Raw genomic sequence first — 72089 nt, 5'->3', positions numbered from 1 at the left:
TAATCTTCAACTTTCAAACATTAGTGTTAAAAATGGTATGTTGCAGATAAAAATATCTAGTTTCCATCATTTGTTATTTTGTTGTTAATTTACAATTCTGAACTTTTGATCTTTCTACTCTCAAGTAGGTATATTCTATAAATTAATATAAATGTTAATTACTTAAATTAGAAAATAATTTTTGTAAGGACAACAGTAGAGAAAATATGTAATAGTTTTGATTCTTAAATTTCATATCCACGGATCACTGAGCAGACTAAATCTATGAGCAAAAGGAAAAGTACATTAAATTTAAGTGAGAAAATAGAAAAAGAAAATTAATAGGTTGCCTAATAACTATGTAACATAATGCCTTGCCTAAAATATATTTGAAATGTTTCTAAAGGGTATTTATTCCTCATTCTATTCCCTAGCCCAGTAAATGACATAATTATTCACTTGGATAGCTGTACTTTATTCTTGGTTATTTTTCTACCTCCTTGGCATTTTACAAAAACTCTACCCCCAACAATCCAATTGTTTTCGGCCTTTTTCTCATATTTTCCCCATTCTGTTGTGACTACCTTCATACAGTTTTCTACTATTTAAAACTTGCATTAATGACAAGGCTAAAATTATTTTTCTGATCACCAGTTTCCTTTAATCTTTTTGTTTCATCTCCCAGAAAAATTCCAGAGATATTTTCTATCTTGAAAAATGTTAAGCATTTTTCACAGATTAATTAGTTGTACTTACAAGAAATCTTAAGCCATTCTAGTTGGCCCCCAGTTCTCTTGAGTTCCTCGTCTCTCTATGGATAACACTTCACCTTTGCTGAGACCATTCTTTATAGAGGACCTTAGAGTTTTATTTATAATGAGGATATTCCCTTCATTTTCCAGAGCCCTGTGGTGTAATGATAACCTTCAAAAACCAACCTTCAAAAATCTCTATTCCCTACCTACCATGCATAAGATATTGAATGAAAAAATATAGAATGTAGAAATACTTCTACTATCACCATCTGCAAAGCCCTTAAACACTGATGGATCTGTTTACAGCATTATATATTCAGTGTTGTATTACATACTAACAATTTTTTTCCACATCTCACTGTAGCATTGTAGTTGTACATGATGGAAGGATTTTTTGTCACATATTTGCACATACACACATGCACAGGCACACACACACACACACAATACAACAATATAATTTGGCAATTTTCTTCTCCCATATATCTTAACAATTTTATAAACAATTGTTCCTTTTACAAATGAAAACAAATTGAGTATTAGAGATGTCAGAAAATTTTGTTTATTAACTAAGAAAGGGAAAGGTCTTTTGAAAGCCCAATTTCTGAACCACTGCAAATGTGTGAATGCTAAGACTCTATATACCTTTAAGTTTGTTGTCTGATTCATGGTTGATGATCAACAAAGACTTCTCAAATAAATGTCTGAGAGAATACAAATCACTACGCTGCCTCCCTAGAACTCCAGCCTTCCAAGTATTTACAATCCGTCTAATAAGGTAGGACCAAAATGGAAAAGTTTAATAAGTATTTAATTCAAAAATATTTATTGACTGTCTATTATATTGTAGACACTACTTGTAGTATCATGGAGCAGTAAAGAGAGATTAGATATAAATAAGATAGATGACAGACGGATGAACAGATAGATGGAGAGATAGATAGGTAGAAAAACCTTGTCTTCATGGAACTTAGAATCTACTGAAACTAAAATAAGTATATCATATCAAATGTTAGAAAGTGATATTTCTAATATGAAATTTTAAAAAGAGTAAATATAACAAATGCTGTAAACACAAACACTACAGTGATCCAAACTGCATCATTTAAATGTTTTAAATGAAACAAATTAAAAACCAAACAAACCTTAAAATTGGGGGGGGGGTGTTAAATTTTTTAGGAACATAAATATATGTTCCAAATATATCAGGTAAAACATACTATATAGCTGGAAGATAGAAAGATTGTCTATGTATATTCACTGGATCTTTGTTTATTATTTCATTTTTGACTTAAGTATGTGCTATCAATTTCATGGGCAATTGACATTTGATATTGGGTATACATTCAGTTTTGATTCAGTGTGATTTTACATGTGATTTAGATTTAGCTTAGAAATCCTTCCAGATAATCAGCATGCATACAGGAAGTGTTTAGAATTTGGATTTCCACAAATTTTCAGGGTAATGAAAAAGAAACAAGAATAAACAAATCCAGTTCCATATATTTACTCTCTCTTACACAGTTTGGTGTCTCATTTGTTTAGAGGCTAGAAGGGGGAAAAATGTGACCTTAAAGTATACAGAACATTTGAAACTTTTGATTTCAGGGAATGAGTAAGTCCAAAATTCTATCTCCTTGAAATTTGTTTCCAGAATGTTAACTGCAAAGCAAGTTATATATAGCAGTAAATGCATGCTTAATTTGTGCAGAAATCATGGTGTGATGAATACAATTAAGAGCCTCGGAGGGAATAATTATATTACTGCATAAAGCTGGTGGTTCTCAAATTGCTTGGTGCCTGGACTTTAAATTGGCCTGATTTCCTGTTGTGAAAGTCATCCATTGCAGCAACACAACTGCAGTAAGAATAGTGTAGTTTCAAAGTCACACAGAAAGCGTAGTCTTTCTGATCAATTGCCATATATTCTTGTTTAAAGGCAAAAGAATTGGCAACATGAACACCAAAGTTGATTAAACTAATAAATTAAAATGCATTAGATTAAGCATATTGTTATGACTATTATCTAGAAGGTTTTTTCAATAAGATTGACAAAGCTGCTTACAATAGTAGCTTTTTAAAACCTTATGCAAACTAGCATATAAAAATTTTAGCTTAATTACATAAAATTAATAATACATTTTTCATTCCATGATACCTGGATTACTAGCAACAGGATATAAATAGATGGAAGTTTAGGGTATTCTTTCCTGGAACATAATAATTTATAATATAATCTGAAAGTAGCTATTTAACCCAATTAGAAAACTTCACATTATATTTGAATTTCTAATTGCTAATGTTATCAAATAGCTGCTTAGCTTTGTCTGTTTGAGGAAGTATTCATTGTAAGGTCTTAAATAGTTTTGTTATTTCTTAAACAGTAGTTAGAAAATAAATTATTTTATTGCACTAAAAATTTACAATTGGTTTACATGATATTGTTTATATCTAGAACTTAAAATAGTAATTTCTCATCTAGGAATCATAAACAATAAGCAGAACATAATGTTATGAAACAGTCATTTAATTAATTATGAGTTAAGAGCTATTGTTTTGAAATGAAAGTAGTAAACAGTAGATGTTGACAAATAGATAAAGAGATAATGGAAGAAAACTTAGAAAATGTCTGGATCTAGGGTGCTATCACTCTAACAGGCTTATGACAGCCATTACTAACTATCTACAGTACTCTTGATTGCTCATTACATGCAGAGGTGAACTTAGAATCCCATATGATTTCAGAAAACAATTACTAATCTTTCGGATTTTGCAGCCATTATGCTCCTATTTGCAGTTCATGACCAACCAGAACTGATGAGGAGACTGAAGAATGCAGAAGCTGTATAGTTTGCCAAGCATTCAACTGCTCAAAAATAGCATAGATGCAGCTAGAAACCCATCTCTCAGTGGTCGCGCAATGCTAGTCTTCTTGCCAGTGGTATGATACCCATGTCAATAAGTTAGGTTGCTCCTCCTCTATATATTGTCGGCCATTTTCTCATTGGCCTCTATGGATTATTCAATATAACATAAATTCCCCCATGTCCTATTTCTTTGTTTTTATTCATCCCTTTGTTTCTGTAATCAGTAAAAATTATTTGTGAATGCCAACATACACAGCGCTAGTTGTTTGGGGAATTTCATGAGGAATCTGTGGGCACTGTTTTGAACACAACTAAGAAAAAACATGGCTGGAGGCCCTATCTTTATTATGCATAGATTTGGTTCATATGCAAAGTGAGGAGATTATGCATCTGGAAAATGTGGACCAATTCCTGTCCAGTAAAAAGCAGAAAACTGAATATATAGGTAGCCGCAAGACTGTTATTTCAAGTAATATGATTTGGGCTCTCTACAGCAACTTTGAAAACCCTAGAGAGTTTGCTAGTAGAACTGTTGATTTAACAGAAAACAAACTACTCAGTGAATGTTCCACATGTAAAATAATGTTTTCATTCTTCTTTTTCAAGTGTGTCGCAATTCTTCTTCATTTCCATTTCCTATAGAAGCACACACACAAATGCACACAAACAATCTATACCCCTGAGGTAAAGACACTACTGACCATTTTGGGGACAAGGAATTGTGTAATATATCTTATCTCCAAGTATGTCTTATCACCAATGTAACATATTTCTGAAAATTCATTCTAAATTTAGTAGTCATCTTTTGGTAAGAAATAATTTAAGTGAGGATTTAGAGCTTGCACCTGACCTCATGAGTACTATTTCTGTAACCAGAGGAGCACATTTGTTTAACATCTCAGAGACAATATCAGGTATATTTACTCTTATTTCTTTCAGATAAAAACACATATTTAAAGAGGAGAACAATTAATGCCCAGCATATATTAGGTTTCTCATTAGAATAACATGATATTCAGCATAAAAAATTTGCTTTATCTCTGAAATTATTTTGATCATTATAAAGTGACATTATTATTATGCTTTTTCTTCTCTGGACCCTGAACATTTTTTAAAAAAAAAAAGAAAAGAAAATTAACCTGGCAGACATAAATAAAGGAACAAATAAATCAATATTTTACACTCAGCAGAGAACCTAAAAGTAATAAGAATTTGGCTGACTTCTAAAATACAATGAAGAAGACCTACATTTGTCGTGTAAAGCATCATTTTATTTTATCTGTTAGCACCTGCTTGGGCCCTAAATGAAGCAGAAAGAAATACATAAATGGCATATATTTGTAATTATTTCAAAAATAGTAAACTTTTGGAAAGAAAAAAGCTCATAATCTTTGAATCAATTCAACAATTTCTTCATGTTTTGAACATAATAGACCATTACCAAGCATCTATTGGATTATATTACTTAATATACAACCTCCCAACCTTTAAATTATTCAACATCAGGAATGAGTTATTAGGAAATAAAATCTTATGCTTTCAATACCAAAAATGGAATTGCTGTAAAAATAAGTTGAAGATTATTCATAAAAGGACATACTATTATAACCAATCTCAGACTCCAAAATAATAAAGATAAATATTCTTTTAAAATTTTATGACTTAAATTCTGCAAAATACAATCATTTGATACACATAAATATGTTTTGCAAATACTTACATAGTTTCATGTGTATTTTATTCTTTTTCAAACAGACTTTCCTAAAATGTAGAACATAAAATAATTTCAACTAAACAAGTATATTATTTTGTCTAAAGTGAATATTAACTTGTGATTCCTCCATTTAATCTCTGATATATTGCTGTTTTCCAGTGAGGTCAGTGTTCATCTTTGTGTGTGGACTATTTGCATTAGAAGCAAACACTAAAATCCTGAAGCCTGCAAGATTTACATCTTTCTTTGAATACTGGAGTACAAAAAAGCAAAAAGTTTCCTCTTAAGATCTTTTTTAATCCATGAGAAGTTACACTAAACACATGATCTCATAGACCTCTGGCTTTCCCTCAAGACACAAGTACAAAATGTGCCATCCCAACCCATGCAATAAGTATGACTTCCTGGGTTGACCTTGACAAAGAGGAATACTGAGTTCAAGGTCATCTGCTTTTGAGTATTTAAATTGATAATTTTTATCACAAAAATTATGTAGTATACACAATGTTTCAGTAAGGATACTGTGCCCCCACCTCAAAAAAAAAAAAAAAACAACAACAACAACAAAAAAAAAACTCTGCTTGTCCTTGTTCTTTGTCAATTGCATTTACAACACCCAGATGCTGAGCTGAGAAAATTTTCTTTCCAGCAATAGCATCTGGCTCCTTGGCAGCCAGCCTCTGCTTGCCCTTGTGTTGGCTCCATCACAGTTGTCTTCAGGCTGTGAAATGGTTAGGATGCTGATGTGATATCTTATTCACTTGGATGCTATTTCTTTTAGCTTTCTTATGTCCCGTGTGAAACATTGTTCACACTTATAATTTATGAAAAGAATATTGGCAAAACAATTTATATATGATTTAACATTCAATATAAATGTATTGAAGTTATATTTGTCACATATAGTGTGCCAACCAGATGATGAAACATATCTAATTAATATTTTTCCTATTGCAGTTAAAAGAAATCTTATTATCATATTCCTTATCCTCTTCTCTATGAAAATATGAAATTTGACCATTTATAGTTTTCCTTGCTATAACAAAAATTACAATTATAATGGTTTCAATAAGAAAAATAATTGAACATAACATTAATAATATCTATCATTTATAGAATATTTCTATATGCCAGGGACAATATGAAATTATCTCATTAAATTTCATTCAATCCTCTCAAACTTCTAACGTGTCTATCACATTCTACACTTAAAGATTGGAAATAAATTGAGAAAATTTGTAACATTAAAGGAAATTTTCAGGAATAGAGATAGTCATTTTCAAAGGGACAACTTTAGAAATTGTCCCTAGAGCCAGGATGTTTATTTTATTTTTTTCTGATATGCAGTTACATTGCTAGCAGTTGGATACCAACCCGTCTACCTTCCTCATCTTATTATCTGTCTTCCCATGTGACCCCAGGTGGCTTCAGTCTCAAGGGAACAATCAAACTCAGGCTTTTCCACTGACATTCCACTAATTAGTGTTCTCCTCCTTGCTCTCTCTTAGTGTCTGCAGTTCTCTAAAAGCTCGGGTACTCCAAGCTCCTTCCTTGGAAGTTTAACAAAATACTAGCTGTAGTAATACAACCAGATGTTCACTGAGCATTTACTGCATGCCAAGTATTCTTCTGAAAACATTATATATGTTAATTCACTTAATCCACACATCATGATTTGAAGATCACTATTATTCCTGTTTCCTAAATGAGTGAACTGATATGGTTTGAATGTTCTCACAAAAATCTATGCTGAAAATTACTCACCATTGTGAGGTATTAATAAACGAGACAAGAAGGGACCCTTCATTGGTGATTAGGTCCTGAGTCCACTGCCCTCATGAATGGATTAGTCAATTCATGGATTAAGGGATAAATAGGTTATCTCAAGAGTGGTTCTGTTATAAAACTGAATGAGCTCTGTCTTTTTTATATACCCTTCTGTCTATGTGATCCCCTGTGACACCTCAGGACCTTCAGAGTCCTCAGCAGCGAGCAGGCCTTCTCTAAATCTTGGTTGTCCCCAGCCTCTGGAATTAACCACTAAATAAGTCTTTATTCTTTATAAATTATGAAGCCTAAGTTGTGGGAAGCCACCCTTGAATTACTTCAGTGTCTTCACTCAGTATCAAGCCAGAGAGATGTAGGTTGGACATTGGGAACTATTTTGTGGCTCCTCCCACTCAATGGATTGTCCAAGGCACATGACCTCTCTCTCCACTCTACTAGGAAGACAGCTCTCATAGCTCTGGAGTTGGGTGTAACCCATTGGGAACTGTACATCCCACCTCCTACCTTATTTGACAAAGAACATTACATGGAAAACCTTTGATGTTCACCAATATAAATAAAGCAAACGCCAGCTCCATCTAGCTTTGGCTTTTTCTCCTTTTAGTGTGGAACCTTGATCCCTAAGATCAGCAAGCCTGTCCGGCCCCTACTTTTTAAAATTACTTTCTGTGTCCTGTGTTTTTTTCACTGTTTTCTCTTACTGAGCTTTTATTCTGCAGCCTGCCCATTCCACCAAGAGGAACTCACTTCCGCGGGCCACAGGGCCACATTTGTATTGTCTATAACAATACAAATGCACATTTTAAGATATAAGACACAGAGATTTTTATGGTCACTGTAAATGAGACATAGCTAGTTGACAGTGGAGACAAATATAAGCCAAAGACCAGACATTGAGTCCAGGCTCTTTGCATTAGTACCATGTGACTTCTCACTCATTCCCTAGTTCTCTAGGAGAAGTATTTAAAACCTTAGCTATATTAGTGAAAAGATTTTTTAATCTTTTCTGATTCTCCATAATTCAGAGGAATTTGTGAGTTTCATTTTAACACTCTATATTTTTATGTAACAGTTTCTTAATAATATCATTTGAAGACTTCCAGATGGTAGAAAATGTGCCATATAATAGAACTACTTTTCCTTTCAAAAATCTCTCTCTCTCTCTCTCTCTCTCTCTCTCTCTATTTATCTATACACATATAATCAAACATGCTTATAGAGACACATAGATATGTCAAAATACACAGATATGTGCAGGTAAGAGGAGAAATCTACTTCTCTTTGGTACATATTTACATGTTCTAAGTGAGTTTTTGCACATTATTAAACATTATTTATTTATTGCATTCCAGATAAAGATTTCATATGTGTACAACAGCATTTTTTTAATAAATAATGTTTCCATAAAACATTCTAAATGGTATCTTCGTATATAACAAATAAATGGGAAAATCATGTTAAACTGAGAAAAGAGAAATTGTGCTAATATTAAAAGAAAAAAATGTGTTAGGTGAATCTCACGAAAACTGGGTTGTAACTGAAAAAAAAGGCGGAAAGGGTAAAGGGGAAATAGTGTGTTATAAACATTTGTAATAATAAAAGTTGTATTTGAAAAGGGTGATTCAAAAGGTCTATATAATAAGAAAAAAAGGACCATACAATTGAATTGTTCTAACAACTAAAAATTATGAATTATGTGGTAGAAATGCAGTGGCAGAGATGGGAGATTGAGCAAGTCAGACTTCTTGATGTTGATGCAGGTAGGAACAAAAGGAGGAGAGGATTCCACTTCTATTTGGTACACTTTTTAAAAGGTTTTGGATTGTCAACAAAATTATTGCTTTTATTCTTTCCTCAATATTTAGTTCTCATGTTACAATTTTCTTGCATTTTAAATTAGGTTAATTTTTTATGACCATGTGGAATAGGAGAGACACACATCTATATTACCAGAAAACACTATTTCCATAAAGTGACCAAAAAATGAATAATTTTCCTGCAACACATCAAAATATTTTGAACTGTGCTGGTGAAGCTACTGAATATTATTTATACCATTGCACTCATGGTAAAAGATTATTTTTATGCAGTTATTTTATTTTATAAAAATAAGCTAAAGTAGCACTTCCTTTTAAAATATTATATTAATTATTGGATGGGCTTGCTGAATAATTGCCTCAGATATCCCCTTAATTTATACATATATAATGTACTATAACATATGTGTTATATATTATACACACACACACATACACATGCACACTAGAAATTAAATCCAGGGGCACCCTATCACTGGGCCACATCCCCAGGCTTTTTTATTTTTTATATTTTTTGAGACAGGATCTCACTAAGCTGCTGAGTCTGGTCTCTACTTGCAATCCTCCCACCTTGGCCTCCTGAGTTACTGGGATTATATCTGTGCCCTATGGCACCTATCTACACTTTATTTTGAATAGTTCTCATAGCCTTACTTTCACGAGTCTTAGATCTCAAAGAATTGAATACCAATGACAATGGGCAAAGCATATTTATGACAATTGACACTAATATTTTTGATTTACAAATATCTTTGATTTACAAATACTCCTTATGAAGTTTAAAATTAAAATGACTAAAAAAAAGTCTCCCAAGGATAAGAACATGCAGTTCATAAAAAAAGGGGAAAATAGCCTATAAATTTATGAGAAACTACTTATAAATGTGTGATATGTGTGTAATTTGTAAATCTATCTATTCTATGCATTACACTGTTATTTTAATAGCAAAATAATATAATAGAAATACCTAAAGAATCTATGTACAGACACATGCTCAAAAAGTGTTGAATTAAAAATAAAAGGAGTGTGAAGGAATAAGTGGTGTCTCACTTTTGTTCACTATTTTTTTTGAAAGACTAGAGAAGAAAATATACTGAACCATTTATGCAAAATGTTTATTGGTGCATATACTATACAAAATAGTAGGATTCCTTATTTATACATACACATAACATAATTTGCTCAAATTTCTTTCCCAATACTTTCCATTTCCCTCCTGCCTTTCTTTCCCCTTATCCACTTGCTCTACTGTACAGATCTCCTATCTCCACTCCATTATTATTGATGTTATTATTATAATCAATTTAATTGGTTCATTAGTTCATTGTGACATATTTGTACGTGGATATAGCATAATTTAGTTCCCTCAGGAATTCAAAATACCGTCCCCATCTTGATTTCCTTCCCCTATCCTATTGGTGTCCCTTCTATTTTCATGAGATTTCTGGTTTATTCATTCCTTTTGTCCCCCTCTCTTTCTCTCACTTCTTCACATGAGATAAAACATTCAACCTTTATTTTCTTAACATCATGTTCTCCAGATCCATCCATTTACCAGCAAATTACATAGCTTCATTCTTCTTTACGGATGAGTAAAAAATTCATTTATATATACCACATTTTCCTCATCCATTCTTTTGTTCAATTTTTGTGTTTAGAAAAACTTAGGTGGCAACATATCACCATCTATTGTAGCTGGTGACCTAATGCTGGGTTCACACAATCCTACTGCTCCAAAAACTTAAGAAAACAACAAAGAAAGCATGCAAAAACACAGAAATACCCTTCCAATAATCCAGGGACAGCTCTCAACCTTAAGGGTCCATAGGAAGAAAGAGAGAGCCACTGGAATTTTTTATTCTTATATAGGGGACATATAAGGAGAGGTTCCATGGAACATTCTATCCCAAAAAGGGAAAAGGGGTAGGATTACAAATGAACAGGTGAGTGTAACTCAAACCCAGCTGATGACACCTACACCTGGAGCCACGCCTTGTTATCTGAACTGGGGTAATGCCCAAAGTTACTGTGGAATGCAGTAATTGTTCAGTGCACCAGGGCATCAGGACTTAAAGGCATGTTCATCCAGGGCAGCCCCTGACAGCAACATACACCCATACATACATACACACACACATTAAGTTACATAAACATTTTTTTTCCTATAAGGAATTACATATTCTAATTTGTGTTATAAATTGAAGTCCAATTAAATAAACATTCTTTTCTGAAAATATTGAAAAAGAATCAAGTAGATTTTTTAAACATTTTGAAAACTCAAAAGTTATCTGGAGCCACAAAGTCCCTGTTCTTCCAACTAAGCTTGTGTTTCAACTAATTTGTGTTTATTTGGTCTTAAAAATAAAAAGAGTGAGCATGATCTCCAGGGCCAGGTTGGGACACAAGCAAAATTTGTCATCAACTTCCCAAAGATTTTGAGTAAGAAGCCACATCTCTATGTCTCAGTTTACCTAAAAAATTAACAAATAAGTCTTCCATTCTAATCACAATGAGCTGGTCTAGTAAAGTCATGTTTTACAGGTAAGGTAGCATCTAGCACAGATTTCAAGGTGAGCAGGATGCAGATGAGAAGGAAAAAGTAAGGAGAATAATATCATTATAAAAAGGCATTTTTTACACAAATTCATAGTCTAATTTGAACATCATGCTTTAAGAACAGAAGTTATTGTTAAAGAAATTTGACACAGATAGAAATTAAACTATTTAAATTTAAGTAGATTAAGGAGAATTTGTATTCTTACCTAACCTTAGAAACATAGAAACTTTGAAATGAAAATAACTTAAAGATTATTTAATTCAGTACTTCCTTAATGAATACCAAGTAAAGAAGGTGCTTGATGTTAAAATTTCCCATCAAGTAGTCTATTTATTTGGATGGCTCATCAAAATTGGTAAAGATATATATATATTTTTTTTAATTAACTTATATGAGTTTAATTAGGAATTCAATTACAATAAGGATGGTATATGCATAAATATACTGAACAATATTTTCCACTTTTAGAGATTGTTATATGTGTTCTATGCATTTATACTTTTCTCACAATAAATGTCATTGGGTATTTAAAGATTATTTGGGTGTGTATGTGTATGTATTTATCTATATTATAGTGGTTGTATTTGAGAGGTGGATTTACAGTTATTTCATTTCCCTTAGATTTCCTCTTGCTGTTTTGCAATTAACATATTGTAATTCAGTACATAATAATACAATACTCTGTATAAATTACTATTCTTTTTAATTATAAAGCACTGTGGGAAATTATGCATTTAATTTTAATTTTTATTTTATTTTTTATTGGTTGTTCAAAACATTACAAAGCTCATGACATATCATCTTTCATATGTTTGACTCAAGTGGGTTATGAACTCCCCTTTTTACCCCAAATACAAATTGCAGAATCACATCGGTTACACACTCACATTTTTACATAATGCCATATTAGTGACTGTTGTATTCTGCTACCTTTTCTATCCCCTACTATCCCCCCTCCCCTCCCCTCCCNNGCAGTATCCCTGTAGTACGCTCTTTTAAGATCCTCAGGGAATAGTCCGAGAAGGGGGATAGCTGGGACAAATGGTGAATCCATTCCCAGCTTTCCCAGGAATCTCCATACTGCTTTCCAAATTAGCCTCACCCATTTGCAGTCCCACCAGCAGTGTACAAGTGTACCCTTTTCCCCACATCCTCGCCAACACTTATTGTTGTTTGACTTCATAATGGCTGCCAATCTTACTGGAGTGAGATGGTATCTTAGGGTGGTTTTGATTTGCATTTCTCTGACTGCTAGAGATGGTGAGCATTTTTTCATGTACTTGTTGATTGATTGTATGTCCTCCTCTGAGAAGTGTCTGTTCAGGTCCTTGGCCCATTTGTTGATTGGGTTGTTTGTTATCTTATTGTCTAATTTTTTGAGTTCTTTGTATACTCTGGATATTAGGGCTCTATCTGAAGTGTGAGGAGTAAAGATTTGTTCCCAGGATGTAGGCTCCCTATTTACCTCTCTTATTGTTTCTCTTGCTGAGAAAAATGGTAAAGATATTTTGTAGACCATCATGATTTACACAGCAGCTCCTCGCTGGAGAGGAGAGGCCGCGTGATCTTTGACTATGCTTCAGCCAAGAGCAGGGCACTTGACCAATATCAGTTCACACTCCCTTATGTGCCCCATATAGATGAAAAGTATGAGTGGTTAAGAAACTTCTATATTATAAATATCAGAATCATATTTAGAAAAAATAAACTTAGATCTATTAATCATTTTTTGCTTTCTACCAAAGCCTAAGGAATTTTACATAATGGTAATCTTAATGTCATGATCAACAAACTTCTCATTGCAGTAATCACTGCTATCATTTTTGATTTTGTGAGGATTTTAAAAATTAATAAAATATAACAACCTCAATGCAAATTTTTATCTTCTGGGAAGAAAGACAAAGAACATGTAAAAATTATGTCTACATTTTAAGTCAACTGAGTATACATGTTTTCCTAAAGGCTCTCTAGTTTTCATGGCCAGTTTAGTAATCATGCAAAGTACTTAGTTAAAGGAATGATTATTATATCATCTTAAGGATGTTAATAATACAAACAGCAAATTACAGCAATCTCTGTAATTATATGTATGGTTCTTATTAAAAATTTACATGCCTTGGTCTGATTATGCTCAGGATAAAAACTCTTTTTAGACTACCAAAGGGAATGCATTTCAAACTAAAATTAGTCTTACCAATTTAAACAGAAATACTTAGAATATCCCATGACCTACAAGTTTTATTTCATATTAAACATGCTTCACCATTTAGGTGTACAATAAGGAAAAGGATTGAGCTGCTACCAGCGAAACAGATGGTGAAAGTTACCTGCTGACCAAACAGGAGCAGCAGGGTGGAATCAGGGTGGGTCAGCTCATCTGGAATGGATGCTCGCAATTGTCATTACACACATCAATTGTTTCTGATACTACTGTATGTCAAGCAGTGCCCAGAGGCCCTGTGACATTCCTTGAAACATTTAACATGAAGCTGCTGAAATATGATTTTGGTCTCACATTCCAAAGTGAGTTGTTAAATCCCCACAATAAGAAATTAATGTTGCCAGCATTATATTATTTTAATTAAGCATCCTTCCCTTCTGTAAAGATACAGGAGCATTGTTTGATATATTTCCAATTTGTCTGCTAATTTATAAAAGTAAAATGATACTGTATTATTGTTATAAAGTTAATCAAGACTTTAATGGGACAGTTATGTTACTATCAAGGATTTTTTTATTATTTTTCTTACTATAATGTATGTATTCAATGAGCTGATTATGCAGTGTGACAATGATTTCACTAATTACAAAGTTATTACTGTATCTCTAATGGGAAGAAATTCTAGCTTCCTAAGTTGCAGATTTAAACATGAAGATATAATTCCTAAGGAAAATGAGTAAACAAAAATATATTCAAGAAACCCATTCAAATATTAATATAGCTTAAATTTATGTCAATATACAATCTTGTTCCCAGTCTTTTTGTCATCTGGTATAAATTTTATTTTGCAAATTTAATAATCTCAAATGATTATACATATATACATATGTATATTTTTTATTTTAACCACAAAGAAGTTTTTAATAAAATGAAACAAACTGCATTTGGGTACTGTGTCTAAAATATAAGAAATATGCAAGATAACATCAAGAATGTATTCTGTCTAAATCTATATTAAAATTAATTAAATTAACAAGATTCATATATTAGTTTTTGAATTTTACCTTCCACATATCACATATTATAAAAATTGACTAAAGCCTATTAATGAACTTTTAATAGATAACAGTAAATAAATGCAATTAAAGTAAGAAGAACAGTAAATAACATGTAAATTTAATAAAAAAGGGATACTCATTCAATTATTGTTTCATAATTACATTAATTATTTTTCATTCTCTATTTGTTTCTAAATTTAGAATGTGAGTTCAAAAAGTGCAGGGATTTTATCTGTTTTACTTATGGTCTTATATTTGAAATACACTTAATAAATATTTTTTGAATGTTCTTATTTTAAGTATTGTAATCTAAAGTTGATATCATCATTTCTATAGTTTCATAAAAATGTCCCCAATGAAAAATAAAATTTATTTTGCCAACCCATTGTATTAAAAGATCAAATTATTAGTAAATGAAAAATTCAATCCTGAAAAAATAAAAAATACATGATTTTTCAGATAAGTTTTATTATGAATATGTTAACAAATCTGCTATACATAAATTGATGATGTTGAAATGTATAAATTTCATGTATAAATGAGCTGTGTTTGTTTGTAGTATTACCATGGATCTATTGCTATGGAAAGTTCTCAGTCTATATTATACAAACATTTCATCAATATATTTATTCAACAGATTTCTAAGTCTACATGTGATAACTTATACTTGATTTTCTGGCTAGAGTCAAATTCCCCCAGTACTCTGAATTACTGTAAAGCCTTCTTATAGGTACTACATCAGCCAATCACTTAGTATTTGCTTGACAAAGACTTAGTATCTATTATTTTTTGATGTTATGATGCTATATCTAAACTAGATGATTAAATTATACAAATAGTACAAAGTATTCCTAGATGATTTACAAAAATTTATAAGGCAGTAATTTAGATAGTAAACTGTGGCTGAATATAGGAATTATAATAAATATTAAAAGCAAATGAAACCTCGTGCAATTGAAATCTTAAAAAATTGAAGAATACTTACATGAAAAAAAGATATCTAAGATTAAGTAAGAGGATTTTTAGTAAGTAACAGCAATAAAATCACTATAAATACATATACCAAATATGAAGAAAATATTGCCCAGTGGGAAATATTATAACAATTTATTACAAGCTATAAAAAAGCATATAACAAAATTATTTAGTATCACAAAACTGGTATTTCAACTCCCAGTCTTTTATTTAAATTATGGGTGATATAATATTTAAATATAAAAAAAATTAAGACTTGTGACATTTTGGTAAATTTTATCAAACTGTTTTAAATGTATTCTCTTAGATGTAAATCTATAAATGAATTCTCTTATAGATAACAAATATATAATAATTATTAATGTTCTGTTTTACATGTATACTTCCATACTGCAGATAGTTTCACATATAATGACACAATTGTGCATTATCACAATTTTTACAATGTACTTAAAATTTCTTATAAATTTTAACCTATTAGTTTTCATATATTGAGATTTTATATATGTATGTATTTTATATGTACATGTTTATGGTAAGTTATTTTAAATATTAAAAAGATTATCCACATAAAATTCAAAAATTATAATAATTCTAGTAGTGATAATAAACTAATTGTGATGAAAATTATTGAATGTTACTACTATTTAAAATTAAATGCAAGAATTAGAAGACGTCTTTAAAAGTATAAAGTACACTTTTAATAAATATGATAATTTTATAAAAGCAAACTAATATGGACCAAAATGAAAGTACTATAGATAAATGATTATGGAAATAAAAGAGTGGAACAGTTTTAATTTTTAAGGCTTTCCATTTTATTATAGTACTGTCCTTGTAAGAATATAAATAAATTGCTTTTAACATAGTACTGTATTAGGGTTCTCCAGAGAAAAAGAATCAATGGGATATATAAACATTTAGAAAGATATTTATTATAAAGAATGGGCTTACAAGATTATGAAGGCTAGCAAATTCAGGATCTGCAGATAGGTCAGCAACCTGGAAACCCAACAAAATAGAAATCTTAGTACAGGTCTAGAAGTCATCTAAGAAACAGCAATAGTGCAAAAGAATCCAAAGTCTACTGGAGAATTTATTTGCTTATAGGAAGCTTATCTTTTTCTATACAGGCCTTCAACTAATTAGATGAGGCCACCACCTTCTGGAAGACAATCTGCTTTATACAAAGCCTACTAGTTAAAATTAAATCTCACCCAAAATATTCTCATGGAATTAAACAGGATAATTTTTGCCAAATATAAGGGCACAGCCTGGCCCAGAGTACTTTACACATAAAATTAACCATCACTGGTATCTTACACAAAAGGCAGTACATCTGCCCATCATCTAAATAATAGGGATTCAAAATGGATTTACCTAGAAGCCACCATGGGGAAGGCTAGCATTGAGAATAAAACTAGATCTGGGAATATGGCAAGACTAGGTTACAGGAAGGGAATTTGTGGTGTGAAAAACAGAGGATGTTTAAAAATAGTGGGGGATAAGGAATATTAGTATAAACATTAACCAAAATCCCAAACTATGTCTAAATGCAAGGTACATTTTCACAGAGGAAGTATATAGATAGGTGTCCAGAAGCACACACCAGAGTTGTCACAGCTGGGCATACTACTCTGAAGCATAGAAATTCAAGAAGTATTCAGACCTGGGGAACCAGAGAGGATGAGAGAAGTGAAGGGCAGATTCAAGAGCAAATTGTCACCACAAATGTCATGAGCTACTAACTCAAATCCTGCATTTTGAAGAAAGAATTGGCTCAAGGATGACTTGACTCCACCAATATGTAATGATAATGTGAATGATTTTGAAAAGCCAGAGATACTGAATGTAGACACCTTCAGATCATAAGTGAAAGTTCTCATCACAAATTAATAGCAACAGTTTCTACTACAGCTTTGAAAAATGAAGATAGTAACTGAGTCATAAATCAATGAGATGGTGATCTATTTCATTCAGTATCTTTGAATGTGATTGAATTCAATGATTCAACTTAGTTTGGTCTGATATAGTTTTCTACTTTTTTACCCACTTATTACAATGGATTTTTGAAGTTTGATTTCCCACAGTTACTCAGTTAGAGATTGTCACAAATGCCATTTTCCTCTTTCAGTTTCTCTCATTCTCACAGACAACACTGACACTGTGCTGTTTTTCCAAAGATGTTATTTTAATGGACATTACACTGGTGAATTTGGCAACAACACAAACAGCAGAGTTGGGAAAAACATGGCTGTTTCTATTGCATCTTTTGGCAGAGATACAGACCTTAGATTTACTATTCCCGAATGCCTCATCTGACTCAAATTTTATTATTTTTACAACACAGGAAGATGCTTTTGGTGTCCATAGGCCAAACTTTAACTTGCCATAACCCCATCCCAAAGGCCTCTCTGCTTCAGTTTGTCCTGGTCCTTGATGCTACTGAAAACACTTTAATAAAATCATCATAAAAAAAGGCCTTAAAATAAAAGTCAGTCACTGCAAATGTTTGCCTTTCCTTGCTCCTACTCCAATTTGTGCTTTAGGGATGCTTTCTTTGCCAAATCCGGTGCCTTTGGAGTAGGTCCCCAAAGACCTGTGAGCTTTCTAGTCTATCTCTTTGAATAAATGAGACAGTTAGAATTGGCAGGGCTTACTCCTCATCTTCGAAGCCTCAGGGAATGAGAGAGTACCAGTCCCTTCCTGGTGTTAGCTTTTGAAGTTCTTTTTTCTCTTTTGTTTTTGTTTAAATATTGAAGCCCTAGAATCAGATGCGAGTTTGACTCCTTATACAACTTCCTCTTTACATCATCTTAGAAAAACACATTTTAGATTTCTTAAATATCTGTTTTTTTCTATGCATAAGGTAAAAATATTATTTGCCTGCTTGTTCTGATGACTAAATAGTGTGCTGTCGGTTGAAATGTTTTACTGCAAAACAACATATATGTTAAGTTCTGCCAACATCAATATCACAATTCACTTGTAATTGAAACAAAAATATTCATTTTGCAAAGAATAGTTATTAAATAATAGATTTCTGATGAAGTGTTTAATACACAACTAATTTCCTTCTGTATGCTTGACATCATAATGTAAAACAAATCAAAAGGAAAAATAGTAATTAAACAGCTTCAACTGGATTAATTGAGAGGATTTCAATGGAAATATTTGTATATTTAAAAAGAACTAACTATAGTCACACATGAGTGAGTATTTCTTCAAATATACAAGAGTTGTTCAATAAAATAAATTTGTCTAAAAAAGTATCCCCAAAAAGGAAGAAAAAAAGTTATGTGTGAGTTATTTGTATATTATGATTGCACATATTGAAAGAGGAAATATTAGATACCACAGATATTTGTTGATGAACAGTTTCTCAGGAGAAGAACCAGAAATTTTGGTATTTGATATTTATTTATTCATCCTTTTAGCAGCTATTCCATGCTAATTCCAAAATGAAATTGAAATAACTTGTCAGCTTCCAAAAAATCTCTAACACTGCTGGGACATATACCTAATATTCTTATGTATTATCTCATTTACTACAATTCAGTCGCAGTCCATTGAATTTTCAAGATGCTAAAGTAGAATTCCAGTGAGTCACTCACTTTCCAGTTAACAGTAGCTACTGAAGAGGTGGAAAACGAAGTCAGGGCTATAAATATGTGCACTGAATACAGAGGGCATCTTCCATCCAATAAGATCAGTCACAGCCACAATCACAGTTAAAGACAAGGATCACATGTTGCCCTTTCAGTTTTTGTTTTTGGGGGTTAGCTAACACTTGTTTTGGAATGCAAACTGAGCAGCTCAGAAAATTAACATATTAGTTTGGAATTTTAACAATTACTTAGATGTTTTAACAAAGATTTTCCTTTACAACATTCTTTTCAAACACTTGCTGAAAATTTATTTTAAAAACAGCTCTTTGGGGTTCTTTTTCACTGCCAGAATTGTGAGAAGTATTAAGAAAAATCTACAATTACACAATTTGTATAACAGCACATAAGAAGCAATTTTTTAAAAATATAAGGAATAGATCATGTTAATGCAAAGCCATAATTAATTTAAAGTGATTATTCAAAGAGATAATTATCATTGCCAGATGTGGGCTTTTGAGAAGCCATCTATGAAGAGGTGACATTGAGTTGGATTCTGCCTGATGAACACAGTGGCACATAGTGGTAATGGAGTAAGAGAGAATTCCAAAGGAAAACATTATGTGGTAAAGAAAGGAGATTGAACATGCAGGTATATTTAAGCAGCTTTATAATGCTGACTTTATAGTTTGAAAAGTAGAAGAGTTCAAAATAAAAAAAAATATGTAGATTATTTTGGAGTCTGATTTTATTCTCAAGGTAATACAGAATTAATAATAAAATTTCAACAAGAAAAATGAAATTATTAGATTTGCACTTCAGAATGAAAACTGGCAGAGGCAGTCTAGTTGTTTGCCAAATATGGTAAAGCTGTCAGAATTTTAGCCTTTGACTGAGGTTCCTTTGACTAAATGGAGTTTTCCATAGTCTATACAGTAGACTTTATATGAGCATGAATTAAATTTATACTGTATTAAGCCACTGAAATTTGGAGTTTATCTGTTATAATCTTAGCACTACTTCCCTAAGTAAGAGACATTATTAGTACCTGAAAGTTGGGTAGTACTGAGCCCTAAACTGAACAGATGATTAGTTTAGCTGGATAATGGTTATTAGTAGAAAAATAAAAGCTTGTATAGGATTTGTTTAGTTTGCCAACAAAGTAAGAAGAGAATGACAGAATGCAGATTTATACAGCTTTTCAGAATTACAAAAAGAAGAATGATTCTAGATCTCAAATAGTTAAAGAAGAAAGAAAGAAAGAAAGAAAGAAAGAAAGAAAGAAAGAAAGAAAGAAAGAAAGAAAGAAAGAAAGAAAGAAGGAAGTCAGGAAATAAAATACTTTCCAGAGGGAAAAAACCCCATAGTAAAGTTCTGATTATGGATTTAGCCTTTCCAATGAAGTCTACTATTTCAGACAGCCTCAATACCACCACTAATGGCTGACAAGAATGATGAAACCAGTAATGATCGGGTTTGAGAATGATGTCTAGGAAATAACTTTGGATGTGTTTTCTGGCATATTAACTAGCTGTATGCAGAAAGATAAGAACAAAAAAAGTATTGAGAAAAGCGTATTATTAATGAAACTATATCCACACACTAAAATGTTTTTGGCTAATCGATAACAAACTAGTACTGGCAAGAAGTTGCCTGCTAAAATACTATCTTAGTACAATCCTCACAAAACACATTGTTGTCATGGTCACTATAGATAATGGACGTGAAAAAATACACTGGAATGAGATAAAACAATAAATAAAAGAATTCTTCCCACAAAGTATAATCAGAATGTAATCAAAGCTTCCCCTCATTTTTGATGTAGGGGGGGTTCTAATTACATACATCAAAAGGAATTTCAGAATTACTATGCACCATGACTTGAGAATCTTGCATTTTACTCATTACAAATGAGAGCTTTACTTTTTTGAAGGGGTGCTTTGTGTGTACCTGTGTGTGTGTTAAGGGGTGACAGGAACAGAGATAATTTATTTTTACTAGTTAGCACGCACCAAAACCAGAATTTAAAAAGTATGTATTATCTTGAGATTGTGGACTTTCGTCTAGACAAGCAATTAGAATGGCCGTCTCTCCTGGAGAAGAGATTGAATGTGTTCTAACTGTAGAAAGAGGATAAAATGGGTATTTGTTTGTTTAAAAGACAGGCATTGGCTGAAACTGGCACATGGTTTTTTAAAGAATTTCCATTCTGGTACACAGCTAGACCATATTCTCTTATTTTCTTCATAGTGATATATAAACAAACCCTTTACCACTGGATTGTATGAAAAGGAAAAGCATTATTTCTAAAGTTGGACAATAAAGCATGCATAATATTCCATTCTCTTTTTCTCTATTTCTTGGCTAGATGCAGATAATCCAGCAGTGGATCCTGATAACCAAAAACATTGCAAAGCTACAGTTGAAAAATGATTGATTCCATTAGACTGTCTCCCTCAACAACTGCACGGAACAGTGGCACCATCACCCCACCACTACAACACCATGGACTTGAAAACTAAACATTTTCATTGAAAAAAGTCATCAAAATTCAGTTGTTGTCATAGCAGCTGACATTGTACTGAAAATAGTTTGCAGAACTATAAAGTTGATATTACAGAAGCAAAATGTCTATTAAAACAATCCTAGAAATAAATAATGAGTACTCAATGTTACACAGCATTAGTAATTGAAAATATAGAATATATGATGATGGATTTGAAGTATGTTTAGGAGTACAGGATTAATTACATGACAAGATCAGAAAAGATAATTAATAGAAAAAATTATAGTTCTGAATTTTATGGTCTGTTACCTAATATAAATAAGTAATGTATGCACTGAGTGGAAACTACTCTTTGTTTTGTATTTGAATGATCTGTAGAACATTCATTCGGTATGTATATTGTGAATTATAAACACAGAAGAAGAAAAAAAAAAGTCAGGTGCGAAGGCACATACCTGTAATCCCAGTGGTTTAGGTAAAAGGATTACAAGTTCAAAGCCAGCTTCAGCAATTTAGGGGGGCTCTTAGCAACCTAGTGAGACCCTGTCTCAAAATAAAAAATAAGAAGGGCTGGGGATATGGCTCAGTCATTGAGTGCCCCTGGGTTCAATCCCTGGTACCAAAAACAAAAACAAAAACTAAGAGAACCAGAAATGAGAAATAGGTGTCAGTGATAGGCATATAGCTGGTAGTAAAATAATAGAATATCCCTGGAAGTTTCCAAGGGTTTGTGGGTAGAATCAAAGATTAAAGACAGAATAAATGAGATTTAGAGGACAGAATACTCCGAATGAAGAGATCAGAAAAGTTGGATGGAGGAGAACCATAATAGAATATTTTAAATATTCTTGTGAGAATAAGACATTTATTTATTTTGTAAGTGAAGTGAAACAATTAATAAAGCAACTGGTTATTTTAGAAGAGAGATTTTCTTTGAAATAGGGAAATAAAATAATTCTAAATATTGAGAAAATGGAGATAAAAATTGAATTGTTTTGAAAAGGGCTATGGTGTGAATAAGTGTCCTCCAGTAAAATATAAGACACCCGGTTAAATTTGAATTTCAGATGAATAATTTTTCTATTATAAAATTTTCATGTATATGTATATGTCATAAGCATAACTATACTCAAACACATATGTTCCATGTATGTGTGATCCATAAATATGTATAGTTATAAAATTGTATAAATATATCTCATAAATATGTTTATTCCATGCGTGATACATAATTATTATATAGTACATATGAACACTAAAAGGCTTTTTAGTGTTTTTTATCTAAGATTCAACTTTACCTGAATTAGTATTTTTATTTACTAATCTGGCAGCTGTAATAGAAGAAGACACACATACTCATGCAGTATCATCAACATTTTTGAGTATGGAATAAATAGTAATGAAAAGATTATGAAATTTGTGGATCATGTGGAACACCACTGATTTATTTATAAGACAAGTACTTAAGAGATTCCCAATATTCTATCAAATATTTAAGCCAAGATTGAAAGTGACAGTGCCTTGGGAAACATTTACAAAAATTCTCATTTCCATTACAGTGTCCTCAGGAAATGCAAAGCTAATCTCAGAGAAAGGTGAATAACCCAGGCTCAAACAATGGGTACTAGAAGTAATCCTGAGAATAGAGCTGGAGAACTAGGGAGGCAGACTGGCAAGGATAGCTTGTCAGAATTTAGGAATTCAAGATCCCTAGCTTCATCAATGTCTTCCCACATATGCCCCTTGGATATTTCAGCATTCTTTTTCTTTAACAGTGTAATTAAGCCACAATCAGAATAGGATTTCACATTTAACTTTTAACAATTTAAGCTCAGCAGCTGCAGGAGATATTTGTCTCCATCAGGGCATATTTGGAATCTTTCAGGTTTGATCTGGATATTAAAATTCAAAATTATCATTTTCTTCTCCCATTGTCCAGTGATATTAGGATCATTCAGCCAACCCTCATCATATTCCGTAACTTGACAAAAATACTTGAAAATATCAGAGTCTCCCAGATCCTTCCTTCTGATAAGAAATTGGTATTTTGTTTATCTCTACTGCCAAAACTTGCCATATACTTTAAGTGTTCTCTTACTACTGGTAATAAAGTTGTTCTCACCTTTAAGTCTAAGCAGATTAAAGAATCGGGTTCAGAAACCCTTAAATTTTAAAAGTTCATTTTTAAAACCATGCTCCTATAGAATTCCCAATATCAAAATTTATATTATTCATCATCCTCCAGAAACAGAATCCATCATTATTTGTATGAACATTTATAAGAACAAAGATCTGCAGCAAGCAAGCTAGAGATCCCAGAAGGCCAATAGTACAGAACCAGTTCAAGTCTAAACATCAGAGCACCAGAATAGCTAATGATGGGGTTCCAATTTAAAGACCAGGAGGTAGAGACCCATGAAGACCTGATATTTCAGTTGAAGTCCTAGGATTTAACAGGAAGACCAATATCTCAGAGAAAGTCAAGCTGGTCTTTCTTAATCCTGGGAATGAATGGGTAGATGAGATAGATAGATAGACAGATAGATAGATAGATAAACAGACTTCTACTATCATGATGGAATAACTGTCTTACCTGCCAATCATAAGAAATTATTAATTAGGCATCTCCTTTTGGTACTGGAAAACAAATTGGAAGAGATGAGGATCTATAAACAAAAGGAAATCCATAAGGAAAACACTTCTTGGATTTGTATTTCAGTCTAGAATGCTGTATGTAGCATGACACAAGTGTTGGAGTCTACATAGACCACATTATTGTGCTAATCCAAGGAGAAAGGGGATTTCTTCTTAGAACACCATTCAGATCACAGTTCAGGTGGTTGGACCACAGGTAAAATTCAATGCATACTGACCTAAGGAAGAAGAGATGAATGTTTAGGTCTTCTGAAGGGACAGAAATTTGTGGATCAGGGTGTCTGAGATAAACAGCATTCTAATATAAGAGAAACCACAAACCTGGTGTGTGAGGGGGTTCACTGTATATTTTTGCCAATAGCTGGCCCCTGCATATATAGGTTGCTAATCCCTGAAGCTTTGCAGAAAGACATGGTTTTGGAAAACAATCCTAAAAGTGATAACAGAAGGCATAACTGTTGAGAACAATTGAAGGTAAAGATCAGACAAAATGTATCAATCATGCTGAGCACATCAAGCAATCAGTTGTGGCCCCAGAAATGCTAGACATTAGAAATAAGAACTATGCTGGGTACAGTAAACCAACCACACCAGAAGGTGAGGCAGGAAGACTGCAAGTTCAAGGCCAGTAACAGCAATTTAGGGAGGCCCTCAGCAACATAGTGAGATCCAGTCTCAAAATTTTAAAATTAAAAAGGGGACCAGGATAGAGTTCAGTGTTAAAGCATTCTGGGGTCAACTCCTAGTACCAACAACAAACAAACCCAAAACAAACAAAAGCCCCACTATACCCTAGCATAATGATTATACTCTTTACATAAAAAGGACAGAATTGAAAGAGACTCCTCCTAACAAAGAAATAATCTAAGCCCAATAGGATTGAAATGATCCTTTAATAATTTAAGTGACAGAACAAAAATTTATACCTTTAAGAGAGATTAAATTTGTTTAGACTATCTATAAAATATCATTCACATTATTCAGCTATATTAGTTTGCTAAGGCTGCTGTAGCAATATACCACAAACTACATGGCTTAATAAACAATGATTTGTTGTCTCAAAGTTCTGGAGGATTTTGGAAGTCCAAAATCAATGTACTCAGTTCTTTATAAAGACTGTGAGCAAAGAATGTGTTCCAGGAGGCTATTTGCTTCTGTAGTTCTTTGACTTGCGGCAGCTTGACTCCAAACTATACATGGCATTCCGGCTGAGTGTATATCTGTCTCCAAATTTACCTTTTCTGTCAGAACATCTTTTGTATTGTATTAGGGATTTTTTAATAGCCTCATTTTAAATTGATTAGCTTTGTGAAGACTTTATTTTCAAATAAGGTTATATTCTGAGACAGTAGGTTTTTGAACTTTAACATATGAATTTCTGTGGGCACAGTTCAACCCATAACACCCACATAATAAAAAATATTTCTATTTTACAAAGTTATGTCAATAAGTGAGCCATAAACAAGAGAGTTTGAAGTAATCAGTAGAAAGAGACCTGCAGACAACCCAGATGTGAAAAATAACAGATAATAAATTTAAAATAGCTATAATAAATAAATTTAAGATTTTCCAAAATGTGATAATTATGAGTTAATAAAGGAGTATATTATCAAATAATTGAAAACTATTAGTAAAATGAAGAAATGAATTCTAGAAACCAAGTGCATAAACATACACACAAGTAAATATGCATATGCATATATATTTATGTATAATAAATATTCAATAAATATACATATATAAAATGAACATATGAGGGATGAACTTAAATACAGATGAGAATCAGGAGACTTGAAGACAGTTGAAAATGCATTAATGCATTACATTACACATATAGAGCACAATTTTTCATCTCTATTTGTGTACATAATATATTCACACCAATTTGTGACTTTGTACTTTGGATAATAATGATCATCACATTTCACCATCATTAATAACCCCATGCCCACTCCCTTCCCCTCTGCCCTATCTAGTTAGTCTATTCCTCCCATGCTCCCCCTCCCTACCCCACTCTGAATAAGCCTCCTTATATCAGAGAAAACATTTGGCATTTGGTTTTTTAGGGTTGGCCAACTTCACTTAGCATTATCTTCTCTAACTCCATCCATTTACCTGCAAATGCCATGATTTTATTCTCTTTTATTGCTGAGTAATATTCCATTGTGTATATATGCCACATGTTTTTTTATCCATTCATATATTGTAATGTATTCCACTGTCATATATAAATAAAAAAGAAAAAAAAATTAAAAAGGAAATACATTAATGAATCTGAATGATATACATGTAAAAAGAATTTAAGAGAACTTCAGTGATTTGTGCACAAAGTTCCACCAGTTTAACATAGATTAACTGGAGCCCAGTCAGAAAGAAAAGAGATAATGGGTACTAAACACAGTTGAAAAAATTATGTTCCAAAAGTTCCCAAATTTGGTGAAAAACTACCCTCTAAATCTAAAGCTTAATAAAGCCTAACAGGATAAATACAAAGAATGCTGTACCTTGGAATATTGAAATACAACTATTAAAAACAATAGATAGAACAATCCCATAAAAACAGATTAAAAAGATACATTATATACAAACAAAAACAGCTATGTTATCTGAAATAACAGTTACAAATACCATGGAATTAGATCTGTAAAGCGTTGAAAGGAGAATGAAACCTTTAGGTAGAATTCCATATTCAGCAGATGTATCTTTCAAATGTGACTATGAAATAAAGATATTGACTAACTAAAAACTGAACACCAGCAAGCCCTCTTTAAAAGAAGTGCCAAAGAAGGCTACTCTTTGGATTAAGGAAATAAAGAGGGCTCAAGAGAAATTTAAAAGAGAAATTAATCCAAAGAAGGAGTAAGGAGCACCAAAAATAGTAATTCTTTGGGCAAGTAAAAAGATATCTTTTGTCACTTAAAAATTATTTAAAAAATAATCACTGTTTAAAAAATAATAACAAGGACTTTGTGGATTTTATAATGCATAGAGAAGTAAATTATATGAAAAAAATACAAAGAACAGGAGGCTAGTAAAATAAATTAATGCAGTTATAATATACTGGTACTCTACATGAAGTAAAAATATATTATCTCTTAGTAGAACATGATAAAAATGTATATTATAATTTATGTAGGAAACTGAGACAATAATGAGAAAGGTGTAGTCAAAATTCAAAAGAGTAATTAAAATGAAATACAAGAAAAAAAGGTATTATCCCAAAGAGCATAACAGGGACAGAGGAATGAAATAAATAGCAATATGGTAGGCTTAAACCCATCAAGTCAATGATAATATTAAATGTAAAGGGTCTAAACATCTCAATAGGGGGCAGAAGATGTTTCACCAGATTTAAAATCCACAAAACAACCACATAGTTATATAAAAGAATAACTTCAACTATAGATGCATGTAGATTAGACAGTAATGAATGAGCCAGGCTCAGTGGTGCTTATCTGTAATTCCAGCTAATCAGGAGGCTAAGACAGGGGAAATTGCAAGTTCAAGGCCAGTTCCTGGGCAACTTTACAATGAGACCCTGTCTCAAAGTAAAATGTGAAATGGGCTGGGGATGTAGCTTAGTGGTAAAAAGCCCCTGGGTTCTATCTTTAGTAACAATGAATGAATAAATAAATAAATAAATAAATATAAATAAAACAGTAATGGATGAGAAAACACAAGCCATGCACACAATGCACACTAAAGGTAAGCCAAATAGAAATCAAGTCAAACAGTAGACAAATAATGTAGTTTAATTATAAAAAGTGTTGTGAAATTAACATAAAAATCTTAAATATAAATATACAAGAGCTTAAATACAAACTAAAACTAAAGGCAAAAATAAGTGCACTATTATCATTGGAGATTTTAATATCTCACTCTCAGGAATTGGTAGACTAATTAAAACAGTAAATGAGTAAAACTATACTTTTAAAAATGTCTACAATCAAAACTATTATGCTCTTAGACCACAAATAATTTAATTAAAAATTAATCTCAGACATCTATAAAATAGTTAAGATTCACAAAATTAGCAGCATACTTCTAAATTATGTGTTATAGAAATATAATGAAAATTAGAAATCATGACTTACCCAACTATTGCAGGCATTGCAACTACCCAACTATTATAAAGTAGCAGAACAAAGTTAAAGCAATTGAAATAATTATAGTGAATAGGAAGGATAGTATTTTTATGTGACCTCTTGACTCTTAACATGACCAGATAACATTACCTCTGGCTTTATCTATCAGAGTGTTTTCAGAGAGATAAGTATTTGAATTGGTGTTTCCTGAGGATGGGAATCATCCAGTCTTGATGCAAGAAGGAAGAATTCTCACCCAATCTACCCTTCCTCTCTTTCTCTTTCTCTCCCATGCCAACCACCCCTGCTATCTCTATCTCTATCTCCATCTCTATCTCTATCTCTCTCTATCTCTATCTCTCTCTATCTCTATCTCTATCTCATCTCTATCTCCTGCTTCACTGCTTAAGCAGAGACATCTCATTTAATCTTCTCCTGCCCATACATGGAGCTCCCCTGATTCTGAGGACTTCAGACCTGAACTGAATTATACAACCTGTTTACTTGGGTCTTTAGCTTATGATGTAATAGTGTGGGACTTCTTGGTTTTCATACTCATTAAAGAGAATTCCTCATGATATCTATATCTGTATCTATATCTATATCTATAACTATATCTATATCTATCTTATTGGTTCTGTTTCTCAGTAGGACTTTGAAAAATACAAAGTCTCTTTAGGAGAAACATTCTAAGTTTGGACCTTAAAAAGTTTTAGAGAATTATAAGCATAATAAACCCAAATTAAGTAGGAGGAAACAAATTATAACACAGCAAAAATCAATGAAACATGCCTTTCATCCCACTTAGGATGTAGAAAGTCACAAGAGAACTTGTCTCCCAATCTGACATTGAGAATTACCTGGGGAGCATTTAAAAATTTAAAGTTTTTAAAAACTCCATTAGAGTGCTGAGATAGCAAAAAAAAAAAAAAAAAAGTCTAATGAAACCTTTAAAAAAAAATAATGAGCATTTCCTAAATGAGAAGCTGCTGACAATTACTGCTTTGATCATTGCAAAAATGACAGGAAGATCAAGAAATTGCTGTAAACAGAGGAAAGAAAAAAAAAAACTCTCAGTATAATGTGATATGATGCAAAGTGAATCTACTGACAATCCAACTCCTACAGAAGGTTTCACTGGGTGCCTATAACAGAGACTAGGTCAGGGTAGGAGCACTGACAGATTGACACTGAAGTGCAGGCTTGAAGGGCATGGAGCTATCAAAGGTAGGAAAAACAGAAGGACTAGGAGTAACTGAAAACTCACCAGCACTCTGGGGTGGGGGGTGGTTTCCTATGTAACCTGTTCATCTTCTGTCTCCAGCAGAGAGGAAGAAAAGCTGATTAAAACCTTCCTGAGGCACAGGCCCTGGGGCTTTCCTGAATTCTGAGTATGAAGAGGGAGAACTCTGTGGTCTCACTTACATGAGGAATCCTCAGAAGTCAAACCCATGGCAGTAAAGCATAGAATGGTGGTTGCCAGGGATTGGATACAGGTGGTTCAGGAAATGATAAATATTGGTAAAAAGGTATAACTTTCAGTTATAAAATAAATATGTTTTGGGGGTCTAATATAACAGCCTGGATTATAGTTGATGATATTGTATTAATTGAAACTTGCTAAGAGTAGATTTCAAGAATCCTTATACCCTGCCCCCCCATACACACCTGAGTGAATGGATATGCTAATTAGCTTGATTGTAATAATAATTTTATAATGTATGTGCATATAAAACTATCATTTTGTATACCTTGAATATATGCAATTTTCATTTGTCAATTATATCTCCTATTAATCTGAGGGTGAAAAAAAGGATGAGCCAAAAGGTAATTGAAAGACATCTGGGCCTTACTCTGGGAAAAAGTCTACAGCCAGAAGAGGTGCAGGACTGAAGAATTGTTGAAAGCGAACTCCTGATGGGCCTACTGAGGGTGAGGGTGAGGACAAGAAGGGAAATCAACCTTCTCGGCCCACAGATCCTTGCAAAGGGAAGGTAACAACTCCCATGAAATTAAAAGCCTGAGGTGGTGAACTTAATCTGATCAAAGAAATAACAAATCCCAGAACCAGTTCAACCACTGACTGCACTAACTTGACCTTCAAAAAGCAGCATGATAGAAGAAACACAACTTTTTCTGAGTATAAATATTATTTACTTTTTCTCTACTCTTCTTTCACACACACCTGACAGTCAAACAAAAATAATGGAAACAAAAATGCAGAAAATACATCATCATCGAGAGAGGATGTTGTCAAAATTTTTTATGCATTTGTTTGGATGACCATACTTTTTGTCCTTATTCTATTAATATGTTACATTGCATTGACTGATTTTTAAATGTTAAACCAATCTGACATTCCTGGAGTAAATCACTCTTGATCATCATCTATAATCTCTTTTATACATTACTGGTTTGGGTGTGCTAATATTTCAGAGGATTCTTAGTGTATTCATTAGTAGTAATGTACTGTAAACTTTTCCTTGTACGGCATTGTTTAGGTTTAGTATTTAGGTAATTACACAGATCTCATAAGGACTTGAGAAGTATTCTCTCCTATCTTCTGGAAGAGCTTATGTATATAATTACTTCTCTAAGTGTTTGAAAAAATTTACATAATTTATTCCACAGGAATTTTATTGATGAATAAAGTCTGAGATTTTATCTTGGAAAGATTTTAAATTTCTAATTTAGTTTCTTTACTTGCTATAGGTATATACAGATTTTCTATTTCTTCTTGAGTAAAATTTGGTAATCAAGCCTTTCTAATAATTCTATTCATGTTGTCTAATTTGTTGACAAAAGGTTCATATTATTCTTTGGAATTTTTTTCATTTTTGTAAGGTTATTCCTCTTTCATTGCAATCATATATTGCATCTTCATTTTTGGTATTTCTAGTACATTTAAAATTTGGGGATTTTTTTTCTTTGATACCAGAGATTGAATCCAGGGATGCTTAACATCAAGCCATGTTCCTAGTTTTTTTTTTTTTTTTTTACTTTGATACAGAGTCTTGCTAAGTTGCTTAGGACCTTGCTAAGTTGCTGAATATTAGATTCAAACTTGTGATCCTCCTGCTTATCCTACTGAAGTTGCTTGCTGGAATTATAGACATGTGCCACCACACTCTGCAGATTTTTTCTATAACACAATTTCCATTGGTTACCTTTTCATCATTTTTAAAATTTTTATTTATTATTAAATGAGTCACAGTCATACTTTAATTTTTTATACATGGTTTCCTTTAGGTCTTTGGATATTTTTAACATGCTTCAAGATTTTTGTGGAATCCAACACCTGGTCCTACAATGTTCCCTGTTTTTTCATGTATATATGTCATGTCACATGTTCCTTTTTTTTCTTGCATGCTACATAATATTTTGTTGGAAACATTTTATATAGTGTATTTTAACAATTCTGGATTCTGCCACCCATCCCTGATGAATATGCAAGTAGTTGTTGTTTGCTTGTTTATGTGTGTATATATATATATATATATATATATATATATATATATATACACATACATATGTACATATATATGTGTATATGCATATACATATATATATACTCATAAATATATATAAATATATATATACACACTCATCCACACTCATCCACACTTCTATAGTGTCTACCTCTAGTACAGTAGTTAGTGATGTATCTTTTTAGTTTCTCTATTCTTCTGCTTATTTTTATTATTATGGTATATATCCTAATATCCAGTTGGGTTAATGTAAATTGTTAAACAATCAATGATTGGGCAGGGACTGTGCTTGAACACCTTAATTCATTCTTTGCCAGTGCATTAATATATGAATTGGGCTACACTTTGAAACTTCAGGCAGTTTGTGTGTCTATCCTAATTTTTACCTTTTGCTGGATCTTGTCATATCATCTGTGCAACAGCACATACCTCATGGGGCATGTGGATATCTAGGGCCCGCGCCAGTCCCTCCTGCTTGTGTGCATCATTGTACATATGTAAGAATTGCCTTTGAGACCACCTGGCGTATCTGGGATATGTGGTAACTTACCAATCCCATTATGGCTTTCTCATTTCTTACATCTCTTTGATAAAGTCCTAGAATGTTTGCTTGATCTAATCAATATCAAAACTTCAGTCCACTGCAAGATTGCCCTACCCTGATTAGTTGCCATCAAGATAAATATAATTTTCAACAGAGATCTGATCACAGAGTTTTTCACGTCCTGTTCCTAATCAAGGTAGTTCTTTCCATCACTGAAGATGCTAGTTTTCATGGCTTGTCCTGCTCCAATAGAACTACCTCTCCTGGAGATTGGAAATGTAAGGTGGACTCAGTCTAGGCTAAAAACACATAGATTCCCACTGTTTTTGTATAAGTCTCACTATATTTCCTTGAACAAATGCTTTTCAATATGTTGAACAGATGTTTTTAAAATTCAATAGAACTAAAAAAAATTTTGAGAAATTTGTCTAATTTACTATTGTTATTGGGTTTGGGGTTTGCACATCTCCTCCATTCTGCAAGTGACATCTCTCATTGGCATGGGGTACTGCAAATTGTCACCACAGCAAAGGTACCATTTCATAGTAAAGTTAGTACAGTGGTTCACTACAGAATAGTAAGCACTGGTCTCATCACCCAGTGCACAACCTAGGATATGCTTGCCTTAAAGAGCAATAGACTATCTTCATTTAAAAAAAAACGAAGACTAATGTCTTGCAAGAAAGGGGCACTCATCTCAGTATGGATATACTCCTTAAGACAATAGCTATTGTGTGGCACTGTATCTTCAACAGTTAAAACGTGTGGATATAGCTGGGCACTCTGTCCCACACCTATAATCCCAGGAGTTTGAGAGGCTGAGGCAGGAGGATCACAAATTCTATCCCAGTTTCAGCAGTTTAGTGAAGCCCTAAACAAGTTGGCAAGACCCTGTCTCAATTTTTTCTTTAAATAACAAGGGCTGAGGATGTGACTCACTGGTTAAGTGCCCCTGGGTTCAATCCCTGGTACTCTCTCCAACCACCCCAAAAATTATGGATCTGTGTTACAATGGTGAAAGTAGAAGTGTCCCCCATATATTAGTTTGGTTGAGCTGCACTAACAATTACAACAGACTAGGCATTTTAAATAACAGAAATTCATTGCTTACATTTATGGATATTTGCCAATTCCCTAGGGGCTAACTGGAGGAATTCATGACTCTCTTCCCTAAAACTTTAGAGACACTCATTATGAGAGAGATGAACCTTCTAATAGGGAACACAAATAAAAGCCCCATTGAGTTCAAATCTAGGGGAGCTGCAATATCACTTTTCAGTGCATGTGCCTATATAAAGGCTGGTAGGGATAATCAATTTTGTTCCTTTTTCAGAAGTTAGGACTACTGCTTTGTAATTGGGGGAGGAAGAAATATATTTGATATTCAGATGATCCACATCCATTGTGATGGTACTCACATGGACAGTTTTAAGTGTAAATGAGCAGGTATGGCATTCATATATGAGGATAGCATAACCTCAGTATGGATATCAGGTCTCTCCAAAGTTGGAGTCTGAGACATGTTACTTGAAAGCCTCAAGTCCAAAAATGTGTTTTCCAAGAGTTAGGGGGATCTAAAAGTGATAGTAAAAGAGGGAAATTATAATTGTGTTAATTACAACTTTGGTACTAATTGCAGCATTGGTCTAGGTGGTAGTTTTCCCAGTAATTATTCTGAGTTGTCTCAAGGATTTTGAACCACAAAATTCAAAAACAGCTATGTCTGAATAGTGCCCCACAATGATTCCCTTTCTTTAAGTCACAGCAGGGGAAAAAAGCTGACTAAAACACTGGGGATTGAACCCAGGGCCTCGTTAATGCTAGGCAAGCCCTCTACCACCTCAGTCCCAGAAATGTAGTATTTAATGATTAAAGAAATTAAGTTGTTTATAGGATCAGGTGAAATTCAACCACAAGCTGGAGGTGATTGTACTCTGATTTAACATTTAACTGAAACTTGAGAAGACAAAAAGTTGGGGGAGTAATTTGCTATCTTCATGATAAAAGATGGGACAAGACAATGTGTTTGAAAAGATATCAGGAACTAAGAGAAAAACTAAGGCAAATGGAGTATGTTTAAGTTTAGATCAAATAATAGGTAGATAAAACATAGCACATAAATGTTGGTGAGTGACAGTAATAATGAGTGCTTATGTGAACAAAGATACAATGAATTTGTAGTAACACTAATCTTTTGATTAGTTCATTTTTTTTCTTGGAGAATCCAAGCAACACAGTGCAGGAATCAGTGAGAACATGTTATAAGACTGATTTAGTATTGCTGATTTGGGGTAGATTTTCTGCCCAAATAATTATAGCAAATATACTAAAGGAGTGATGAACTGTGTAGAAGAAAGACTTAGAATGGAGATGGAATTTTGATTAAACAAAATAGTAGAAAGAAAATGAGTAAGAAAGAAAAGATATAATTAGAAATTTGTTCATTAGAATTTGAGATTTCAAAAGTACTGGATATGAAAAACGTCAAAGATGTATGTGTGCATTAAAATCATTATTTCACTTGTAAATAGCATAAATTATAATGGAGCTGAGAATACAAACATGTCATAGCCAAGATGTTAATCAGTTATCCGAAATATTTGCATTTAGTTAAGCATGGACAGAAGTTTAAGTGAAGATAAATATAAGTCATGGGTTCAAACTTAGTTTTCTGGAAAAGTGTATTTCAGTGTTTACCAAGTTCTATACTAATGGTGTGATGGATTTTCTGTGCTTCAAAAGAGGAGAAATGCTTTGAACAAAGTCACAAGAATCTGTATATGAGAATAGAAGGAAGACCTAGGAAGCTTTTGAGTCATTTATTTCCTTCTATATTGAGTGGTAACCATATTATTTTATTATTCAAACAAGAACATTTACAAACCCATTGATGCATAATATTTATACATAATAGTGGGATTCATTGCGGCACATTCATGTATTCATACAACATGATTTGATCAATTTCACATCCCAGTTCCTCCCATTGTATGCCCTTCCTCCCATACACTGCTTCAATTCCTTTCACCCTATATTTCTCCCTTCTATTTTCATGAGATCTCTTTTTTACCTTTTTCTCTCTAGCTTCTACATATGATCCTTGACTTTCTGAGTCTAGTATATTTTGCTTAACACAATGCACTCCAATTCCATAAACTTTCCTGAAAATAACATAATTTGATCTTCTTTATGGCTGAATAAAACTCCATTATGTATATATACCACATTTTGTTTATTCATTTATCTGTTTGAAGGATACCTTGACTGCTTCCATAACTTGGCTATTGTGAGTTATACCGCTTTAAATATGGGTATGCCTGTATTGCTATAGTATGCTGACTTTAGTCAGACAAGTATTTTTTTTAAAGATAATTCCACTTCTGCATTTTGTTACCCAAAGGTAAAATAATTGTGGGGAAAACTTTTTATTTATTTGACTGAAGGGTCACAAACTTCCTTCTTCCGAGAATGCATGTATAGAAATGTGTGGGTGTGTGAACATGTAAGTATGTAAGTATAGTGACAAGAAGGTAACTCATTTTAAAGAGTTGAGAAAATGTTTGTAAATGATGAGATTACTTGTTTTAAAAATATTATCAGATCTTCTACCATGCATGAAGCAAAAAATGGCAACCAGAACTTAGTTTTTCTTATTTTTATTTTACTTCTACTATATTATTCTGCCTCTTCTCATTGTTATCTGACTAGACTAATTCTTGGGGACCTTTAAAATCAAGCTATAATCTCATTTATCTTGCTGGTTTCAGTATATTTTGGCTAAATGAAAGTGGTTTACAAAATGAAAAAAAATATTATTAAATGATTGATCTAATTATAAGATTGTCCTTTTGTTTTATAAGATTGTCCGTGTGTGTGTGTGTGTGAGAGAGAGAGACAGAGAGAGAGAGAGAGAGAGAGAGAGAGAGAAAGAGAGAATAGGCATAAGTAGTATAATTATCACATGAAATCGTCTCTGATCAGACCTAATGTGATCACACTTGAAGTGACCAGAACATTTAAGGTTCCTACCCATTATCATATATATTCTTTCATTTGGAGTACAGTATGTTCCTACAAATATTTTAAATATATTTACCATTCATATGTCAACTTGAACTAGAATTTACATTAAGATTCATGATCAACTAGTAACCTTTAAGGAGGCACCATAGAGTTGAAGACTTTACCAAATACTCCTAGGTTCTTTCATTTCTTCCTTGTAGAATGAGAATATTTTCTATTTATATTCAGCTATGCACAAGAAGGTGAATGAACTCCTTGGAAAAAAATTATTATGAAGCTCCTTGATGAAAGAATCTTCAAATTAATGATCAGTCATTGCATTCATGATGCTAGAGTTTGAATATGTCTCCTCCAAAATTCAGTTGTTGAAACTTAATGGTTAGTGTGATGGTGTTAATAAGTGCAGTGTTCAAGAGGTAATTGGACCATGAGGTCTCCTCCTTCATGCATGGGATTACAGTCCCTACTAAAAGCTTTAAGCATCACTTAGCTTGCCCTTCTGCTTTTTGCCATGTGAAGACACAGATTTCTTTCCTTCTGGAAGAGTCATCTAGAGCCTTTACCAGACAACCAAACCTGTCTGTGCCTGGATTTTGGATTTCCCAGTCTCAAGAATTATGAGAAAATAAGTTTTTGTTCTATGTAAATTACCCATAGTATGGTATTTTGTTATAATTAAACAAATATAGGAAGAGTCGATTTAGTTGAATCAGAAGATGATTTTGCAATGGAGAAAAGATTATTTGTTGGTAATGGAAAAAGGGAGAAATATAATTGAAGAAACATGATTTAACACAGTAGAAAAACAAATCTGATATTTCATAGTTTTTCTTTGTCAGAGTTCTATGTAATAATCTTTTCCCAAAGTATGTTAGTTTCTTTTTTTAGTTGCTTATGAGGTATGTTTTAAACAGAGGTGTTTTTGAGGTTGGAATTTATTATATATGGTTGATTTTTTTATATCCATATGGCTATTTATGGTTTGGAGTAGAGAAAATAGAGTGTCCTGTGTGTGTTTTTATGTTTCTCTTTTTAATATTGTTGTACCTGTTATAATAATGCATGTAGTTACATATAAATGGAGGTATAAAATTATAAAAAATTCTATTGTAGAAAAAGAGACACTGTGTGTGCATGTACTCGTGCACAAATGAATATCTATAGCTACCTATAATTAAATATATACATATATGTATATGTGTGTGTGTGTATGCATGTTAAGATAACACTGAGTCTCAATTAAAGGGGAATTTGTAAGCAGGTTTATAGAAGAAGTAATTGAGTACCAGTTAGAATTTGTTTCTTTATTTAAATCACAATCAAGATTTTTGGAAAATATCATCTGTCACTGTACATTAATACTATAGTACTATTGTAAAATGTAGAAAGTTATTTTATTAATTAAATGACCCTAAGCAAACTAAATAATTAATAAACAATCATTAAAGATATACTTAACTTTTGAAATATATTAAGTATATAGACTTCCTGTGCCTAAACAATGTATTCAGGTACAACTTTTATATCTGCCTTTCAATATGTAATTTTAATAAATTTTCCCTCAATTTTTCAATATCTACCTTTCCAGTGCATCTCATTTAAGCAATCTGAGAGCCCGGATTAATGGTAACTTCGCCTAATATCAAATTTAGTGTTGATCAGAAAGTACTGGAAACACCATTTGGTGACAGATTTCTGGTATTAAGGCAAAATTCTTATTATTTCTTGCTAGTTCTTATAACTGCATATCTTCTATCATCCATGTAGAGACAGAAGCAAAACTCTACAATAACTGCATGAAAGTGGCAAAGAATGAATAATAGGTCTTTATTGGGTGCCATAAAAAGATGAGGGTGACAGAATGCAGAATAACAAAATGTAGAGTGGCTGGAGTCCATAAACAATCAGGAAATTAGTAGATGAGGCCAATGTTGACACTTCAGTTCTTAATTATCCTAATTAGAGACCGTCAGAACAGCAAAATAATGTTTATTGAGCCTGGCAAAGTGAAACATTTTCATTGTGCTTATTGCTTACTTTGGCAGCCATGTTACATTGTTGACTCTCATGCTGTGTAGTTAACAAAATCTCATAAGCCATTTTATATGAACTGTGGTTAAGCTAGACCCCACTCTTACTGCCCTTGTAAAATTGCTATTTTGAACCCAAATACACTGATTTACATTCTCCAACTACTCTTATCCTAATAATTTTGGCTTAGTTTTTGTAGCGCATGACCAAGTAGAAATGATGGATATCCACAGTCAACATAATTATAAGACATATTTGTTCATTAACTAACAGCATAGGATACAGCTTTTGTCTTCACAGGATAGAGAGACGGGGTAATATTTAGGTATGTTATCATAAAATCATATGCTACACAGGTTATAAAAATTATGTACAGAATCATATGGAAGAAAGTCATATGTAACTTTTTCCTGAATTTATATTTTAATTTACAAATGAAAATAATATATATTTATACATTACATCATGATGCTTTGAAATACATCGTACATTGTGAAATGGTTAAATCACACTAAAAATCATGTGCTTTACATCACATTATTTTTTGTGGCAAACATAATCTGCTGTTTTAGTAATTTCAAGTATACAATGCATTATTTTTAGCTGTAATCTCCATGCTCTGCAATAGGTATTTTGTACTTACTCTTCTATCTAACTGAAAATTTTTCCACTTTGAACAACAGTCAATTTCACCCCATCATACACTCAATATTTGTCTTTCTGGGTCTAGCTAATTTCACATAATCTAATGTGAAAGCAATAATCTGAACTGAGTTTTATAGGATTAAAAAATGTACAATATTAGGACAGAAGAAGGAAGGGAAAATCATTTGAAGCTAGAGATTGAGGAAATAGTTGGTATTCGAGAACAACAAAAAAAAACTGTGGAAATTATTTGTTGTTTTGGTCACTTTCCTTTTTTTAATATTTATTTTTTTAGTTTTTTAGGTGGACACAATTTCTTTATTTCATTTTTATGTGGTACTGAGAATCGAACCCAGTGCCTCACACATGCTAGGCAAGCGTGCTACCACTTGAGCCACATCCCCAGCCCTATTATCCTTTTTTTAAAGAGTAATTCAGCTAAATGATTTGATAAAGATCATATACTAAAATTATGGATTATTCAATTTCTTCTATAATCAGTATTTTTTTATAAAAACTAACACACACATTGCTACAACATTACAAGTGTATATTTAAAATTGAAAGTTACTCTTCCCTCCCATGAAATATTTGATTTGTTAATCTTTGAAGAAATGGCAAGTGGGTGGTCTATTTGGGATGGAAGATATATTTTATGATGGAAAGGCTCTGAAAATTCCACTAAAACTACCTAAATATTTCTCTGCTTTAGTTTCAGAAATATACATAGCTATGCCTATTTATGTGTGTATTTTCTTCCATAATCTTGCCTGACATTTGTTCTGCCCATTTATACTAAAAAAGTATTCTTACATGGGGAAGATTTCTTTTTTGCTGCATTGATGTGAACTCTCTAGGTATGTGAGGTATCTGTCTTTCCCCTTCAAAGTTGATCAGGGAATCAATTTCCTTTAAATACGACTGGGCATTCGGTTTTTAGAAAGCAGAAAAATGCAGAAGGAAAAGTGTGTGGAGAACAAGACACACCCAAATGTCATGAGACACAGACCTAGTGCATATCACATCTGTTTCTACATCCCAGTTTAGAACTCAGTCAGGTGGCCTCCGCTAACCAGAGAGCAACGAGAGCAAGTGTCTTATAGCTGCACAATCATGGGTCCAGACACAAATCTATTACAGTTCAATGAAGAAACTATCAGGCTCCGGCACAAATAGGGAGCTCCCTTACTTATACAGGTTTGGTTTGATTTGGCTTGGTTTCAACCTGGCAAATAGGTTAGAAGCTTGGTACTTTTTAATTTTAGAATACTTGTAGATAAAACACAACTGTTTCACAACCATTTCTGTGTCAATGTTTTCCAAAGTGTGGTTTCTAGATCACCAGCTTTACTATTACTTGGAAATGTTAGAAATTCAAATCGAGGGACCCATCCCAGATCCAATTAATCAGAGATTCTGGAGATAGAGCCCAACACTCTACTTTAGCAATCTGTGTATGTGATTTTTTTAATATACTAAAGTTTAAGGAAAAGGTTTCTAACTCTATGTATGCAAAGTATATTTCATACACAGCCACAGGATCTTTCTGGAATTTGTTAGAAATGCAAAATCATGACCCATGCTAGATGCACAGAACCAGAATCTATATTTTAAGAAGATCTTTGGTAATTTATATGTACATTACTATTCAAATAACTAGTTAGATTTCCAAGCTTCTGCAGGTGTGATTGAGTGGCAGGACTCACAACTACAGAAAATGGCAACATTTCAGAATCCTCAGCAGAAGCAGTGGCTTTTCACCTTAGTCCTTTCCATTCATTCATTTCTGAGCCATCAACTGTGGCATAGGGAAACCACTTCTGCCTTATTCCTTAGAATATTAATTTTAGAAGACAGAATTTTCTATATCTTATGGCTGAGTCATTCAGACAAGAAGTTATATTTGATGCAGAAAGCAAGGTTGACAGAGAATCTTGCCATGTTAGTTCTGATTGCTGAAATTTTCAATAAATCCTGCCTGATGCCTGATAAACTTTGATTGTTCCACTTATTTGGTAAGACAAAATAATACGAGTATAGCCAACATGATACCAAAGAATAACAAAATTGGGGGCCTGACCCAAGCAGATTTCAAGACTTATTTAATGGAATGAGAATCAAGACAGCATGATGTTGGTGAAAGGAGAGATCAATGGAGCAGAAATAGAGGGCACAGAGAAAGACCCATATATAATCAAATAACTTTTGACAAAGGAGGAAAGGCAATTCCATGATGAACAGCCAATTTTTCAACAAGCGGTGTTTCCACAACCAGGAAAATCATATACAAAAATAAACATAGATGTAGACCATATGATTTTCAAAAAAATTACTCAAAATAGGTCACAGATCTAAGTGCCAAATACAAAAATATTGATCCTCTGGAAGAGTCAGGAACAGTGGTTTAGGCCTGTAATCCCAGCTACTCAGGAAGATCAGGTGAGAGGATTACAAGTTCCAGGCCAGCCTGGACAATTTAGGCACTGTCAAAATAAAATTTTAAAAGGGGCTGTGGATACCTTCAAAGAATTATGTCCTACCTTTAATTAGAGGTAGACTATTCCTAGGTTTGATCCCCAGTATTGGAAAACAAAATTTTTTGAAAGGAAATTTAGGTAAACATGTAAGTAACCATGAGTTTAGTGATAGGTTAGATAATGATTTGGGTTAAATGTGTGCACTCAATTCATTGTTTAAGTCCTAATCCCTAAAGCCTTAGAATGAGAACTTAGTTGGAAATAGGGTCTTTACAGATGTAATTCATTAAGGTAAGATCATACCTTAATAGGTTGGCCACTAATCTGTATAAAGTATGGACTTTAATTTACAATACTTTATCAATATTATTTCATTAATTATGATAGATGCACCATACTAATACAAGAGGAAACTGAGTGTTCAGGGTATATGGATGGTGCTTTCTGTACTATTTTCACATTTTTCCTGCAATTCCCAGTACATATTTTTACAAAGTTGAAGGAGTATGAGTAATGGATAAAAATCATGGTATGTTTTATTATTATAAGTATGGATTTTTAATTATTATTTGAATTTTAATGGCTTGAGCTTCTTGAATTTTGATTTTTATCAACCAATATTTGCTTAGAATATTTTTTAAAAAATCTGAAATTTAGGGCTTTGACTAAGGTTGCATAATCATAATTGTTTACCAGAGTGATGTACTGAGTAATCATCTATTGTTGAGATATCAAATTGTGCCTTTTACCTGTTCTATAACTAGTCAAGTGCAATAACTTTTTTAACTGGTAAATTTTATTTTCAGAGCTATTTTAGGTTTACTACAATTACTTTTAAGTGTAATTTTGCAAGTGAAAAGAGCCAATAACAGTTGCTTGCTTGGTTGATTACATGATAAATATTGTTCCCTACTATGTAACACTTACCAATAAATGCCAATAATAATTGCAACAAAATCTTTTGCTTTTAAAGCTGTGTAAAAGGCAGAAATAATCATGTAATCATCTTGTAATTATATGGTACTTACTATGCAATTACATAGTAAATACATTGTAAATTCAAAATAATTACATGGTTATTTGCATTATGCATAGTATCTAATCCAATTTTGACACATAAAATAATGGTAGCATCCAAAGGGTTGCCCAAATTTCTCCCACCTACACTACAGGATCAGTAATAATGGAAGTAATTTAAGGAAGTCATTGAACAAATGCTTGATAGTACATGATTGGAAACTACCCATTCATATTTATGACAGGTAGAATTATAAATTAGTGCAGAATGGGTTTAGCAATTAGACTATAAATTATCAATTAAAATTTATGCTAACCATGATTTTGGTGTTGGTGACATTAAATGATATTTTATCAAGAACAACTGAATGAATATTTAGACAAAAATGTTCCTAAAGTGGCATTATATGTATTTTTATGACTGTTGAGAAACTGTTTTTTCATATATTTAATTGTAAATATATTAATTTTAACAGAATAATGTGAATATATTTAGTAATATTTATAAAACTCTAAAATATATTTGAGTTCTTTGAGTATTTTTGTGTCAAAACAAATATTTTTGGTTTTTTTGAAAATTAAAACAAAATATTTATCATTAAACTTAAATTCTATAAGAAACTGACTGTAGGATGTCAGAGCGAGGAACACAGAAGATTCTCACTAAAAATATGAATATTTTCTGGCAGTAACCCAGAGATATTGACAACAGAGAAGATTCAAGGGACAGATCTTTCTGCTCAACATTGGTTATGGGAGCAAAAAGAAAGGTTGAAAAAATTAAGCAAGAATTTAATACCTAGTAAGCCCACCTTTCAAAATTAAGGTAGAATATAAGATAATAACAATCTAATTTTGTTATTAAAAACATGCTTTACATAAAATATTTAAAAAGTCCTTTAGGCTGAAAGCAAATGATTACAAATAGTAATGCAATTCCAAACACTCAGAGAAATGAGTCTTGGCAAAGATAATCTTGTAGGTAATCTTTCAAAAATGGGCTCACATATTAATTCCCTCTTTTTGTTAATAAATTAAAATTAATCATAGAAAACTATGTAAGTATATAGATAGCCAGGCAAACAAATGGACTGGTTCAAATTGTATTCAGTACCAGAAGATATATTGAAGTCTTCTCTAGTACTTGTGTTGGTGACCTGATTTAGAAATACAGCCTATAATAGTCAGTTTTTATTGCTATAATTAAATACCTATGACAGGTCGCTTACAAAGAAAAGATGTCTATTGAACTCATAGTTCTGAAGGTTCAAGAGCATGGTGTCTGCATTGACTCAGTTCTGATGAGGGCCTTCTCAGCTGAGTCACACCATGGCAATGGCAATGATGGGAGCACATATAGGAGGAGCAAGTAATAACATCACAATACAAGAAGCAAAAGGGAAACTCAAGGTTCAGGTTCAGGAATTTATAACAACTAATTATCCGGACACCTCAAACCACCAATCCAGTATTCCCCTTCCAGAAGAAAGTCTTCAATTACCTAAGGCCCCCCTCTTAAAGGTTCCACAGTATTTCCCAATACCATCATCCTGGGGAATAAGATCCTACAATGGATCTTTGAAGGACAAACCATATCCAAACAAGAGCAGTCTTTGAAAAAGTAATCAAGTAAAAAAAGGAAGTCATTAAAGTGGGTCTCAATCTATTATAACCGGCCTTCTACTAGGATAAGGAGACATAGAAAAGCTAGCCATATAAAGATGCACAGAGCATAGGGAAATGCCAAGTAATGACAGAGGCAGATTGGAGTGATACAACCATAAGTCAAGTAATACTAAGGATTAGAATTACTCTGAAAAGGTAGGAATAGCCAAGGAAAGATCCCATTAATTGTCTAAGAGGTAGCATGACCCTGTTGACACCTTGATTTCAAACTTTTATACTCTAGAATTGAGTGAAAATAAATTTCTGTTTTATAAAGCCACACAGTTTATGGTACTTTGTAATGGCAGCCATAGGATACTGTTTGCATAGGTATAGTTTTATGTATTACATTGTCTTTCAAAATTTTGTACATAATTACCTTTACCAAAAGTCTTTCCTGTAGATTCTAGACATAGATACAGATATTCAGTTATATAAGTTTCTATTTCATAAACATTATATTAATTTGTTAGGTTACCATGACGCATACCACAGACTGGGTGTTTTCAACTACACAGATTTATTTCTTCTCATCTCTGGAGCCTAGAAATCCAAGATCAAGGTGTTGGCAGCATTGATTTCTTCTGAGGCCTTTTTTGGGGCTTGTAAATGACTTTCGTTTCCCTCTGTCTTAACTAGGTTTTCCCTTTGTGAATATGTTTATCTGTTCCCAAATTTTCACTTCCTATAAGAACATTAGTCTTAGTGGATGACAGTCTACCCTAAAGATCTCATTTTAACCTAATTATCTCTTTACAGACATTACTATCAGATACAGTCACATTTGGAGGTACAGGATGATGCCAGTTTAGGGGGGATCCCATAATAAATATCTAACCTGTTTAACAATAATTGTACAAAGGGGGCTGGTGAAACAGATGTACAGGAGAAGGAACAGACACTGGATAAATCAAATACACATGAAGAAATGAAGACACAAGGAGATGATTTTGGATTATCTTATTTAGCCCAAGTTAATCATATTAGTCATCAAAAGTGGGAAAAGTGAATAAAAAAGATGATATAGCAAATGGAGTCAATACATCAATACTGGTTTTCAGGATGGAGATAGGGTGCTATGAGTAAAGGAATACAAGAGACACCTAGAAACTAGAAAAAGCAAAAAAAGAGAAAAAAAAGTACCATAGGACCTCCCAGTAATGAATGTGGCTTAGCCAGCAGCTTGATATTAGCTCAGTGATACCAATATTCAAACTCTAGTCCATGCAAATTTAATTTTAATTGTTAGTCCTCTGTACTATGGTAACTGGTCACATTTATTATTAGCTGTGTGACACACAAAGACATAGCAAGCACATCAGTTCCTTGGGGCTTTTGTAACAAAGCACCACACACTGAGGTATGTAAAATAACAAATTAATTCTCATTATTTCTGGAGGCTAGAAGTCTGAGATTAAGGTATCCCGAGGACCATGCTATCCTGAAATCTGTAGGGGAGAACCCTTCTTTGCATGTTCCTCATTTCTAGTGGTAGCCATGGATCCTTAGTGTTTCTTGGTTCGCAGCTACAATGTTCTTGTCTATTTCTGTCATCACATGGCATTCTCCCTGTATGTCTGTGTCTTCACAGTTACTTCTTATAAGGACATCAGTCATATGGGGTTAAGGTCCTACCCTACCCCCTAACGCACTATGACCTTATCTTATTGAACTAATCACATCTGTAATGAATCCCTTTCCAATCAAGTTCACATTCTATGGTATTGGAAATTAGAACATCAAAATATATTTCTGGAGAGTCATAATTCCATCCGTAACAATATGTTTAGCAAAAATGCACAAAAAACAAGGAGGAAATGAACTGTATCAGAATAAAGATTTTGCTTCACTGATGTTAGTATAAATCTGAACTAAATTTTCAAAATTTAAGATATATATTTTATGCCATTTTGCAAAATTTAAGATAATTCCAAAAAATATAATCACAAAATTGTTAATATGATTAAATTGTGAAAATACTCATGTAATGAAAAAGAAGGCAATAAAGCAAGAACATAGAAACAATGAAAAAACAAACGTATATAAAATAAAAAGACAGAATGGCAGATGTGAATCTAACTATACTGGTAATAGAAATGTAAATGAAATAATAATTGATCAAAATGCAGAAATGAACAAACTGGACTTTTCAAAATAAAGGAATCAAGACCTAGATCTTTGTTATCTCTAGGACATACTGTTTCGAAACAAAAATATAAATAGTTCTGAAGTAAAAGGACTGGAGAAGATATACTGTGAAACAGATACCAAAAGAGGGTGATTGTACTACTAATAACAGACAATATAGACTCTGAAATAAAATTTTTACTAAAGATAAATGGATAATCTTAAATAATAGAATATTTTTGGAAAAATCATATTTCCCTATTTCAAAACTTACTACACAGAAAATAGTCAAGACTGTGTAGTATCAGAATAAGGATATATATATAACAATATAAATAGGCATAGGTATAGTCAGATACATACATATATATAAAAAGTTAGATGTATCTAGAGTAGAATTGACAACCCACTGGTAATACTTTTATATTTAGTTCAATTCAATTTTGAAAATGGCATAAAGAAAAGTAAACAGGGAAACAATTATCTCTCCAACAAATGGTATTAAAACTATACCCATAGGCAAAAAGAAAAAAAAAAAAAAGAAACTTGTACTCCGATCTTGCACAAAATTTTTCTCAAGATAGGCTATAGATTAGAATGTAAAGTCTAACACAATGAAATTCTTAGATGACAGAGAAGAATAAATCCTTATGACTTTTAATTATATAATAGTTTCTTAGATATGATACCAAAACAAAAGTGATAAAAACATAGAAATTGAATTATATCAAAATTATAATATTTGTACTATAAATGAAGTCATCCAGAAATTGCAAAGATATCCTATAGAACTGGAGAATTTGGGAAGTAGTGGGTATCAATCATCACAGTAGGCTGGAAATGCATCCTAATCTATTCTAAGTAATAGCACAAATCCACTTTAAGTATTTTAAGGATATTCTCAATAATTATATTTTGATTTAATAGATCTTGGGTCTTCTGTTAAATCTTAGATATATTTTCAAGTAACATAAAAACCACTGCCTTAAAACTTAAAGTACTTTGCTATACTCAACTTTAGTGAGAAGTGTATTCTTATATCAAATTTTATTTGGCTTTTTGCTATCTTAAAAATGCATCTTGCATAATGTATTATAATATGGATTAAATCAAAGGTATACTGTTAACATCCAACTCTGTTGTTTATCCAAGTCAATCTACTTATATATACAAATCTGATATTTACTTCTTAAAATATTTAACAGGCATAAGTGCCCATAAATCAGTTATGACAATCATTGTTAAAGCAATCAATAGTAAGGAATATGCATTAATTCAAATAATATTGATAGGCTCATGACCCTGCATCAGTCTTCTGTGAAGTAAGAAAAATGAGACATCTTCTAAAAAATCAATATTTTTCTTTTTATGTCATTCACTTGAAGATTATCAATAATATATTACTTTTTTACCTTATGTGTCAATGGTCTAACTTTTAAATACAGGCATCTTCACATTTTAATGTAAAATGATAATCTGCAAGGAACTGAGAGGCTAAAAGTCATTTGATCGAAACATTTTTTGAAGTTTAATTATTGTTTAAAGCTATATGGGTATGTTCATGTGTGTATGTGTATATGCTTACACACACACACACACACACATACAGACTTGTATGTGTACTTGTACCGTTGAATATTTGTTTGTAGTAGCATAAGAAAGCTCTTTTAATATGCACCCCTCACTCCTGCAAAAATGCTCATTTGTTTCATTCTGAAGGTAAATTGCATGAAGAAAATAGCAGAAATCTCAGTACACATCTTTGTAGCCCTTGTGAACTGGGCCGTTATACAGGTATGTACTTAGGTAAAAATACAAAATGTGAAATTACAACACCCATTCATCAAAAAAGAAACATTTTAATTGGTTATAGGTGGAAAATATCTACTTGACAGTCAGTTTCTCACTTTCACGTAAGTGCTTTGCTGCTTGGATGCCTAATCTTGTTTAGTGTAGGGAAAGTAATTTGACATGAAAGTACCTAGATGGCTGCCGAAAATTAATTGCCAATTAAAAAAGAAAAATGTTTGTGCTACTCTATAAACAAGCCAACGTATAAACCTTTCAGTCTTGTTGCTTTATTTATGTCTTTATAGATCTGGTTTCAAGCTATTTGCATACAATTTACAAATTCATATTATAATTCTCTAGTATATTTATGATTTTATAGTTGTATATATTTTACCTCCATGAGAAATATTTATTTCTGTATGCTTCTGTTGCTTATTATTTAACAAAAACATCACATCGCATTTGATAGTTTATGTGTCTTCTTTAGAATAAGACATTTTTATTTCGAAAGAGGAAAGAAAATGCTTTACCACCACCAATAGGTACAGGAAAGTGTGTGCATACACACATGTACACACACACACACACACACACATACATATACCCTATGGAAACCCTGTCTTCCCAATTTAGAAAACTTTTTATACCTTTTATATCTGCTAGTCTCCAAAATATTAAAGATAATAATTTTTTAGTGGTGAGATATGTCTCTTTTCCTGAAGAAACTTTGAAAAATAAAGAATTTACAGAGTTCAATACTTGTAAACTATTGTTTATATGGGAATCTGAATTGCCACAAAGAGAAGCAATTTGAATTCCTAGTTTTCGCCTCGAAGTGAGTAAATTTGGATTAAAGATAAAATCTGGAGCCATTATAGTAAGAAAATCAAATAATGAGGGGAAAGTAGCAATGTTTTTAAAATGTTGGAAAGGAAATTTATAACAATACCTATAGGAAGGGTGGAGAAAAATTGAAGAAATAAGCAATGTTAACCTAGATATGACGTAAAGTGTAAATGAGATATACCCAGAAATATAAAATGTAAAATAATGTAAAAATAAAAGACAAAACTCAAGTCTGTTCTCTACAACACAGAATTATATAATCCAAAGGAGCCCAAGTCAAATGTAATAGAACCAGTGTGCAAATATTAAAAGTCAACCTTATACTTTCACCTTATAAATGATTGAAATTTTGATTTTTAAAATAACTATCAAAGACATTTCATTTTATATTTGGATATTAATTTTGTAGGAACTTGTTTATAATTAAACTTATTGCTAATATCTGCCTTATTTTTATGCTTCTCATTTTGAAATGTTGGCAGCTTTTTCTGGTTATGTAAAATTGCCAGTGAGATGAAAGGTGGTTTTTTATTCAAGATCAAGCATTCATCAAAGCTATCACACTACACCTGAAGAGGAAAATGATGAAAATACTTTTTCCAAATCATTTTCGAAACTAATAACAGGAACTTCAGCATTTAACTTTTTGTTAGTAAGGAACACAAGCAATTTTCTTATTAAGAGTAAAATTTAAAGATATATCTTCTTTCACCTGTACCAGTAAACCAGAACCTGCTTACTGGTGTTCTCAATTCTTTTTAACTTGTTTTCCCAAAGGCACACTGTTTCCTAACAATGAGGTTCTTTTCCTTGTGTCCATATTAAATTAGGAAACAGATATATTTCAGAGCACTTATCACATACTTAACACAAGGTAAGGGCTCACTATATGAACATAATTCCTTAGATAATACCTCTGGCTTCAGTCCTGCTTTTTCTTCCTCAATATTCCAGTCTTTTATGAGTCCCTTATTTAAACTGAACTATTGTAAAAGCCGCCAAGAATATAGTTTCATATTTATTGATTTCCTACTATACATTCCATACCTTGAGAGCTAACCTTACATTGATTATCTCTTATTTTTGGGTAGTATAGGTATTAATAGTAACACTGTGAAAAAGAAAGCAAGAGGTCCTCTCTGTTACTCTGCCTTTGCATTCATGTATCTGAAGCACAGTTGTTTTTTTTTAAATTCAGCATCACCCAGTCTTAATTCCTATACTGTAAAAAACATTTATAAACAATGTTGCAGGTGAAGCTATGGCTTACCATTACTAAAACAGTCTTGGTAGAACTTCTGCTCCAAGAATTAATTTCACTTAAAAAATTGGGGGTGAAATATATATATATATATATATATATATATATATATATATATATATATATATANTATTATACTTATTTATATATTTTTAAATAATACAAATTATATTTTAGCTCAATATATATTACATATAATATGCTTTTCAAATACCATATATATTTTAGCTAAAATAGTGGCTATTTTAATATTTAAATATATTTAAAATTGAAATATATTTCAATTTTCTGTTTGCATTTTCTAGGTAAGCAGAGAAGGACTGTGAAATATTTCATGGTTAACAAGGCCTCTGTATTAAGGTAAATCTGGTTTTAAATCTCAGTACCAGCATGTATAGATTATGAACACTATCATTTCATACATGTGCAATTACTTCTTTATTTACACAGGTGTATCTGCAACACTTAGAAGAATTTCTCATTCATCAATATAACATAAATTTTAGCTAAAAGAGTGGATAAATAAATCAAATTTTTATTTGATTTTATTCATGTCCCTGACTGAATTGTAAACTTCTTGTGTAAGCTTGCAATGATATCCACTATTTTATTACATTTCCAGGATGTAGCTTGAAATCTGGTATGGTATATGTTGAAATAAAAAATGTTTGCACATACATGCACTCAGAGACACATAGATCCTTATTTCTTCTTGTTCATTTGTACTTTTAGAACTATTTACTTGAGAATATTTGTAAAAATATTGTTGGTTATCTTTCTTGGTATATATATGGTTCATAATACCAATAACACAACTAACATTCAAGTAAGAAGTTCATCTTACACATATTTTGGTACCACAATAGCCAGAAGAATACATATTTAATAATGTTGACAGATCTTACAGAATAAAAAAAGTTCTTTGCCAGTTCAAAGTCATCCAGAATAATTTTGACATATTAGACATTTAATAAAATTTTGATAGATCTTACATCTTCATGAAATATATGTTAACATTCTCTGAAGAGCAGATGTAATAGAAAGAGGTCTGTAACTGGAATCAGAAAACTGTGGTCTCGGAACTAGTTCTACTACTATAAGCTTTGTGTCCATGTGAGAATTGCTTAGATCTCTCATTCATCTTTTACTTTTGAACTTGTAGATTATAATACATATCATTCCCTCTGGGTGTAGAGAGGAACAAATGAAACAATGTGTGGTAAAATGCTTTTCAAATTGAAATCACTACACGAATAGTGTAGTGATTTATTCTGTAAATAGGTGGCTCCTGGTCAAGTGCCAGATATATTGACTAGTTGTTCTGACAGATTTGACAAACTGAGCTTCAAACAAATAATATAACACTAAAATATTTCCCTTTTAGGAATCTACATTTACTCTAACTACTGCCATATAGGCTGATATAACAATGGAAGCAGAGTCTCTCCTTCTCATCATTTCCAAAATTTTTCATTCCACAAAGAAAAGAGAAATATTTTCCTGAGGTACACTGAAACCACTACAATGCCATGATGAATTATTTAGATGAATTCATGCTAAAAGTTAGTTGATCACATGCTAATCTGATTAGCTTCTTTTGCATATTATCTATCTAATTTTCACTGCTATTTTGTACATTCAAGGTGTCTACCATAAATGAAGGTGTAGTAAAATCATTTCAAACATTTTAAAGATACAAATTTTAAAACAAAAAAATCCATTGTTGTAATGAAGACAAATATTCTTAAGGTGTTTGTTACTTTGTTCATAAGAATAATATTTATATTCTGGGGAATATTAATTATCTATGAAACTTAGGAACTTCAAAAAGTGTGTGTAGATAGACTCCACTGCCAAAAATAGATTTGAGATCATATTGAACTTTCCTTATTTTTATTTATTATTTCATAGTTGCTTCTAATGGATTGGTGTGAAACATGGAGTGGGGTGTGTGTGTGTGTGTGAGAGAGAGAGAGAGAGAGAGAGAGAAAGAAAGAGAGAGAGATATCTAAAACCCATGATAATATGTAGAATGCATTATTTTAAAGATAATTATTTATAAATTAATATCCATAAAGTTATTTTATCCTAACGATTATGAATTTAGAAAATGGAACTTTACACATGAGCAAACTTTTTAAATCCACAGGGCACTAATCATGAAGTATAGATAATCTCTAACTATTTAAAATAAAACATTTTAAAATTTAACTTCATGAAAATATACTAATGTTACTTATATGTATTAATAACTCATTATGCTCACTCATATCTTTTGACAAGTAATTTGGAATGTGGTAGTGGCAGCCATTAAAATATTTCAAACAATATTGTACTTCTCAAATATAAGCTATTAATGAGTGATTGAATATTTTACATATGCTATTTAAACTATCTTAAAGTAGACAATAAAATTCACTTTAGAACATTAAAGTTATCTTTCCCTACTAAATAAACCATAGGTGTCCCTTACATTTCTGACACTAATTTACATTAGTTATTATTATAAGCTCGAAATTCTTATCTCAGACAGTTATATAGATAAAGTAAGCCCTGAGTAACATTAAATCGGCCAATTTGACAATCTCAGTAATGACCCTGACATGGCTGTTTTGCTTCAGAATATGGGTATGTTTCAGTAATAGCAGGTGGGTCTTTACTGACATGACTTACTTATGAGTCTTTTTCTTTTTACTTTGAGTTCTGTAGGTCATAGAAACGGATATTAACTTTTTGAATATTCATATACATATAGATTCTAGCCTATCTACAATGACATTTACAACAATGACATTTCACAAAAATTGGAGTCTTACATAATCACAAACATTCAAATCCATTTGATTCAGAATTTCCCCTAAACCATTACTGGCAAGTTAGAATTTTATCCAATCAGAGATTTTTAAAAATTGTTTTCTCATTATCCAAGGAACATTGGATAATTTGGAAAAATCTTAAAATTTTTCTTAAGAGTTTATAATCTAATTCTGAATCATGCTTTATATGTAAGGTATAAATATTAATAAACCCTGCCTAATTATGTTATAATATTGTTGTGATAAAAATTTTATATGAAAGGAGAGGTCATATAAGAGCAATTTGGAAAAAAATCTTTCTACTATAAATTAGAGAATTAAAATATTTCCATTCTTACACTTGAAGTATTTCCCAGGAACTAGATTAGCAATAAATAGCTTCATTTAACTGAATATTACTAGTGAATTCCCTATATAACTAGGAGGTCTTGAGGTCAGAACTTAATTTCTCTGCTTAATAAGCCACAACTTAAATATGTGTGTGATGGTTGAGATGAAGGATATTGACACACAACATGTCCAAAGAAGTATGTAGACTTGAGAACTGAAAATCACACCACAATCAGGACAAAAATTTTCAATGAATTCCTAATTTGGAATAATATATAAACTAATTCTCAATGATCTGCACCTAAGAATATTTATTCTGTTTGTCTAGTAGTCTGGGACATAACAAAACATTTTCCCTGTAAAATTTTTGTTTGAATAATGCTAAATGACAAAGTCTCAGTGGCTTACAACACAAATATTCATTTCTCATCCGTAGAACTGAGGAGTAAGTCTAGGACCTATGTTTAGATGTCACATTGGGCTCAGGTCAGCTTTGTCTTTCATTTCAGGACCAAAAAAGGAGAGTCAGTCACTATCTAGGGCATTTTCATATTACATTGTGCAGAGTAGGGCAGGTAGAGTGCAACCCAACCACACAAGTCCACAAAAATACATTTAAGGCCGTCACACTCTCCACTGGTCAAAGCAAGTTACATAAGCAAGCCAAGTCAACCCAGTCAATGAGGCAGAGAAATTACACTATCCCCATTGTAAAGCATAGTAAGATCAAAGAGATTTCTAAAGACATGGTACAATCCACTAAATGCTAGAAAAACAAAGACAAATTAATGGACTTGTATAGTACTTACCATAAAGAAAAGTCAAAATAATTGTGGTAAACCATAACATATATTTGACAATGCCTTCAAGACATTCAGCAAGTAATCTGAAAACTGCCATCTTTCAGTCAGATCATTATTGGGATACAATTCTCCATGTGTTCATGCAAGCAAGGTACTGACTCCCCTTTGTCTAGGATTATCTTTTAAAGGATTTTTACATAGAAAACAGACTGGGAAATAGACATATTGTCTCCATTTGGAGCAAAGGGCAAGCATGCTCAGAGCTTAGTAAGTGCTTAAAATAGTAATTATTATTACTTTGAAGTATCATATATATATATGTATATATGTATACATATATGTATACATATATATGTATGTATATATACACATACATATATACATATATATGTATGTATATACATAAATTAAGCTTGTTAATTATGTTATTCAAATTATCTATTCACTTATAGGTGTTTTGAGTGATTGATCTATTAATTGCTATGAGAAATATATTAAAACCATCCATTCTGATGATACATTTGTCTTTTTATGATGATCTGTTATTTGCTATGTATTTGAAAGGTATGTCACTAAGTACATAAATGTTTAGAATTATAATATCTTCCTATTGAAGTAAACATTTTTCACAGAATTAGTGATTTATAGATAATGCTCTTTATATCAGTCCCGATCTTTCTGGTTATACTGCTCCTGAATTTCTGCAGCATCTAGTCACGAACTTCATTCTCTGGTACTAAGTCCTCTGTTGTTGGAAACTGGTCTGAAAAAATACTGCAGATGACTCAAAAGCATCAGGTAAGATATTTTTTCTTTGTAACTGAGGTTGCAGTATAACAATGTAACCAAGAAAACTCAAGTTAGCATATTTTTCCTTTTTTTTTTTTTTTTTTGATTAACTATTTACTTATTTTTTTTTTTTGAGACAGTTTTTATATTTTCCGGGCTGGCATCAAACTCACTATCCTCCCACCTCAGCCTCCTGAGTAGCTGGGATTAGAGGCATGTGCCACTGCAACCATTTATGAAACAGTTATCCAGATTTCAGAAGTGGTATTATGGTTTCTATGGAAAGTTGATTCTGAGCCATTGTTTTGGCAGTCTTTTCTGGGTTTTATACTCTACCATCCAAAAATGTTAAGCAACTAATTCCTTGTTAAACTATCTAGAATTCATTTTGTCACTAACTCACATTAGACAGTAACTTATAACACTACTTATGATGGGAATATGGGATTATTTTCTGGTTGGTCTCAATAATAATGGTTATTTCCAAATAGAAGACTAGTAACCTTGACAGGCAAATAATACATTATCACTCATGGGTCCCCCTTTGGCAGACCAAATATATACTACCATACCACTGGATTGTGGGTATATAAAACCATAGTCATAAATGAATGCTTCACACAGTGGAATTTATAAAGTGGCAATAACATGATGAGTTTAAATCTTAACTTCTTGAACAAAGCTCGGGTAAAGAAAGAAAATCTCTATGACTTCCCTAAAAGAAAATAAGAACCACATGCTCTGGCTTTGAGACATTACACCATACATTAAATCCACATAATTTTGGGGATCTTATATGCTATTTGGAAAATTCACTAGGAAAGAGTTGGAGACTGATCTTGAAAATGATATTTTAAAGGATTTATTTAAGTTATTCTCAGATTTCCACTTTTATAAACCTCACTTGCCAACAGAATCACATCTTGCTTACAGATCCTAAAGGAACATTTTCTAATGTCCACCTGTACTGTCAGTGCTTACAGGGCCATTATATAAATCAGATTCCAGTATGCCATGTCCCAGGAACCATGTTGCTCATATACACTTGAAATGCAAGATTATATTATTGTATAAAAGGAAAAAATCATCAATCAAAACTGTGGATAGAAATAATTTCTGGAGATGCTAGGCCATATCAGGAAGAATGTGGCTTAAGATTGATAGACGTCATTGATACACACACACACACACACACATATTTACATATAGACATATATGAATATATACTATGTATTAATATATATGTACTATGAATATGTATTCATACATATATATCATATGATACATAATGTATAGATAATGTATAGATATGTATATACATAAATATATATCATATGCTATCATTTGGACATCTTGATGTCAAATAGAGATGCAACAGGTATTGCCATAAAAACAATTTTAATTTTCTATTACCCATAAAGAAAGCACAAATAGGCTAAATTAATTTTAATAATGTATTTTTTGCATTGGATATATGCAAAAATACTATGACTTCAAACTAAAAAAATAAACATAATATTGATTTATTTTGTGTTCCCTGATTTTTAAAATCCAGTGTGATTTTATGTTTATATCATATCTCAATTCATACACTAACTTTTCATCATAAATAATTAATTTGTTTAAATCTAATAAAACTTACAGTGCAGATTCACATTTGCAAGACTTTCCATCTTTTAAACTTTTCCAATAAAATTAAATAATTTTTAATTAATATTTGTTTATAGTGACAAAATTTCTACTAGCGTCATCTGGAAATTTTTGATGAGTAATTCCTTCAAGAAAACCAGAATAGTCTACTGCAAATTTGAAAGCAAAGAAAGGAGAGAAGAAAGTGGGGGAGAAGAGATGGAGGAAGGACAGAAGTAAAGAAAGAATGGAATAAGGAGAGTGAGAAACAGCTTTTGGAAATTAATATTGTCAATACAATAATAACACAAGAACATAGACAAATTGTAACGGCCAGTTATTGGTATAGATAAGTTGAAAGACATATGCTAATATATAGGATTAAATTAAAAAGTAACTGTGAAAAAAATGTTAACAATGATTAACTTATAGTTGTTTATCAATTGCTTAACGAATTCAGCAGCAGAAGATGGGATACTACCAATGAGAAAAAAAAAATTGGAAAATGTTCCTCATCCTATTCTTGGAAGATTTGGGCTTTCCTAAATTATTTACTAAAAAATGTAAAGAAAAGATACATGTACACATCTTACCCATATGGAAGGAAATGAGATTTTCTTAAGGGTCAACACTATCTTGCATTTTTTGCAAGCCGATGCAGCTGTGTCTTGAATGTTTATAAATGCAATGACAAAAGAGTTTCTAGTTTAAAATTGTAAATTAAGATAAAATATCATTGAAGTGTCAAGTAAAATAAAGGTATTTTCAGTCATAAAATATTGAGAGTGGTTGCTACTATTATCTTCAACTAAATATTCTGAAAGGTAACCTAGATAGGAGAAGAAAAGTGAAAAGAGGAATATGAGAATGTAGATAATCTGAGATGACAAAAATAGTGGCAGACTGTTCTTTGAATGAAAAAAATCAAGTGAAAATGTTTTTTTTTTTTTTTAATTGATCATCCTGGAATCAGAAAGTTGCACTTCAACAATGTTTTAGGGGCATATAGATTAAATTATCTTCTTCATAAGCCTCAAGGCAACATGCATTTCTGGAGTGAATATTTACCCAAACTTAACACATTCAAAGCTTAGTAAAAATTTTTGAAAGTAGAAAATTTTCTTACTATTTCAAAGCATACAAGAAAAGTTTAAGTCTATAAAATGGCACTGAAAAATATCTTTTGCTTTGTTGACAATGTTTTGTAAGATTACTTTATTTTCAGATTTTTTTTGCACAATACCATGTTTATGGTTTGTATCACAGAAGTGAAAATATAACTTTGCATTTAAAAAATGGCAGTATGCAAAGTGAAGAAATGAAGAAAAAATGGGAGGTCATGTAATAGAGAAAAAAGATATTCATCTTATACTGGAACAATAAATATACATATCAAAGTTGAAAGTTTTTAATCTTAGAGAACATTATCTAATATGTTCTCACTATATACTAATAATAAACATTGTTTTATTCCTAAATTCTTCTCATCTAGAGTTTATTTTGAACAAAAACAAAATCATGCTGTTCATGTCCTGTTTTTTCCATTTAACATTTATAGCCTATAGTAGGCTGAAGTTCTATTTTTCTTTTCTCTTTTGTCTTCTTTTTCTTCAAGGAAGAAGTAAACATGGATATTTGAGGTGACTGGAAAAATACCTTCATATGTTTTCCAAAGCAAAGACAATGTGGAAATCTCTCATATGAGACACTTCTAGTCAAGTGAAAGATGAGGGGACAAAAAGGGAATGAGGGATAACTGAATTACTCCAAATTGGGAGAGGCATAGGAATAATCTAGTTCTACACAGAAGAGAAATTTGAACAATTTACTTAAGGAATTGGGATAGAGTCAATAAATCCCAAATCAGTCTTTTTGTATTAAAAATAGACAGAAGAGAGAATCTAATGAGCTTAAACTCTAAACTCCTAGCCATAGAGATAATGAGAGCAAGAGACCTTGGTCTGTAAGCAGCAGCCCCCTTTGTTTCACATTGAATACCCTCATCTAGTTATTAGTTCTTCCTGTAGTAATCTGTCAAACAATAAGGGGCTAGAATTTTAAAAGGTGCCTTGCCACAGAAAGCAAAGCTAGTGCTGAGCCAGTGAAAAGGTGAGATAATGAGATTGACATTGCTGACACTGGAAATCTGGTGATATAAAGATTAGTTTACAATCAAATTACTCTCATATTCACTTATAGCCAAATAAGTAAAGAGGCCACCTGTAAAGTATTTTCCCCACGTGTAATGGTGTGGAGAACATTATAATAAACACATGTTTTAGGCAGCGAGGAATTCAGTGAAGGTTGCTAGCCGCACTGGTTGTTTTAAAACTAGGCAAGATTCTCCTAAATGAATGATTCATCCATAGTAATGACACTAATTCATTATCAAGTTTCAGTTTATACCTATTTTCATTTTTTCCAATCTGTTTCAGTGCAGTTGAAGCTGTGGTTTGTTGTGTTGTTGTTTTAAAATGTTGTTTTAAGTACATAATTTTACTCAATTTGTGCCAGGAAAATGCCCAAACACCTTCATTAGAAATAAAGCAAATCTGTTCAACAGTACTCTGAACAGCAGGCACTATATGCTTTATTGAACAGAAAAGCTTTAACAAACCTTATCTTGCACACATGTTCATTCTGCCTGTGTCTGTTTATGTTCTCAAGCTCCCTGAAAATGTGGGTGCAACAACAAAGTAGTGTTCAGCTACCCTACTTTCTTGGCCAGGTGGTTGATTATATGGTTTCGCATATTTTTTGCAGGTGGTATACAAAATCATATATACCAGCTGCTCAGCCCACTGAGTAATACTTTGCTAAATGACACAGCCCCAACTATACATAACAACATATAATGATGCTAGAGTGATATCTTCACTGGATTCATTTAGCTCTAAAAAGAATTCTCTAAGAAAGACATTTCCCTGCCTTCATTTCTGTTTCACGCTGGGTAATGTTGGCAAGAATTATTCATGGCACATGTGAGCAATTCAAAGAAATATTGTAAAAAAAAAAACAAGGCAGATTTGCAGAGGTGCGCTATCTGCTTGATGACTTGGCATGCTGCCCCTGGTGCTTGGCACAGCACCCTGGCTCCTGGCACAGGGGATATTATATATACTTGCCATTGGGCCTCTACTGTGCTACTTGCTGTGCATGATCAATATCGACCAACTGCATAAACAACCAGATGAACCTTGTATCTGAGGGATAGCAAATAGCATTTGAATTATTTTACATAAATCTGAAAATGTAATCGCAGTTGACATTCCTATTAGTATTATATCTGAGCATGATGATCATAATTGAGTAACATTAAATTTAGTTTATTGAACAGCAGTCCACTGCCCGCTTTACTGTGACTATGATCTGTGTAATGAAACCAGCAGTACGAAAAATTCTCTCAGTTGGTACACTTCCTGGAGAGCAGCCAAAGTATTTATTGCTATTTGTGCAATTAATGGCCATATTGATTCCTTTTTTCTCCCTAGTAAATAGAAGATAAGTTGTGCTATGTTTTCTTAGATCTTCAAGGTTTGTTTCAGCTGTAATTAATGTGACTATAAGAATAATACTCAATTGTTCTTAGTTACTGGTTTTCATGTCTGCCGCACTTGCAACTTACACATTGCCCTGGTTTGAAATAATTAAATTGATAAGTAGCTCTACTGCCCAAATAATCCCATATGCTGGAGTATGATTTATTAATGCTCAAATATCAGAAGGTAAAACTTCACTAGCCAAAAAGCTGTGGTGGTTAATCATCTGTTCTTCCAGCTAATTCCATAATCCTCAATATGACAATCAATTCATCATAGTGAAATGGCAAATTCATATAAATCATATTTCCAAGTTCTACATGCAGTCAATAAAATATATTGCACATTTCTCATAAATTATGTGATATAATGTTAATTTATTTTTCTAATTAAAAACTTTAACTACCCTATGTGTTTATCCATTGTGCTTGTAAAGTAATGAGTCTCACATTGGCACATCTAGAAAATCACAAAATGAATTGTAAAGAAGGTTTAGATCCTCTTAGGAAGAATTTGTAGTAATACTGTAATGTCAACTCCTCTAAGATGACCAAATGTTCTAGTGCCTTCTACTTTGTTGCTATTCCCTATTATTAGGATTCAAAATTCTTCTCTGATATATTTTTTTTTACTTGAAGTTGGTGGTTAAATGAAGAAAAGTCAGTGCTGGCATAATTTTGTGCATTCTTGCTATTGAAGGAATTACTATGAACTACATCCCAATGTACATACTCCTCATCTGCTTTTTTTGTTTGTTTTTTATTAGTATGAGGGATTGAACCCAGATATGATTAACCACTGAGCAACATTCCCAGCCCTTTTCGGTTTTTATTTTGAGACAGGATCTTGTTAAGTTGCTTAGGACCTCCCTAAATTGCTGAAGCTGGCTTTGAATTTATAATCCTCCTGCCTCAGCCTCCCAAGCCTCTGGGATTACATGTGTGCACTACCATGCCTGGTTTTTTATTTATTTTATTTCAAGTTCAATGCATCTCCCTAAATTCATGCAGTTCAAGTGAACATACAATAGCTCCATTTTTTCTTTTAAACCTTTCCCTCTAAATTGTGTGCAATATCCACATTAAGAAGTAAAATATGTGGTTCAACATATACAAATCAATAAATATGATGCACCATATCAATAGAATGAAGATCAAATATGATTTTCCAAATAGAAGTAGAAAAGGCATTGATGAAATTCAAAATCCATTCATTAAAAAAGAAACATTTTACATAAACGAATATTACTCAATATAATAAAGGCCATTTATAATAAGCTAACATCTAACATTGTGCTGAATAGAAAAAAGGCTGAAAGCCTTCTTCCCAAGATCTGGAACAAAACAAGAATATCCATGTTTATCACTTTTATTCAACATAGTACTAGAAATTCCAGCCAGAACAATCAGACAAGAGAAAGAAATAAAGGGCATTAAAAGAGGAAAACAGATTGTCACTGTTTTCACATGACTTGATCTCATATGCAGAAAACTCCAAAGACTACAGCAAAACCTCTTGAACTAATAGATGAATTCAGCAATGTTTCAGGATAAAAAATCAAGATACAATAATCATATGCCAATGCTATATGCCAATGGTAAATTTTCTGAATTAGAAATTAATGAAGGAATTCTTTTTATAATAGCTGCAAAAATTAAAAAACAACTATGAATAAATTTAACCAAATAAAAGAAAGATCTCTACAATTAAAATTATAAAACATTGATGAAAAAAATTAAAGACATAATTGATTGAAAAGACATCCCATGTTCATCAGCCAAAAGAATCAATATGGTTAAAATGTTCATTCCACAAAAAGTGTCCTACAGTTTCAATCCAATCCCTTTCAAAATACCAATTACATTCTTCAAGAAATAGAAAAAACAAGGAATACAAAAAAAAAAACATAATAGACAAAGCCATGCTGAACAAAGAACAAAGCAATAAACAATATGCTACTAACTTCGAAATATACTACAATAATGCAGTCATCAATAGCTCACGGTATTGTCATAAAAACAGACATATAACCATTGGAACAGAATAGAGAGCTTGGAAGTCAACCCACACTTCCATAGCTAACTGATTTTAACAATCATGTGAAGCCCATACCTTGAAGAAGGACAGTTCTTTAAGTAAATCATTCTAGGAAAATTGGAAGAGTGAAACTAGACCCCTATTTCTCACCAGTTACAAAAATTAACTTAAAATGAACTAAAGACTTAACTATAAGACCTGAAACTATGAAACTTTGAGAAGAAAACACAAGGGAAGTGCTTCAGGACACTGAAAGGGCAAGGATTTTTTTTAAAAAAACAGGACCTCAAATGCACAATTAACAAAAGCAAAATTAAATAAGTGAATTACATCAAACTAAAAAGCTTCTACTTGGCAAAGGAAACAATCAACAGTATGAAGACACAACCCATCCAAATGAATAAAATATTTCCAAACTATACAGCTGAAAAAGGGTTAATATTCAGAATATATAAGGAAATCCAGAAACTCAACAGTAAATATATATATATATATTATATATTATATATTTTTTTAAAGTGCAATAGATCCTAGACATTTCTCCAAAGAAGACATACAAATGGTCAACATATATATTAAAAAAACAAAAATGTTCAGCATCACTAATCATCATGGAAGTGCAAATCAAAACCACAAATGCAAATCATCTCCTCCTTGTAAGAATGACTATTATCAAGGCCACTAATATTATAACAAGTGCTAGAGAGAAAGTGGAGAAAAGAGAAGTCTTGTACACTGTTGGTACGAAAGTAAATTTGTAAAGCCATTATAGAAAACAATATGAAGTTTCCTTAAAAAATTAAAAATTCAGCTAGCACTTGATCTAGCAATTCCACTAGTAGATATATATCCAAAGGAAATGAAATCAGAATATCAAAGAGACATTTGTAATCCTATGTTCATTTCAGCACTATTCACAATGAAAACCACCTAGGTGTCCATCAGCAGATGAATGGAGAAAGAAAATGTGGTACAAGGGAACACTACTCAACCATAGGAAGAATGAAATCCTGGCATTTCAACAACTTGGGTAGAACTCAGAGATTAGATGAAAGGAGCCAGGCACAGAAAGACAAGTAGTGCATTAATTCATTCATATATAGAATTGAAAAAAGAAGATCTCGTAGAAGTTGAGAGTACAGTGGTGGTTGGGAGAGGAAGAGGAAGGGATGGAGGGGAAAGGTTGATAGTTGGGGACTAAGTTGTAGTTGGTTAGGAGTAGGAAGTTCTGCTGTTCTATTGCAGCCCAGTACGGTGACAATAGAGAACAATTTTGTACTATACATTTCAAAAAACTAAAAAGAATTTTGAATGTCTTTGTTATAAAATAATGATAAATGTTTGAGGAGAGATGAGTTTAAACTGATTTAAACATTTAACTAATTATTTATGTATGGATATATCACATATATCACATTATACTCCATAAATATGTATAACTTTTGTGTTTTTTATGTATAAATTTTTATGTATAAGTTAATTTAAATTTAAAACAACTATAATATGGGAATATAGGGATCCCAACCATACTAATATGTCACATGACTCAATTTTCTAAACAACAGAATTGTGAAGGGAAAAGTTTTCTGCCCTTAATAGATATAATCTCTGATGTTATCTGGACTCTACAATTTCTGCATATGAAGTTTGCATAGCAGACTATTCAGTCTAAGTTTTCTCTATTTTATTAATGAAACTAAATGTAATAAATTATGCAGCACTTCAGAATCTGAAATTCTTACTAAAGGAGGATGCATCTGAACACATTTAGGGCTAGGGAAGTCAGGCAAATAACACATTTAAGGAAAACAGTATGTATTCTAAATTTATTCCCTCCTTTGACTTCTTTTAATTCTGATAAAAAAATTTTAATCAATACTTCTTTATACCTGAATTTTAAACCTGTAAGTATCTATCTGAAAACAACTCACCACTTGATCTGATTCTAATTCATGCTGTGTCTCAATTCATGAACTCCCAATGTCTTGGTTGTCTCTGGGTCTGACATGTAATTGCTCTTCATGTGAGAAAACCCCTAGACAGGTTCTGCCAAACTCTTTTATGAAAAGAACAACACATCCTCTGTTGTATGATGTGAAAATAAGAAAAAAAGGCATTCTTTTGGAGTCATATGCCTACTGTTGAGAATTACATGATTCTAATTAAATAATTATATACTATATTTATGTAATACGTAGTATATATAAAAAGTCCTAGAGAAATATGAAAGACACAAGATAAATTGAAAACAAATATTGAGATGAAAGAAGTAAACTCAACAATAGAAGCCATAGTAAGAAGGCAGAGGTTATTGGACGATTTGTTAAGAAAAGATTCAACTACATGGCGTTTTCAGGAGACACACCATAGGTTCAAGAAGCAGAAATATGGCTCGCTTGTAGCTCAGTGGTACAGCTACTCAACACTGGGTGGGGAGGGAATAGAAAAAATAAAGTACAAAAGGGAAAAGAGTAGAAATTACTCAACTAATAGCAAAGTTTCTGCTTTAAGAAACTACCAAAAGAACAGTAAACACAAAGCAAATAGAAAAGTGAAAATAGTAATGATCATAACAGAAATCAATAAAGACATAAAATGGTAAAGAAATCAATGAAACCAAAAGTTGGTTTGTTAAAATATTAAAGGAAACCGATGTTTATCAAAGTAGATAAATAAAAGACAAAGCACAAAACAGCAAAATAAGGGATAAAAGAAGGAACATTATTATGAACCACACAGAGATTAAAAGGATAATAGAGGAGTAGTATGAATAACCTTTTTTCCCCTAACAAATCAGTGTGGTGCCAAAGCTAGTGAGAGGTGAGGTAAATTAATTTACAAAATAGAAACAAAATCTTGATTCTTTTATCTGAGAATTAGTAATGATCTGTTATAGAGAAAAATAGTCTAAACATGAATAGAAGGAACAAGGCATATTTGAAGACATAGTGGAAATAAAAGCAAAACAGTAAATCCTGCAATACATTCTGGGGGAAATGGCAGCAAGATGAAAGAAGCATTCTCGAGTCTCTTGCAGAAAGATTTATACTTCAGCCAATAAAAATCACTATAATCTTTGCTGATTCCCAAAGTTTGAGGTTGGTGTCTTTGTCCCATCATAGCTGTCTTTCATCATAGTCCTATCACATTCTGTATTAAAATTATCTCTTGATTTATTCATATATAGCACCTGAATCCATATTTTAGGTAGATATTATATTTTTTCATTGTTAAATCCATAGTGCACAGCTCATAGTAGTGACTCATCAAATATACGCATGAGTGAATGGATTAATAAATACATGTGACAGGACTTTTCATCCAAGTGTCAAAGATGACTGAGAAGTGAGCAATCAGCAATGGCTCAAGTGCCTGAATGTTGGCCACTGTAAAGTTCTGTAAAATCATCCTGGAATAACATCAAGGTGGTATAAGCTGCAAGACTATACTGAAGACTCCAGGAGCAGTGCTGGTGCTCACTGAGTCATGAATGCTGTCCTATTGGACTAGAACAGTAGCCAAGGTTCTGTCACTTTATACAACTGTTAAAACCCAGCCCCTGATCAGAGAAGGGGTGGGGCCACTGTTTCCCAACCAACCATATAAACATTCAGAAGGCTGACATTCATCTGTTTTAGATCTCTGAATACTGTATGGAATGCAATGAGCAGTGTCATACCTACTACTCCTTCTGACATACCTTTCCTAGTCACCATGGCTCCAGGAGGCTATATGCAATCCAGTCCTTTGCTTATAATTACATGACACTGTCTTGGGTGAGTTGCTTTGATGCTGAGCCTCCATATTATCTGCAAAAGAAGCATAAAAAAGTCTTTGATTCTACTTTGACCAAAAATTGTATGAGTAAATTACAAGCCAATTTGCTAAAATTGATTTTTTCACATCATCTTAGTGTGGTGATGTAGGGAAAATCTTAACACAAATAAGCTATCTAGAAAAAGAGAAATGATTTTATTTATAGCAATCTAGGAAGAATCAATGTCATAATTTTAGAATTTTGAGGCTCCAAGAAATATTGGGCCAGTGCTCCTTACTCACTTTTTGGCACGCAGAATTGGCCCTCATGAACTTTTTTGTAATTCTCAATATTCTGCAGGGAATGTTGAAATACAATTAGAGTTTTGACTGAAGATAATAAAATTAATGAAACAAGTTTGTCCCTGTAATCAGCGGTTAAAGTGCTATTGACTTATAGGCATAGAATACAGAATGTTTTTTAGAGGTCCTATGTATATCCAATACTATTTGTGTTGTTGCTGATCAATTATTATACATATTATGTTATATATATATACACTGATATATATGTATACACACACAAGCATATATATATGACTATACTGAAGTTGAAAATTAGAAAGCTGCTAGATAGGTCTTGAATATTTTCAAGTAATGTTTCAAAAAATATATGCATTCGTGTGGAAAATTTAATGCAACAGGCCTGTTTTTACTGTTCTTGCTTTTCTCTGTAGTCATAGTGATTATACTCAAACTCCAAGAATTAAGTAACAAAGTTTCCCATAGTTACTAGGTAATGATAATATTCTGCACCTTTATGTACCAAGATGGACCAGGTTGTCAGTATATTCAAAGTTATCATGAATATTCACAATGTGCATCTGCTTAGTTTGGGGTCCACACATGGTCAAATGGCAGGTGGTGATCATCTCCGTTGAAGAATTGTGGATTCTAAGACTCAAATAGACTTTCCTGGGGAAGGGATGTCCTTGCACAGCCTGCAGTTTGCAGATAAAAAGGATGTTGTGTCTCCATAATGCCTGGACCAGAAATACTGTTTAAATACTCTTTCCTTTGTCCATATCTTTTTCCTGCCGTTCTTGCATCATATTCTTCTCTAAAAATTAGCTGTTGAGTATAATTTTATGTTTAGTCAATTGGGTCCTTCCAATGAATTTTCAAGCTTAAAATGTGACTACGTAGGATTACTGAGAGAGTACATTTTATAATATTGTTATGAATTTATTATGATCATAATAATATATTGTATAAAGGCTAGATTTTATAAAATTATTTATAATTATTCATTTTTTCCATCCAATACTGTTCAGACAATCATATGAGATATTTAGAGTAGTCAAAAGTATGAAAATGAAAAAAAAAGGAGATTGCCAGGTGCCAGGGGAGGGGAAATTGGAAGTTATTGGATCATGATTATGGAGTTTTAGTTTTGCAGGATGGAAATAGTTCTGCAGATAGATGGTGGTATTGGTTGTACAACCATGGGATTATATTATACCTAATGCCAATGCAACGTACACTTAAGAACAATTGAGATGATGAAGTTCATGTTGTAAATATTTTTTTAATATTTTAAAATAATTTATAATCAAAATATTGATGTTTTAATATTATAATGTTTAAAGTTGCTTTTGATCACTCCATAAATTTCTTTTCTTCTCTGTGGTTAATCACTTTTATCTCAATATTTAAGATAGAATAGCTAAGGTCCCAAATGTTAAATAACATGTTTGATCAAATTAAAACTTTCCAGGAAGACATTGTTTATGCTTTCCCAATTATTTTAGTCAGCTTTTTCACTGTTGTGACTAAGCATACAGCCAGAACAATTGTAGAAGAGGAAAGGTTTATTAAAGGGCTCACGGTTTCAGAGGTCTCAATCCATAGATAGCAGGCTCCATTCCTTGGGGTTTGAGGTGAGATAGGACATTAAAGCAGAAGAATGTGGCAGAGGGAACCAACTCACATGATGGTCAGAAGGCACAGAGAGAGTCCACTTGCTAGATACAAATATATACCCCAAGCCACACCCAATTCCCACCTCCTCCAACCACACCCATTTCAGTTACCACTCAGTTAATCCCTTTAAGGGGATTAATTCACTGATTGGGCTAAGACTCGTAAAACCCAATCATTTCTCCTCTGAAGCTTCTTACACTGTCTCACACATGAGTTTTGGGGGGACACCTCATATCCAAACCATAACACCAATTCTGTTGCTTCTCCTCCATTTCAGGCATTCAACTTCTTAATGATACTTTCTGACCATAACTCTATATTCCTCTTTGTGCTCAGAGGAATATGCTTAAGACCATATCCTGTTTTTATTTAAATATATTCTTAGATCCCCCAGAGGTAAGAGAAGAAAATCTAAGCCTCAAAACCTACTCTTCAGAAGCCTTTATAAACTGTCTAAGTCACTATTTCTCTCCTACAAAATATTGGGCTTCAGGTCCTGAATTTTCACCCTTCCTCAAAGAGGTAAATATCTCCAACCCCCTCTGAGATGATATGAGAAAATAATGTCATATATTCATGTTCTTTAGTTGTGGCTTCCTCTGTAAGGTCCTTTCTATCCTGGATTTCCCTAGAAGTAGAATTCATTTGCATGATGTCTTCCAAAAGCACTTGGTCCACACATCTGTTATAGTACTAAGAGAGCTGCATTTTTATTCCCAGTTTTCTCTTACCTGTTACAGAGCTGGAGTTATACTTGCTTACTAAGTTGATGAATTGGCCACATTATTAAATCTGGTCAGTGAAATATGAAATTGGAATAGCATATACCCCTTCCAAATAGAAAATTCAAGAGCCAGAAATATTCCATTCTTTTCCTTCACTTGGGTTTCATAGTGATGATGATGTAGGAAAAAAAGCCACAGCCCAACTGTAAGGACAGGCCGAGTCATTAAAAGCCATTGTAATTTGGGAGTTATTTATTATGACTTAGGCTATTCTTACTAATATAAGTACAAACAATGATCTGCTTTATTAATTTGCCTGTGTAGCTGGCTTTTCCTACAAAGTTATAAATGTTGATATATCAAAAATTGCCTTTATCTTTGCTATTTCAGTGCCTAGTAATTTGCTTATTTCATAGATAGTCAATATATTTTGTATGAACAGATATGAAAAGAGGAATAAACTTTTTAAGATATTCCAGTCATTATTGTTTTGCTATCTATGTGGAGTTTTTCTACTGCATCAGAAATGTTGCTTACTTAGTATTCATATATGTAAGTATTTTCATCAACTGGTTTGGTGGGTTAATGATTTGGTCATTCCTTGTAAAGACAGCGATTTAACGTAATAAAGATCAAAACTACTGATGTTGCCTGCATTTAGATTAGATAAATATTGCACCTTTCCAATGTGTTTCACCATTTTGTTTATGGAGTGTGAAATACATAACCTGGTGCTTTTTCTTCAACTTTCATCCATGCATAGCCAGCTAGATATTGTATGCGCCATTTCTGCTAACCCAGGCAAATTAGCAAAGGTATTTGGGTAATCAGGCAGTTGAGTGTTTGTATAATTTATCACTTTTTATGAAAAAGAAAATGTGTTAAGGAGGATTAAAAAGAAAAATAGCTATTAATGCCTTATTTGTAGAACATTGCTGTACTACAATGAGAAAATAAAAGTTACGCCAGGTATTTCATTTTAAAATATTGAATTTGATTAATAAGGTGACAAGACAAAACCAAAACTCTACATCTTGTATTTTTTCCTGTCAGTGAAAAAGAAGACACACTTGTTTTCCCTTTTTTATTTGAAAACTCTGGTCCACATTTAATTCTGTGTGACTGGTTATCACTATTTCTCTCTCTCTCTCTCTCTCTCTCTCTCTCTCTCTCTAGCTAAGATTGAAGTCCTTTGAGAACAATGTTGACAGCTTTGAGGTGACAAAGAATCATTATAATCAGTGCTGAAGATATGAAATCACAATGAGAAAGATTTCATGTTTATAGTAACAGGGACCACACACTGTGATAGTTTGCATTAGAAACTCAGCAGGTGTATTATGCAAAACTGAATCATAGTTTTGATTCACACAGTGAACTTGAGGAACTTAGGATATGAAAAGTCATTTTTGTTCAACTACCTGTCTACTATATTAAAACAAAAATATTTCCATTTTTAAATTTTGCAAAAAGATAACATAGTGTTTATACATAAACTCAAAGATTACATGTTTATGCAAAATGATGTTGTTTAAATTCAAAAGCATTTGAGTGCTACATACAGAAGCTAAATAAGAAAGAAAACAAAATGATTATAAATGGTAGATCTTATAGATATGTAGAAAAACAAATCTACCAAAAATGTTCTTCTGTTGATAAGGAGTGGACCAAACTGTAGAGATGAAAGTGTATAAATGTATTAAAAAGAGGGATAAAAATGTAGGTTTAAGTGGTTTCAATTAATTGCAACCAGGTAAGTCACTAAATGCAATGACATCATTTCAGTTCTGTACTTCATACAAGGACAGGGAAAGTGGTTGTGCAAGGAAAGTTAGATTAACTAAGAAAAATGTCAAGTAAAGACATTTTTATTCTTTAGAACTTCCTCTTTCATCTGTGTCAAACCTGTTTGACATCTTATTCACATTTCTTTTCTTTATATTTCACTCATTCATCCTTAATCAATGCTTTATAAACCGTTTGTTCTATGTGCCATCCAGCCCCTAAAGATTTTAGGAGACACAGGGCATGGTATCTCCTTTTTGAGGAATTTACAGACTCACCAAAAAGATGAGCACATCAGTGTAATTACAGCAATACTATTAGAGGCATAGAAGCCGTAACAAAGAAAACACCAACTTCTGTCTAGGCTTGCAAGGGTTCACAGAGGTACTGGCCTGTGAGTCGAGGATTTTTTCCTATGGCTCATCAGGTAAATAAATGCATCATTTCCAGCAGAGAGAACATCACATAATATGCACAGAGAAAGCAATAAGCAGCTTCCTGAGATCAGCTCCAACAATATGTGTGAGAAATAGTTGAATGGAAACAGAAAGTGGACAGAAACAGACAACTATATGCTGAGGAATTTGGGTTTTACTGAGTTTAGTGAGGAGTCAGGAAAGGATATATAGCAGGGAGGCCATTTTTACAAGTGTGCCATTTTAAGGAATTTGGAAGATGTTTCAGAGGAAATCGCANGGGGAGGGGAGGGGAGGGGAGGGGGGATAGTAGAGGATAGGAAAGGCAGCAGAACACAACAGACACTAGTATGGCAATATGTAAATCAATGGATGTGTAACTGATGTGATTCTGCAATCTGTATGTGGGGTAAAAATGGGAGCTCATAACCCACTTGAATCAATGTGAAATATGATATATCAAGAACTATGTAATGTTTTGAACAGCCAACAATAAAAAATTAAAAAAAAATAAATCCTACTTATCTACCATTATCACCTAATCAATCCTCTGAATCACAATTGTCATATACCTCTTCTACTCTTTACTGATCCTTAGTTCTCATTCTGGCTATATTTCTGGAATTTGCATTCTGTTTCTTTTGGTTTGGATATGAGGTGTTCCCCTAAAACTCACATGTAAGACATGCAAGAAAGTTCAGAGGTGAAGGGATTGAGTTATGAGAGCCTTAATTTATTCAGTGCATTAATCTACCCACAGGGATTAACTGGGCAATAACTGTAGGCAGGGTGGAAGTGGTTGGAGAAGGGAGTCACTGGGGGCAAGTCTTTGGGCTTTACATTTTGTTCCTGGTGGGCAGAGCTCTCTCTGCTTCCTCTGCCATGTCCTTGTGCCATGATATTCTGCCACACATAAGTCCCAGATCTACACAGCTGGCCAAATGTGGGCCACTTAGATCTTTAAATCTGTAAGCCTCAAATAAACTTTTCTTTCCCTATATTTTTTTTGTCAGCTCTTTTGGTCAAAGTAACAAAAAAGCCAAC

This window comes from Marmota marmota, unplaced genomic scaffold, assembly GCF_001458135.2.
Source record: "Marmota marmota marmota unplaced genomic scaffold, marMar, whole genome shotgun sequence".
NCBI classification, from domain to species: domain Eukaryota; kingdom Metazoa; phylum Chordata; class Mammalia; order Rodentia; family Sciuridae; genus Marmota; species Marmota marmota.
Note: the sequence above shows the minus strand (reverse complement) of the source record.